We start from the raw sequence: 72,089 nt of genomic DNA, 5'->3' as shown, positions 1-72,089 counted from the left end.
TGAAGAGTTCTGCTTTGCAAGCTTTTGAGAATTTCTGACAGCCTTTTCTGAGCAAGCTTTAAAGCAAGTGAACTGGAGACCTCTTGTATAAGTAATTTCAGTCAGAACATAGGAAAGAATAATTAAGAGTTGCAATACAAGTTTTTCCATAGTAATTTGAATTAGCAAGGTTAAGAAGAGAAACAAAACTCACAGTCAGCTATTTCCCACTAGACTAAATCACAATAACTCACTCCTAGTAGTTGTGTAACTTACTCATGCAAGTTGTGTCTAGAAAAATCTGCTTTCTGTAATACAACTCTAGATTCAAGTGCTTGAGCCAACAGTGGGTGAGAATGTGGCCAAGGTATTTTCTAATCCCAAATCCAACATGATACATATTTTCATTTAGCACATGAAGCCAGTTGACATCATTTGCAAACGCATTTAAGTTTGCTCCATCTTATAATTAACACTAGATGATGAAGGATCAGCAAAAAAACCTTTTTCTATAAATGTTATGTCTTACTTCAAATTCAGATCCCACAATCCATGGTCTACTTACTGGCTTCTACAAACAAAACAGAGTAGTGAAAGCCTAGGCTAATAGCATTTCATATTTACTCAAATACCAAATTCTTACACTGCTTTCTAAAACACATCTACTGAACAGCCTAGGCCATTGCATGTCTAGGTACTGAACAGTCTTGATTTATCAGACAGATAGCAAATATTTTCAGACATTCACCAAGTCTGAGCCCAGAGCATATTATTATTCTTTTAGCTTATCCCAAAGGAGCCATATCTTCTCTACAAAAATATTTTTTGAGTAAACCACTAGCAAGACACAGCCAGCTAGGGACCCAACATGACCAGCTGGGCTTGATAATAGTATATTATTTGCTTGAAAATTTAACAAGGAGTCTCCAGGTCCACTGTGAAGATGTCTAATTGCATTTGCAGTCATGGTAACTAGTTGATCCTCAGTAAAAGTCCAGCTTGAAAAACTTGTAAGGCCTGTGCAATGATGATCCAAATTTAATTTCTGACTGCATCTTCATATGCATTGTTTCCATTGACAAGATCTTCTAAATATCTGCCTGTGGCCCTGCTCTGGGTTTGCAGCCATGAATCCCTGTGCAGCTCCCTCCACTCCTCTGCTCTCCCTGCTCCTTGCCTCACCTACTTTATGCTAAGATGGGAAAGGTCCATCATGGAACTACTCCCTTGTGAAATTCCTTAACCATTCTTCTGGGAAAAAACTCAAGCCTCAGTTTTCTCCCTTTCATCCTTCCTGGCCCTCTACCAAGCTCTGATCCTTCCTTTCTGCTCTCTGCTATTTTCTACTCCTTACTGCACTTCGGCTCTGTTCACACCCCCTCTCAACCTGCTGGATTTGAGCAGCTTCTTCCCAGCTGAGCATTACCTAAATATAGTGGGCTGGGGGGTAAATCCTAAATAAAAAAACCACAAGATAATCTCTGCTCTGTAGGCACTGTCAGTCTCATGTGCATTAGCAGGGAAAACAAATGCTTTCAAATAGGGAAAAAAAAATCCCAATGACATATCTATAAATGAATCAGTAAAACTGATATATCAAATGCATCAATGGCCTTTTTATAATTGTAGAGAGTAGCATGGAGGGCAGTTACCTTAAAAAAAAAAAATACAATTTTAAAAATCATGTGGCTTGTATATGGCTAGTTGGAATGAGAGCATCAATCTAAGATGAAAGTCACTACAGAACAACTTAAGCTTTTTAAGCTCCTCTTTCATGTATATTTGAGCTGGATACAAATAGGGACACCCATCTGAGAAAAATATTCTTCCAACACAGTGAGATTACTGCTGCCTGGAAATTTTTTGAATCCCATTTCACTTATAGCTCCTGACAATGTTAGTGACAGCCATGTCACAAAGCATTAGGTAAAATTGTGAGAATTAATTATGTGCTATTTGTTTAACTTCTCTTGTCATCCATCTCCTCTCCTTCTATTTGAAAATTCATTCGCTCACCTAAATAATTTTCCCCTCTCTTTCACTGTGTGTTACCCAGTCCCACATTTGCGTTAAGTTCTTATCTCCTTTTTTTCAGGAAAGGAACAAATTTGAAAAAATGGAAAACCCTTAAAGTGTTTATGCTCCATTAAAACTTAATTCCGCTTTTAATCCCAGACCAGACTGTTGATAGATTAATTCATATTAAATGGAACTTGAGTCTCTGTAGTCCCTTTTGCTCTAATGAGGCTAGAACAGAAAGAGGATGCTACTCATTGTGAGCAGGGATATTGCTTTCTGGTCCCACTATTTAATTCTACCTTATTATGGGTGTTCAAAACTGTACTTCATTCTCTAGCTCCCATTTCAACTTTCATTAACTACACAGTCACAGTTCACAGAACAGAATTGGAACAATTACTATGAGGGACGGAGTTATTTAGGAGGGGAGAAGCAGTTGAGAAATGCCATCTTCCCTGACTGCTAAAACATAAGCTCTTTGACTCAAACATTCCTTTTACCATGCCAGGCTATTTCCAAACCTCTCATACAGATTCAAGATTTACCTTAAGACAAGCTGTAATACTGCCATGCTTGGCAATATCTGTTCATGTGATTTGCTGTTGATATGATTCCTCAAAATAAGCCCCAAGCAGAACATCATTGAAATGTTGTCAATACACCAGGTGCTTATAATTTAAAAAAATGAAACAACAAAACATACAGGTTTGTACAAGCACACCTCAACTCTGCCAGTTCTGTTTCTATTTCTTAGTAGCATTTAATAACTTTATGCACCAAGTTATCTTTTTAAACATTTCCACTCTTTGTTTGAAGACATGAGATAACTGTGCATAAAATCTCATTTTCTAAATCCCTGAAATGCCAAATCCTTCCCCTTTGCACTTGAAGGGATCATGGAGAGGAGTCACCATGGAATGAATGTTTTCCCTGCTGTATCACAGCTGTGCCCAAAGCAAACCCACACTAGACAAGCTCACTTTCTGTGCTCGGCTCCTGAGGTGTTTGCTCTGGGGTCACTGCAGTTTCTGGAGCAGGCAGTGACACCACCAGCTGCCAGGGGCACCGCCATGCAAGCTCTTTCCTGGACCACAGTTTGCTCCCATCCACACATAAAAGAAATCATTCCCCTTGTTAACAGCATCACACTGACAATGCAGACAGCATCCTGCCCGCCAGCCAGGCAGCTGCTCCCTCTCCTGTGGAGCTGTGCATCAGCAGAGCCCGCCTGTCCCCGCTGCCCTCCACAGCTCACAGCTCACTGCACAGTGCTGCCTCAAAGATCCCTTGGCTTTCTGCACCCCTCAGGGCACGGTGGAGGACTCTGTGTTTGGGGTGGTATCTTCATCACCTCTACATTTTCACCTGCCCTCTGGTATGTGCCAGACCATATTTCCTTCTGCAGTAGGATTACCAAGAGGAGAATGCAACAGGGCAGACCAGGCTGTGTATTCTGAGAACAAAAGGGGTGTGGGATGACCAGACCTTGATTACCACACAGCTTTTCTTAGGCTTCTCCAGAAAAGTATGAGGTATTTCCAGCAGAACAGCTCAGTCTAGCAGAGGTCTGATTAGCCAGCAACCCTTGTTATTGAGTGAGCTTCTGCTAAGCCACCCCATAGCACCAAATTTACTGGGTAGGATCTGACTGTGTTATGCTGCCCACCAGATGTCTGTGAAAAACAGGCACTGCAGCTGCCCCAAGAGAGTAAACTCTGCTGACAGTGTGGGGCTTTTAAGGTTTCCCTGAAATATTTAGTGAAGAAAGTGTTCACCTGAACACAGAAACACAAAGTGCTGCTTTCCCTCTGGAGAGGAGGTCGCAAAAGCAAGGGGAAAAGTAATTGGAAATAAAAAGAAAACCAAAGATTAACTGTGATTTAGTCTGTGGAAAGGTACCTGTGTTTCAGCCCCATCACTCCTGCTCATACTGTACCTTGCAAGTTTACAGCTGTCCTGGTCAGTTGCAAGGAGAAGCAGCAGAGTACCTGGATGCAGAAAAGAGCCTGTGGGTCGAGGCAGTGATCCCTTGGAAGCAAACAGCTGGAACTAACAGGACAGCACATGAACAAGCCCAACTGAGTCCATAAACAGACTCAGGTGTGCCTGAAAGGCATTGAGATTCAGGCCCACAATCCTCACCACTGCAGCATTTAGATCACATAGGCTCATTGACTACTGTGGCAACATCCTCAAAATAGTTTGCTTTTCTAAGTAAAGAATGGTGATTGAGCCAGTAATTATTTACTAATAAAAATTAATATTTAAAATTAATTTTTAGTTATTATTTAACCCTTATGCCAACCTTCAAGAGAGAGGAAACGGTAGGGTATGTTCAGCAGCATGGTGATGTGCAGAGAGAAAGCCATCTGTACTGCCAAAGGCCATGGAGCAACCTGTAAATCCTGAGTTACAAGTAACAAACAAAGCATTGAAACATCTGAAGTGACTCAGAAACCCATTAAGAGTCTCACAATACTAGACAATAGAAGAAATGGATTGTCTTGTTTGTGTAATTTAGGTAATAATAATGTTTTTGAACAAAGTCTACAAAGTGATAAATGAAAAACATAAATCACAACTGACTGATCTTGTTTAGTAGCGCCAGGAAATTTCCCTCTTGGAGATGGAAGATGGGGGAAGCCTCTTTCTCTAAGAAAGATAAACTGGAAATCTTTATCATAGCATTTTGACCTATCTATCTGTTTTGAAAATGGCATTTTACAAGCTTTCTGTGAACACATTTGCATTTGAATTCATCTGTCTTCACAAAAGATCTCCTCCCCTCTAATTTCCCTAGGTAAAACTTCCCCTTTCTTCCACTCAACTTCTGCAGACACTTGCAGACAATGTTATATCAAGCAGCTTTAATTATCTGTCAGCAGCTATCAGCAGCAACCATCAGGACAAGGAAGACAAGGAATAGGAATATTTACCAAACAGTGCAGGGTAGGCAGCTGCTGGCCAGCTTGCAGCCAAAGCCCTACACTTTTCATCTCTCACCTGGCTGTTGGAAAAACACTTGGACAAGCACCTTGGTTCTTCCTTGTGTTTGCTGGCAGCACATCTGCACTCTGACCTATATAGCATTAACTTTCCTCAGCAAAACAGAGGTACTCAGTCATTTACATCCCTGGTAAAAGAGAGAAAGGAGGGAAAAAAAGGTAGTGTTCCTACTCTCAAAGGATCATGCTGTGAATTATATCAGGTACATTTCAACAGCTTGAACACTAATCCAAAAAGATGTACAGAGAAGTGAGGGGCTGCAACTGCATACAGCAAAGCTGGAGGGATTTCATTGTAATTTATATTTTGCTTTTGGTTACCTTCATTATTGAACCATCTATCTAAACACAAACCAAACCGACAATCCACACACAAATCCCCAGTGTGAAATTTAAAGGCAGGTGGTGTAAATAATGCAGAAGAATAACAGTGGAGCCTCTGGCCAGCACAGGAAAATTCATGTTACACGTCCTCAGACTCGACTCTCAACCCAATGTTCAGAATCCCATAGCAGTTTCTGCACTGAAATATTTGTGACACTTCACTGCCACCAAGAGCTTCAAAGGACATATTGTGCCATTTCCTTTTTGAAATAGACCTTTTTCCCAACTTCAGGGGGGAAGACACTGACAGACAGTGAAAACATAATGCTATTTTGGAGTCATTCTTTTTCTTTGCCACTTCAAATGTTCCCTCTCCCAGCCTGTTATAACATTGCATTACACAGGGAAGAAACTGTTCCACTTCTGGGGTTTCCTCTGCTTCTGTTTAATGCCAGTGACTCTTATTTTCAGTGTAGAGATTGTTCTGCTTAAAGCAGATTGGCACTTCCAGAAGGAGGCATCAAGAAAACTTTGCTTGTACAGGAGCAGAAATACTGTTAGCAGGAATCAATTGTAGCAATAGAAGTCAGAAGACAGGAAGGTTTGTACAGAAGTGTATCAAGATGTTTGGTAGCAAATCCAACCCAAAAATCAATAGGTATTTTATGAAAAGGATGCATACACCTTTACAACTTGCAGTGTAAAGAACTCTCATCCTAATTACACATCCAACACCTCTTGCAAGACTCCTGCCACCACAGCAGGCTGCAGCAGCAAAAGGGTGTGCTCTGACTCTCCTACCCATTGCTCAGGTGTGTCTTTTCTCCTCACTCACCCCATGAGATAAGGGCCCAGACACTGCCCCAGTGGTTCTGGTTCACCACTCTGCTGTCAGCATTACCTCCAATTTATCGCATAAATTCCTCAAAAGGCAAACATGTGACAAAGCACTACAGCACCCTAAGAACCAAACCCTTCACAGCTGCTGATCTCCAGTTTTACTTTCCAAAGAGCAGCTATCCTGTACTTTAAGGCAAAGACAAGAAAACCTTGGAGAAATCATAAGTTCTCAGATTTAAACCTATCTGGGTTCTTTTCAGCATGTAACAAAACCAAAACCACAACATGACCCTTTTGGTTCTTCCTAATCCTCTATTTGAATATGGGACCTTGCATATGTCAAATAGGTGTTTCATTGAAAAGCATCGTGCTCTTCACAATTTTTTCTATAATTGTAAGTAACACAGAAACAAAAAATTTTGCTGTCTGGAACACACCACTGTTTCATGAAAGGATTTCCACCATGATTTAGAAACCTCATGGTACAGAACACAATAAATCATTTAGCTGTATACCCTAATTATACATTTCCAGAATAAGTAGCAATCATTTAAATTACAATTTCCCCTTCTAGGACTTTTTTTTTTATTTGATTAATGCACTACAACTCTATCTGAGAATTTCTGCTGTCAACAGTTTGGAATCATTCAGATATTCATATATCACAAACACAACAAGAGGAAACACTTTGAACTGTTCCTTAATTAACCACACATCAAGTAATCATTAGTTGTGCAAGTGATAACAGCAATAAGTCACAAAGTACATGAAACAGCATCATCAGCTTTTTTATATGTTGGAACAATGCCTGAGGGCTTCTAATGGAAAGAAAGTCACCATTCCAGCAACTCACAAAGAACTTGGTCTTATCCTCAAGAGGCTTTAGGATTCAAATGCATGAGAACAGCAGAAGAAGCAGGTGAAAAAAAAAATAGGACATAAACAAAACAAAACAGGAAGAGTTCTGACACACAAGTATCAGATTTTTTTAAACTTTTATTCAAGGACTCACTTAGAAAAGGAGCATTTGAAGAAGAGATAAAACCTAACAAAAGGCATATGGGAAGTAACATAGAACATATGGGAAGTAACTAGGAGAAGAGGGGAGTCAGCCCAGGGCAAAAGAAGAGAGAAAGAAGCTCCTCTCAAAAAAGGCAACCAACTCCACAGAAGAGCCCCCTAACCACAAGTGTTATGAGCACACTGTTAGCAGCTACGGTACCTTTTCCTTTCAATCTCTGCTTCCCATTGATCACAGTGCAGCTTTTCCTTGGATTGCTTCAAAACTTTAAGAATCAAGTCAGTTAAGACAGAAACACTGACTACCCAGTCTCTCAACAGAAGCACATCCTGCTCCCTTGTAGCTGTGGGTGGTAGAGAGGTGAGTAATCCCACTGGAGCCTGTTGCCTGAAGTAGTCTGCACACCTGCCTGCCTTTCTTCACAGGTGGGTACAGAGCTATTGTGCTTATTAAGGAAAACATTCTGAATGATTCAGTATAGACTTCATATAGAAATGTTGCAACAATGAAATCAAGTAATTAAGCTATGCTTAATTAATATAAACTCATAGAGCACCTTTGTGTTCCTTATGTTTTTTTCCTTCTTTGCTTTCCTGGGTGATAAAGTGATGGAGTGTATCAGGGATTGCCAGATGGTGAAAAAGGGTGAACACGTATGTGCACTGAGAGATGGATTGCACAGTAAATGCAGTAATGTCTAGACTGTGATGCTGAAAACACTGTGGGGAAAACAAGAGCAAGCCTTGAGCTCTGAAGTGTGATTGTCTTACTTTCCAGACAGGAGCAAAAGCAATTTGCTGAGATTTGCTGTTCTAATAAAAAAGAGGTTGCACTTCAGATCTCTGGCTGCAGCATGCCCAGATGTTCAGCTTACAGGTAAGGAGCAGCTAAAATCTCTCAGGGTGGGTACCACAAGGTGTAAAGTAGCTTGAGGTCTTCAGGGTGCCTGAGTACCTGGGGGCTGCACTCCTGTGCTGTGCCTGCACCTGTGTTTAATTGGTACCCTGGGATACATCTGTGTTCTGCTTTAGGTGGTCTTTCCCAAAGCAGTGGGGAGAGTCTGTGATGGAAACAGGTTGGGCAGCACTGCACAGCACAGCACTGTGGCTGCAACTGGAAAAGCAACAGGGAAGGCATGTCAGGAAAAAATCAGAGTCAGAGCTGAGACAAAAAGCACATGAAGTGGCAGCAGTGGCAGCTCAGACAGGCCTGTGTGTTTTGTAGGTTGGTGCAATGTAATGTACATTATGTCAGAGGGAAATGAGGCTTCATGTGGCCATCACTCCGGCAAGAAAACTCTAATTGTCACATAAGCCACTCATATTTTATTCAGGCTGAAATTACAGCCTCAGAATGTGGTTACTTGCCTGTAATTGGGCTGTGTCTTCAGCTGCTTTAAATCTGCATGACTCCACAAATGCCAGAACAGTCGTGCTGATTTAAACCAGCTAAGTACCTGGCCCTGAACACTGACCAAAGAGGCATCCTGTGCCTGCTGGATTTATGGACATGCTGTATTAGCATGGATGAGCTCCTCCTTGCAAGTCACCCCTCTGTGTGCCCCTGGTGCTTTGAGCCTGGTCCCAGCTGGGCCATGCCTGTGCTGCAGAGTGTGCTGAGCCCAAGCCAGAGTGCCCTGCTTGCCCATGGGCCATGCAGGGAGGCAGGGATATTGCATCCTGATGCCCCAGTGGGATTCATCTGAGGCACATCCCAGGTCTTGGGGCTCCCTCTGGGATTCCCTCTGTGACCCTGTTCTCACCAGGCTGAGGAGCATCCCTGGGCAGCCCAATTGCACCAGTGCTACAGTGGGAGCCAAAGAGACCAGAGGGCAGCTGTGCAGCACCCCACTCTATGTGCATCTGGTCTGGCCATCAGTAAGCATAAGAAAACCATTAGATGTCACATAAAAAGCTGTGGTTTCCCTGGCTATTTTCATCTCAGGCCCCTCTGCATAAAACCCTCTTGGTGCTGTGTCCCCTACAATGCCTATTTACATTAAAAAGTGTGGCTTCTGCTCTAACTCAAAACCTGGGCTTTTTCTCTTGGCAGAAGGAGGTTGAAAAGTGCACATTGCTTTTGAAATCTGTCTCTGAACATTTCCTTTAGCTGCAACGACAGATCACATCTCGTAAACAGCTACATTTTTCAATATAAGTTTCATATTTGTTGGTTCTAATCTTATTATTTTTAGAAATGCCCTTTTCCTGGGATCCATAATCTTCACAAATTTCAATAGTTTCTTGCTGTGAAAAATGATTCACTCTGTGCTGACTGTATGGTAGTAGCTGCATATTTGTTCATTGTGGTGCCTTTTTATCCAGAAAACTAAGTCTGGAAATGATTCCTGGGTAACAGTTGCCCTGAAGAGCACTGCCAGTAGGCTAATCCAGTCTCCAAATGTCCAGAATCCTCCTGAAATTAACTGGAAGTGATTGCAGAAGTGTGAGTAAACATCATTAGCATATTCTGTCAAATATTTATTGCACCTATTTTCTCCCCATTGACAGATTATGCAACTGATGTTTCAAGGCAATTTCCACCCATGAAACATTATCTCTTTGAATTTAAAAAGTTAATTCTAGTGTTTGGATAGACCCACACAAGCTTAAATTGGCTGTCAAAATGAGAACTGAAAGCTTAAATGCTTTTGTGGGTGCCTATCAAATCTTCCTGGTCCCTGAAACCAAACCCTGACCAGGTTGCCTGTGGGACTGCAGCTATAGTCCTTCCAAGGCAGGGGGTAAGTGCAAAGGGAAAGAAGCCCTTGGGAAGGAAATTGACCCCAATTTTGGTGAGCTGAAAAAGCCTCATTCAAGTCAAGTTTACTGTGGGACCACAGCATTGGGCAGACAGTCAGAAATTCCTTTCAGATATTCTATAATATATTGTAATAGTCGTCTCCAAGGCAATAGCATGTAACCAGGGCTTTTTTTGCCTTTGAAGGTAGATTTTTGCCTTGGAGTGGAGAAAGAGGTATATTGTTTCACCATTGAGAAAGATCCAACCCATATATTTCAAAGGATGGAATTGTTTGTTACAAGAAATCACTGGGGCAATCCATATTAACATGTTAATTATGATTCAACAAGTTTTCCATGGCAGCCTAACATGAGTGTTAATTTCTCTGGGTAAGTTTTGTTACAAACCACTGCAGCATGGTAAACAGAAAGCAGATCATTGCTGGGAAGGTTTGCTTTGTCAGGTGTCACCCTAATTGGTGACAAACGCAGCCTTGTGGGAGGCGTTGGATGGGTTGGGTTGGGAGCAGGGAAGGTTTCTCCCTGTTGGATTGAGCTGGCTGCATGACCCCACAGCCATGCACACTGCAAAAAGGAGCATGGCAAGCTGGATGTGTTTCAATCAATAACTGGACTCATTAGTGGGGCATGGTGAGCCAGCCTCCTGTTTACCTGCAGCAGCGGAGAACTGAATTTGTGTCATTTCTGATTTCTGCCCTCCATATCACAGCTGCTCAGCTCAGACACTTTTTCCCCCAAAAGGCCTGCAATATAGAGGAAACCTAATCTATGACCAGCGAAGCTGGAGTTTTCCATTGAGAATTTTTTGGAAGAAAACACTGTGTTTGTGTGAAATTAGGGGTTTTTAAACAATTTGAACAGTATGCAAGAATCTGAATTTATGCAATTTGTAACACCATCACAATCTGAATCATTTAGACAATTAATAACCAATATCCCAAACATCCAGGTTCATAGTAAGTTGCGGGGAGTTGAGTGGGAAAAAAAAGGAATTCAAAATCAAAGAAGGAAGAATGCGGAAGAAACAATATGCAGTTCAGGAAGGAATGACAAGAAAGTGAAGAATATGCAGCGAACAAGTGAACAAGGAAGTAATTTGCCGAAAAGAATGGCAGAAGAAATTGGGCAGTATTGGGAAGGGAGGAAGGAAGTGGCAGGAAGGGAAGGAAGTGGCGGAAGGAAGGAGTGGCGGAAGGAAGGAAGTGGCGGAAGGAAGGAAGTGGCGGAAGGAAGGAAGGAATGGCAAGGAAGTGCGGAAGGAAGGAAGGGAAGGAAGGGGAGGAAGGAAGGAAGGAAGGAAGGAAGGAAGGAAGGAAGGAAGGAAGGAAGGAAGGGAAGGAAGGAAGGAAGGGAAGGAAGGAAGGAAGGAAGGAAGGAAGTGGAAGGAAGGAAGGAAGGGAAGGAAGGAAGGAAGGAAGGAAGTGCGGAAGGAAGGGAAGGAAGTGGCGGAAGGAAGGAAGTGGCGAAGGAAGAAGTGCGAAGGAAGAAGTTGGCGGAAGGAAGGAAGTGGCGGAAGGAAGGAAGGGGAAGAAGGAATGGAGAAGGGAATGAGGAAGGAATGCGCAATGGAAGGGGGGCTTGTTTCCTATCCAGCCTTTCAAAGTTTGCAGTGGCACTCAATGTTTGAACAAGATACAAACCTTGTTTTGGATGCATGTGATCTTCTTCCACACTTGTACAGGCTTTATCTCAGCATCAGAACATGTATCTTTTGTCCTGGTACACCAATGATGATGCACTGCTTCCATGCTATGCCCTCTTAGTCCTACTTCTGTCGTCTGGAGAGCCACAGATTCTCACCATGCCCAGGGATCCTTTCTACAAGGATTCTGCCCTGGCAGAAAGGTTGTTCTTTCACCAGTAGAAAGGGGACAGCCTTGTGTGAGCAGCCAGCTCAAGCAGGGAGGCTGGAGAATTAGCCATCAGAGTCAGTGGGTTTGCCAGCAGCTATTTAGATTAGATTAGAAAAGGTGTTAGGAGAGATTAGCTGGGGATGGATTTGGAGATAGTGATAGGGGCCAGTGGGGACATTAGAGGGCACCCAGGGACAAGACTTTCTGGACACTGGCATTCTCCAGTCTCAGGGGAAAGGTTGTGTCAGGCATTGCTCAGTGCCTTGGAGGGCAAGGTGATGGACACAGCCTCAAATGACCATGCCATGTAGCCTCTGGCTGAACATGCTGCTGCACTCCTGTCCCAAACTGTAAATTGTCCCGAGAAATCAGCTGGTCAGACACCTTCAGGATCCTGAGGAAATTCACAGCAGGTCTGTGAACACATGGCAATGTTCAGCACTTCCCTGGTGGACTTGTGCTCTCTTGGCTTGCCCATGAATTGAGATTTACAGAACAGGCAGCTTTCTGACAACGAGGTAATTTCCATCTGGACATCCAACAGATCATTACCTTCCACAGTGGCATTGTCTTCACCATGAACATCGCCTGACTTGTAATCCTCTCCCTTAGCCCCTATTCCATGCTGTTGGGGGTCTGCCCATGCTGCCATCCCATGGCTGCAATTCTGCCCCATCTCTAGCTTCATCAGGACATAACTATCTTTCCTTGCTCTGCTGCTCCTTCATCTCTCACCTGGACTTGTTGCAAATGACCTTGGAGGGGAGACACACCTGGCTTGTTTTTCTTGGTCCTTGTAGACAAATGGCTGTTGAAAAGAGTCCTCCACTTTTTTATACTTTCCTCAAGGTAATATTCACCTACTTCTTGGTCCTGGATCCTCTCTGCACACGTTCTCCTCCTGAGATCTTCACAACGCCCCCAATAATTTCAGTAACCAGATCCACCATAGCATGGGACAGGAGACTTGTGATTTTGCAGTTTTCCATGCTGGCATCTGTAGTAGTTCAGGACGCTTAATCCTTGCTCTGCATAATGCACTCACATCTCAAAATCCACCTTTCCTCTAGTAATGTGGAGGAGCATCAGCAAAGGAGGACAAGGTGGTCCTCAAATCGAGAGGCCAAGGTGAGCCAAGGTGGGAGAGGAATGCCAGGTGTATAAAAGGTACTCTGCAGGAGGAGAAACCCCCGTATCCTTAGGTTGCATGGTCTGCATAAAGATGCCTCACAACAGGCCTGCTTGGAAAATAAGGCTCAACAGACAGGGAAGTAAAATGCTTTCACAAATTCAGAAAATTGAAAATGTAGAGAGCAATTTTTAACAACCTTGGCTCTGCCCTGAACATACAATGAATACAAATTTCAAGTGGACAAAGGTGATAACAGGAAAAATGTAGGACACGGCATAAACTGCACTTGCTCTTTCAAAAAAAGCAGATGCTGCAGTGAGCATCCAAAGGACTGTGAGTCACTTCGTTCAAGCATCTTCCCAAAACAAGGGGGCACACAGAAGCAAACAGCTCTGAAGCATCACTAGCTCTTGGGGGAATGCAGCCCCACCACAGCAGCTTGGTATCTCCACTCCTGCACATCTGATTTTTGGACAAAAAATTGATTTCATAGAGCTAAGAAACAATAAATCAAAACCCATAACCAAATCAAGAGGGTGAAAAAGCCAAAGCCCAAATGAAACAAACATATAGCTATACAAAAGGAAAAACTTTTTTCTATGGGGCAGCTCGGCTGCTTGCACCTAAAGGCTGCTTAGACACTTACAAGGATAGGTTCAGAAGGGGGAAAAATTATTTGGGACAGTGAAGATTAAGTCTTCAAAGCAATGGAATAACAAAGCTTGAAAACACAGTAAATTTTGCACATTTTTATTGGACTGTTGTTTTAAAGCTAAAAATAATTCCTAGTTTCATTGGCAGCACAGGAGCTGCCGGGCTCGCTTTGTCTCCCTTCACGTTTTACCGCCGTTTCCCGGAGGTGCTGCCGGGCTGGGCCGGGGAGCGGCGCCGCCAACGCGGAGACACCGCGCCTGCAATGGCGGCAGCGCGCCGCCAGGTGGCGCCATCGCACCGCCGGCCGCCTCTGCCGCTCCGCGCACCGGGACGGCACCGACCCGGCACGGTCCTGATACCGACCGGACATGGTCCTGGTACCGACCCGGCACGGTCCTGGCACTGACCTAGCACCAACCTGGCATCGCTCCTGCACTTACCTGGCATGGTCCTGGCACCGACCCGGCATGGTCCTGGCACCGACCTGGCATGGTCCTGATACCGACCGGGCATGGTCCTGGCACCAACCCGGCACCAACCTGGCATCGCCCCGGCACCAACCTGGCACCAACTCGGCATCCCTGGCATGGTCCTGGCACCCCTGGCATCGTTCTGGCACCCCTGGCATGGTCCTGTCATCGCCCTGGCACCCCCAGCACTGACCTGGCTCCGCCAGCATGGTCCTGGCACCAACCTGGCATGGTTGTGGCACAGATCTGACATCACCCAGGCACCCCCAGCATTGCCTTGGCACCCCCGGCATGTCCTTGGCACCCCTGGCATCGCCCTGGCACCTCCGGCACCAACCTGGCATTGTCCTGGCACCCCCGGCATCGTCCTGGCACTGACCAGGTGTGGTCCTGGCACCACCTGGCTTCTCCCTGACATCGAGCTGTCATTACCCTCACACCACCCAGTATCGCCCTGGCATTGCTCTGACACTGTCCTGGCACCACTCAGGCACACCAGCATTGCCCTGGCATCGCCCTGGCATTGCCCAGCACCACTGCCGTGCCGAGCAGCACCTGGCAGCACTTGGCATCAGTTGGCATCACCCTGGCACCGACTCGTCAGCACCTGACACTGCAGGTCATTGCCCTGGCACTGACTGGGCAGCACCTGCCAAGTGCTTCTTGGCTGCCCTGTCACCCCTCTGGCATTGCCTTGCACCACTGCAGTGTTGCCCAGTGCTGCTCAGCATCAGCTGGTCCCAAGCCTGAGCTGGCCTGGCATCACTTGGCAGCAGCCCAGCACTGCCCCAGCTCTTCCTTGGCATCACCTTGGCATCATTCTGGCATTGCTCCAGCACTGACCAATAGATTCAGGGAGGCTCTTCAGGACCTGTTCATTTCCCTCCACATAATTAATACAAACACAATTTATTAAATGCATACATTGCTTTCCATTTTTAATCCAATGAATTATTCAGGATGAGTACTTTATTAGGCTGTTTGTCTTCTCTCCTTCCCCCTTGGGCTGGGTCTCTCATATTTATCACTGGAGGGATGCAGCACAATCGTTTCTGCAGAGAAATACTTGTCTGGGGACTGGTTCTAAGTTTATGCTGTGTGGGCAGGTTTTCAAATAAAGTTAAATTTTTCTTCTTCCAGAAATAGAGGTGCAGTACAAAAGTTTTGTGTTGGAAAGTTGCAACCCAGTTCATCACTCAGTGTTTTTAGAGCGACTCATTGGTATGTGGTGCTTCCTGTGACTTTTATCTTAGTTCATCCACATAAATCATGGAATCATTGGGACTAGAAAAGACCTTTCAGGTCATCAATTCCAGCTGCTCAGCCAGCTCTGCCTGCCCACCACTAAATCACATTCCCCAATGCCACACCTACAAGTCCTTTAAATCCCTCCAGGGATGGTGACTGTACTCCTGCCTTGGGCAGCCTGTTCCAGTGCTCAACAGGCCTTTCCATGAGGAATTTTTTCCTAATATCCAATCTAAACATCCCTTCAGGCCATTTCCTCTCATCCCAGCACTTGCTACCTGAGAGAAGAGACTGACGCATGCCCTGCTCACTACACCCTCCTTTCAGGTTATAGAGAGTGAAAAGGTCCTGCCTGAGCCTCCTTTTTTGTCAGCTCCCTCAGCTGCACTGGTAACACTTGTGCTCCAGACCCTCCAGGACCTCCACTGCCCTTTTCTGGACACAAACAACAATCTGTGAATTGTCCCGTCTCGGCTGTTCTAATGGCCTGGAAAGGCTCTGGATGGCCTTGGGCAGCCCGCGCTCCAAAGGACGAAAGGAGTCTTCAGGTTTTTCAGTTCTTCAGAGTTGTTTATTAATTCTTATCTATAATATTTTCTCCCGGCCTGACAGAGGTCCGCACAGCAAGCCAGCCATGAGCACACTGACTGCCCTCGGGGCGGTCGCTTATCTTTATACCAAAAACTACGTGTAAGATATTTACCTTTTCTCCCCAGTACCTTCCACCCTTATTGACAAGTGCACATTCAGTAAGAACCAATCTCAAAGTGCCACCATCACCATCGAAGATGGACGACAAGAAGAAGAAGAAGAAGGACAGGACACGCCCTAATTCCTCCATCTTGTCCCCTAGAACCCCCCTGTACCGAGATTCCAAAACCTGTGTTTCACACTATAATTAATCTATCCCTTCACCACTTATCCCCATATGATCCTCCCATCCTCATACAGGTGTTACGTCTTGTGCAGGATCAAAGTCTAGCCACCAAACACTTCTGTCAATGTTCCAGGACTTCCGAGCCCCCCAAGGGTTGTCTCGGTGACTCTGCACATCAGGAATGATGTGCTGAGTTCCCACAGTGAATAACAATGACGTGTGCAAAATAACTACTCTCTCCCTGAGCAAGTTGGTCTGGCTTTTCTAGTGCAGACTCCAAAGTGGCTGTAAAAAATCTGTTTCTGAATTAGGGAAAAATCCACCAGATCAAGAAACAGTTTGATGGGATATTTCTGTCAGCATGCTGGGTGACAGCAAACATGGGCAGACCCAGCTGCACAGAGCTCAGTGGGCTTCTCTGTGAATTTCATCTGACCTTCCCACACTTTGAGACACATTTCAAGAGAAAATAAAACAAAAAACAAAACAAAACAAAACAAAGGACCAAAGTAAAACAAAACAAAAACCCAAAAAGTAAAATCAGGAATTAAAATATATACAAGTGTTGCTATATCTTGAGAGATTGTCTGTCAGTTTGTTTTCTGTGTAAGTTCAGCATGTTTTATCAACAGCTTTATGAAACATGATTGCTGAAGAGAAAGATTTCTGAAATGTTTCGCAGGGTCACGGTGGAAATAATTTTTCAGGAGAGGATTGTGAGGATTCCCATGCCAGAGCAGCCATGGAAGGAGCATCATCCTGCAACCTCTTGTTCATACAAACACTAGATGATTTCCAGAGGAGCCATTCCCACTAAACTATTCCTAGCTGTCTGTCCCCTTTCCATTGCTCTTCTGGGAGTTTTGCTGCTTCTGGGAGGTGTTGCTCATTCTCTGTGCCTGCTAAAGTTCATGGGACCTGAGTCATTCAGTGCTGCCTTTCCCAGACTGAGTCCAAAAACGCTACAGTTAAGCAAGTCTTGGAGAGTTTTTCCCCAGAAGTGGTGTTGAAAACACCAGTTCTTTCAAGAGCTCTCAAACAGCCACAGCCAACACCCTTCTAAACTAAGCTTCCCAAAAATGCCCACAGAGAGCAGCTGAGGTGTCTGACACCTCAGTGAGGAAGGGCAAAACAAAACAAACATATCCAAACACCAAAATTGAGTTTCAGAGGAAAGGGAGCTGGCCCAGCTTTGTGCTTATGAAGCATTAAATAACCAGTGCCAGCCTTGTATTTACAAATACCTCTCCTTAAGGAAAGTTAAATGTGCTCTCTAGCATCTTCAAAGAGATCAGCAAAGATTTATTCTTTCTTTTAAACACATAGTAGACTGGTCTTGGTATGTATGTAATCAGTAACCCATAAAACCTTAATGGGAATTTTTATCCCAGATACTCATCTCTGTCCTTGATGATTTAGTAGTAAAACTACAATCAAGCTTGGGACACATGGGATTATGAAAAAAGATTTAAAACATTTTTTAAAATGCCTAATAACACAGACTCTTAAAACATTGTGAAAAAGGAATGTTGGAATCCTTTGAAGTGACTTTCAATTAAGCTTTTAAATGAATTAGGATGTTATTTCTGTCTAACAGCTAGACCATAAATTTACTTTCTAATTAAATACCGTGTGAAAACTTCATGTCACACGTCACTGCTTGCAAATTTATTCGCTGTTGGATTTGACTGAAGTTACTTAGGGAGAGGCTTTTTTCTCCTTTTCAGGGGCACAGCAACTTCCCTCTGGGAAAACAAAGGAAACCTTCCATTGTGCTGTTCTATGGGAAAATAGCAGTTTCATTACTATAATAACCCAACTCACAGACTTCTTTTGCAGCTCTGGTCAAGATTTCCCTCCAATTTCTCTGCCGTAATCTCCCAAAGCCTATTTCTGTTCTCTGGAGGAAGCCACCTGTGCCTGGAGCCACATTATTCTTCAAAGGGTTAATGAAATTAATTTTTACTGGACCAGTTTCAGTCATATCATACTTTAAGAAAAATATGAGCAGCCTTCACTGTTTTGTCACAGTCAAAACTGTGACAAAAGGTAAGAAGCAGATGAGGCCAAGTCCTATTGGCAGCATTATGGGGCAATGTATTTTTAATAATTACACAGTATTACAGGTATAACTATTTCTCTGAACATTATGTCTGATAGCTCTTTTGTCTCTGTCCTTTCTTACCCTTTATTTCTCCATCTCTCTAAGCATCTCCTCATTTTCTTCACCTAATTAAAATTAAAATACCGTATTTCAGGCTGTAAAAATAACCCTGGCCTTTTCCTTTTTTTCTCTTTGCTCTGACTCCATGACATCAGTTCAAAGCAAAATGTTATTGGACACTCAAATATCTTGTTTCCCTAGGTAACCCTTAAGTATTCCCAGCATTTAGTGATGACCAGTGACATATATAAGGTTTTAGGTCACTGTGACAAAAAGAACATAAATTCCTTCCTTTCCTTCATAATTTGGAGACAGTGGTCACCAGAGAATCACCTGAGGCTGGTTTTTGAGCTGTTTACTTAAAGAAATGTGTCTGTCTATGAGCCAGTCTGCTGTGGTTCTTTCCCCTGGGGCATAATTTTCAAGCCTTGTGACTGTGTGGCCAACAACATGAGTGCAGTGTGGGCAGGAGCATGGCACAGGGCAAGGGACGTGGCACAGCACAATCCCTGCCGCTGCATGTTTTAGCTCCCTATTCAGAAGTAAATCACCACCTTAAGATGGCATTGCAGAATTGCTTGACCTGCCTCACCAGCCTGCAGCAGCCTTCTCCAGAGGTAACTTGGTGATGCATTGCTAAGAAGCTCATGGAAGCATTGGTGGCACACATGACTTCCCCTGGGCTGAGCAGTGCACTGTGAACTCTAGTCTGAGTTTCTGGCTGAGGCACTCCTGCTGTCACAAGCCTGCAGGGTCTGGGACACCAAAGATCCAGCCACAGGTTTGTGCTGCTGAGCATTACACTGTCCACTTGATCTGCCTGGACCATTCAGAGGGGCTTGGCATAACATTTCACACTTTTTAACCTAAATTTTCCCTTGAGTCTGTGGTTTAGGATTCCCCACATTAACCATATATAAAGAGTTTCAACAATCACTGTCCTTCATTGTTGAAACCAATTGTGCTCGTGTTGTTTGACCAAAAAGCAAGAGAGTATAGACAGTTGTTAATATTTAACTGTGCCCTAATCTTTTTATTCATGAAGAATACTTACCCATGTTCCATTTGCTTGAAACAATCAGGAATTAGAAAGTGTCCTGTACTTTTTTTTCTGAACAACTGAGTTGGAAACAGAAGTGCTCTCAATCCCTCCCATGCAATATAGCCAAATGCTGGAAGTGTGTAGCAGACACTGCTATGAATAATCAAGCATCCAGAAACAGACCTTTGGTTTAGAGATGCTGTAGGCAAATATAACCTCAAAAAAAACCTCAAATGGAGCCTGACCATGTTTAGACTGCAATGTAGAGCTTCCCAAAAAGTCTACATAAGTGTTGTGCCTGATGCAATTACTGCAGTCTAAATCCTTCCACTCTTACTAATAGGTATTTTTCCCACCTCACAGGCTTCATTATTTTCCTCATCTTCCTTTTTTTAAATTTAATTTTTATATGAGCATAAGACAAAATTTCAAAACTGTTGACTGATTCTGTGTTTGATTTGCCATCTCTCCAAGGTCCTGATTTTCTAGTATGTGAGGCCAAAATTTTGTGAGTTCAGACCACATTAAAATGTCAGAAGTCAGACAAAATACAGGCTCTCAAAATGCAAATGGCAAATGGAATCACTAGCAGACTCATAAGTGACATGAACAAATTTTATTACCAGAAAACATCATTACCAGGTTCCATTAAAAGAAATGTTCAAATTAAGGCTTCTCCAAATACATGTCTAAAAGGCTTTCAGAGCAACAGAAATGGGAAGGTGAAGTTTGCTGTCTGCTTTCATTTAGGTTTAACAAAGGTCTAGCAAACAGAGAAATTAGGCTCTCACAAAGTCTGTGAAAACAGCTAGCTGCACAGCCTTCTGGGGGAGTCTGTAGTGGGACCTCCTAAATTACTAGACACTGGAGAATCCACTTAGAAGACAGATTTGTCCAGATGCCATTATTAAGAAAAATACCTTTTGTTGTTGTTTTCTGTTTGGTTTGTTTTGCTTGCTTGTTTTTGGTTTTTAATATGTCAGCCATAAGACCCCAACCCCAAAGCCTGTTGTATTTAGCATTATGCCTTCAGAACAAGTTTTACTTTCTGGCTTTACAATAGTTCATTGCTTCAGAATTTTTCCCCTAGGTAACCTCTGCCAAGTCCTTTTCCTGGCCAGCATTTTAGAGGATCTTATTTTACCTTTCAGGATGATGCAGTGGCTTTGTTGCCACCCTGTGAAAATCATAGAAATGCAGGTTCCAGCTGTACAAAATCCACCACATAAATGAAATGACTGCTCAACTGTCTCCCTTGCCATTTCTGAAAGGACTTAATTCCTACTAGAAATAGTGCAAGTGCATGAATCTGCTTATTGACTACACTCCTGCTCACTTTTTCTTGAGGCCAAGTCTTACCTGCCATGATATGCTTGGGTACACAATTGTCACTAACCACAGGGCAGTCTCCTCCATCTTTATCATGGAAAGCCCTCTCCTCTCTTCCCACAGTCTTCAACAAATCCATCTTCTAGTGTTTTCAAGAGAAAGAAGAGAAACCGCTCTTTCCCTCCTACTCTGTGTGCATCATAGATCAGAATTAGAAAAAGGGTTATTCAAAAGAGTTAGCCCAATGGTGCCAAAATAATTGAAATAATTTAATTTTGTGTTTGGAAAGAATCTTAATCCAGAAGATTTATGCTCTTTTATCTACAGAAGATATTAAAAAATACTCAGAATTGTGCTAAATATCCAAAATTAAAACGATGATTTGAAGTATCCTGTGGTATTTCAATATGCAGTGGCAAGAAGGGGAAAAGGCGTGTTGATGTGGAAAATTCCTAATTAACATTTAAGTAAGTATCCTCTGTCTACCTGTGTGTCTATCCTTGGCTCACTGTGAAAGACTTTAATATCCTCATGTATTCCCTGCACTATAAATCCTCAGTTGTGCATCAGCGAGTGTCATGTATGATCAACAGTTTCTTATTATAAATTGTGATGGGTACTGTTGAGCTACTTACCAATAGGATACTTGCCTCTGACTTGGAATGAATATTAATAAAGCTGTTAGTCCTCTGTCAATAAAGCAAGTACCTTCTCAGTCTCAGTAACTGAGCACAGTAATTGCCATCACTATCCTTAAATGTTAAATTCATTATTTCACCTTCAGAGCAGCCAACCCAAAAAGTAATTCAACATAGTTCTTAAACATCAAAATTATTTTATTTTATTTTATTTTGAAGGAACTTGCAAGCAGCTTCTCTGTTTGTCAGGCAATGAAAAGAAATACCAAACACCATGGAAAATCTGTGTTTTCCTCATTGGCTTTCCATGCTAGCATGGCTCCAACTCATTTCTGATCTGCGAAAACAGTAGATGACAAACAAAAGTGAAGGATATTCCTGCAGGGCTGAGGGGTACCCACCACATAATTCAATTGATGTTGGTTTATTTAAATTTTTTTTCCCTGTGTAAAGTAAAGCAACGCATGGCTGGTGATCAGGATTGCTACCTGTAGCCAGGTTCCATTAAAAAGCCTATTACTACCCCTCCCAGCTTTGCAGCCCATCCTAAATTTTCTAGAAGAGACAATTGCACGTTCCAGAGGTGCAGCCAAGGGGACACAGAACACTCTGGGGCTGTTGGAGCAGACTGACAAAGATGGGAGAGAGATGGGAGAGGCTGAACTGCTGCTGTCAAAGAGGCACGAGACAACTCGTAGCACTCCTGTCTCTTCTCAGTTGGATATTCCACAGGAATCAGAGACAATTGGGTTAGAGCCTGGGAAAGTGGTGGAAGTGCTCTGGAACGAAAAAAAAAACAGCCTTAGAAATGATGGTAGGAAAAGTACTCAAAGAATCACAGGTAATCTTCCTGTTCTTTCTAGACAGTCAAATTTTGAATCTAATATTCACATAAACTGATCTAAAATGTTTTGTTTACAAGACCCCAGACTATGCTGTAAAAACACAGAGTAAGCAGAAAAAACCCAAATTTCCCATGCTCATAGATCAGGGAAAGCCATTTATAACAAAGGTTAATTTAGGGATCTAATTAATGACCAATTGATGTGTGTGTTGAGCTCAGAGAAGCTATACACTTTTCAAAACCTCAGCTATTGCCTCGTTGGTTGGTGAGAAGCTCAGCATGAGCCAGCAATGCACCTTCACAGCCCAGGAACACAACCATATCCTGAGCTCCATCAAAAGAAATGTTGCCAGCAGGTCAAGGGAGGTGATTCTGCCCCTCTACTCCACTCTTGTGAGAGCCCACCTGGAGTTTTTCATCCAGCTTTGGTATCCCCAGCACAGGAAATATGTGGAACTGTTGGATTCAGTCCAGAGGAGGGCCATAAAGGTGATCAAAAGGTTGGAGCATCTCTCCTGTGAGGACAGACTGAGAGAATTAGGATTATTCATCTTGGAGAAAAGATGGATCTAGAAGTCCTTGGAAGGCCTTAGAACATCTTCCAGTGTCCAAAAGGGTCTACAAAACAGCTGATGAGGAACTTTTGATAAGAGCATGTAGTGATAAAACAAGGGCAAATGTCTTTAAACTGAAATAGACTGGATCTGGATTAGATATTTGGAAAAAATTCTTCACTGCGAGGTTGGTGAGGCACAGGAACAGGTTGCTCAGAGAAGCTGTGAATGCCCCATCCCAGAAAGTGTTTGAGTGTGGGCTGGATGGGGCTTTGAGCAACCTGGTCCAGTGGAAAGTTCCCCTGCCCATGGTAGGAGGCTTGTACTAGGTTGCTTTTAAAGGCCCTTTCCAACCCAAACCATTCTCTAATCCTATGATACAGCAGTAAAAATAATTTAGATTTTGAGAGAATATTTTATTTTTAATATTTGGCCTGAAAAATGCTGAAGAGAGGGCCTCTGAGAACGGCCCATTATCTTCCAGTGACGACTAAATTGTCAGATCAAAAAAGGGCTTCGGGTAGAAGTAGTGTTCTTGGATCCATATTTGCAGGTCTCTTTTCATCCCAGGAAATGGTTCAGAAAATGCCAAGGCTGTGAAGACACCCAAGGCTGAAGAGCAGGAACTCTGTTGGAGCTGCATCAGCCAAGTGGGCCAGCCAAACAAGACACTGCTCCAAGGGATTGTCCTTCCTTCACCCCCATGTGCAGCAGCCTTTCACCATTCTTATGGCTGGTACACTAATTGTGCCATTTTGAACAGCTCTAAAATAAACCAGACTGTAGTCACATTAAAAAAAAAATATATAATATGGCTGTGTCTGAAGCCTAATTACAATCTAATTTCTCTAAAGGTTGCCTGATAACTATATCACAAGAAACAGTTCTGCAGCAACAAGGATTGATTCCACTTCCTCTCTTTTCTCAGGGAATAACCTTAGAAAAACTTTCAAATTGATGGTAATTCACAAAGGCCAGACAAAATAAATCTTTAATAAAAAGGTTTGCCCCAAAAAGGAAGAGGCTGTTTAACAAGCTTAGACCTCCAAATGGTCAGCCTGTGTGCTCTCTGTAATTTAATATTGGGGTCTTGGCTAACTTCATTAAAAGGATGACAGTGAAATTGAGATAAATCGTCCTTTGGTGAGGGGGGGACCAATGCAGAGAAAATTACAACCAGCAGGACAAATAGGTTATATTATCACACAGGTAACTTAATTTCATTTTAGTGTTAGAATTAATTTCATTAACACAAAATATGTATTTTACATTGCAGCCAATGTCATTATGAAATGAAGCACATTGTATGATTCACACAAATGCATCCACAAGATGCTGGACCGCTTTTTGGTTTAGTTCTTGACTATTTTCCCACTCATTGAATAGGAACTTTCAAATTTTTTGTAGTAACTTAAGAGTTGAAAACACCATTATTTTGATTTTTACATCTTTACTAACTGATATGTCAAAAATATCTTTACTAATGCTGTCACTCAGTCTCAGAGTTGTTACTTCTACAATTAGCTTCTGCTAAGTTTAAAAAAAACCACTGTGAAAATATGCCTGTTCTTTAATATCTCTTAATACTCATGCTAGGGAAATACTTTTGAATACTTCCCACATGGCTCAGGTCTTGGTGGCCAGAAAAAACCCAATATTAAGAGGTTTAACCCATTTCATAGAGCTTTAGTTCTGTCTTGTAACTGCTGTCTGTCTGAGGTTTTTTCCCCCTGCAGGGAATATCAGTGATTCCTCTTAAGACTTTTCATCCAGAAAGCTGAGTCACTTTTTTTATTAAATGCATTCAGCACAAACTGCGCATTTTAATAACATTTTTTCTATGTTTTGTTTAAAATTGCACTGAATAACATTCAATTCTTTCTACCTAAAATAATTTTAAATTAAATAATTTAAAATTTTATTTCAGGCTTTGTAATAGCAGCTTCTCAACACTAGCACTCCATTTCACTTCATCTGTTTGTGTCCATTTTTTCCAAAGGCAGAGTGCTTGATGCTGAGGGAAAGGCTGCCCTGGCTCTGCCATTCTTTTATCTCACTTTTGGGCTGTTGTTGGTGCACATCTACAGGACTGTCTCCATTCCATGGTTTGGAGGTGACCTGGGAGGGATAGCTGTGTGTTGTCTTTGGATGAGCCCAGCCCTTCTGCTCTCATCTTCTCCCCTTTGCGCTTCCCATGGGTTACTTGTCCCCTCTGGATGGGAGTTTCATTGGAAGTACAACTTTTGACTATGGATAAACACTGATCATCACAAGACAGTGTCCCATGAGTAATTTCCCAGTGCATCATGCAATGCTGTGTTTCACATGGCAGCTGCCTGACACCCTGCACTTTTGGACTACAAACTCAGCTTCAGAAAATGAAGTTTAGTCAGTCCAACTAAGGAGGACACACACCAAAAAGAGTTCTACTCCTTGTTCAGTGCTACTTATGGACTCTGTCATATTGAATTTACTAATTTCCTGAAAAAAAGTTTATATTTCAGCATAAAATACTGTAATGTAAGACTAAATGAAACCCAAGAGCCTTGTCTGGACTAGGAAATATCTTTTTAATAGTTTTATCCCATTTGCATTGAGTTAGAATACATTTCCTTTAGTAAAGGGCACAGGAAAATATTATTTTTATAATTGATTGATTTAAAAGGGTTCTGCTCTACATCACCGAAGCGGAATAATACAGACCTGTTGTGGCAGACAACCTGATTTTGAAATAAGAGAGCTAAACATTGACAACTGCAGTAACTGACCTGTCACATCATCTACATGAAAAAGGCTTGAACAGTCAGTTATAATCAAAATTTCAGAGTGGAGAATCACTGTCTATGTCTGACTGATCCCTTGCAGATGAGTGCTAATGTTAAAACTGGAGCAGTTGCAGGGGATACAATGTCAAGGTTAGGTTGGATGTGACATATACACATGTGATTATGGTCTAAGAAGAAAAGTTTTTATTCTGTGTGTTCTCTAGCTTATATACAAAGTGTGATCTTAAGTCATTAACTACATTACAATAACTTATTATATTCATTGATGCAGAGCAATTAGCGTCAATATAATTGGCAAAAGTTTTACAGAAATTTAACAAGGCACATATACACATCTACTAATGCACGTAGTTTACTTTACAAAGACTTTCATGTGTCTTTTCTAATCTGTTTCCATGCTGATGGCCTTGTCTTCTTCTTTGCTATGGATACACTCGAAAATCATCAGTTGTTATTTCCTCTGTTAGCTCAGCTTTGCTTGCAGGCCAGCGGTCAAACGCCTCCATACTACACAAACTCTTATCTGCCATCACCATCCCTGATAGGTCTCCTGGCTCTCTCTCATGCCATGTCCCTGGGCCACGAGCTGGGCTCTGCTTTGCTCGGGCAGGGACAGGGGATGGCTGGTCCTCCCCTGGCTCATGCATGGGGGGAGACTCTGCGGAGAGACAGTTGCCCAGGATGACATCTGTGTCCAGATGGCTTTTTAATATCTCCTGGGATGGTGACTTCACAATCTCTCTGGGCAACCTGTGCCAGTGCCTGGTTACCTTCACAGTGAAATGCACACAACAAAATTAAATAATCACAGAATAAAAAAAAAAAAAAGAAAAAGAAAAAGAAAAAGAAAAAGAAAAAGAAAAAGAAAAAGAAAAAGAAAAAGAAAAAGAAAAAGAAAAAGAAAAAGAAAAAGAAAAAGAAAAAGAAAAAGAAAAAGAAAAAGAAAAAGAAAAAAAAAACTAAAAGTCCAAAAGGCTGCTGGGAAGGTTTCTATTCTGAGGATGGGAGCAGAGTCTGTGGAGCTCCGCCACAAGAACTCCCTAAAATCTCCATGCAGCACTACCAGTCATGCAAAAATGCATGAGACATCTCAGGGGGGCTCTGTGATATAGCCTGGCATGACACAGCAGATGCAGTGCTGCCTGCGTGGCTGAGGAAGCTGCAGGGCTCCGAGATGGGAGCCCTGGGAAATGCTCACAAGGAAAAGGTAGTGCTTTTGAGGTTAAAACAATGTTTAAAAGGAAAACTAAATTGAAAACTAGATTGAAAACCTCTGCCAGAAAGCTCTCTGAGATACTGACCTTTTTTGGACTGCTTCACTGCAAACATGGATGAAATAGCCCTTTTTTTCTAGCATCCACAATAAACAGAGCTATGTAGGCTGTTAAAAAACCCGATTTCTTATTTTGCTGGCATCTCTTAGTAGAAAGGAATTCAAGACTTCTTTAGCAAAAATATATTTTCCTCTGATGCCACAATTCACAGAAATATAAAATATTCCTAAGAGTTGTTGAAATATTTATAAGAGTTGGGAATATTTACAAATTTAAGGAATGACTACAGTAATTTAACTATGGCAAATCCAGCATCAGTGACTAATAAGAAAAGAATTTTCATGGGAAAATATGGTGTCATCATTTGAATTTTCAACCATTTTCCAACTGTTTCAGACCACAAGTGGTTTTGGGTAAGTGTTCAGAAATCCTGAGGCATATCTTCACTGAGTGGTTACTTTTGCATTTGCAGCTAAAGGATCTTAACAGTTTTTTGTGTTCCTGATATTTCTGTCTGTGAATCAGGTAAAAAATGTATAGCTGCAATTTTATTTTAGACATTAAAAGGATTGAGAGTAGTCTTCAGTGAATAAATAAATAATACTACAATTTCTTTTACAATATGAGAAGTTACTCTGGACATTAAGACCAATCAGAGCCTGCATTTGCTGCAACTCATAATGTAATGCATTCTTTGAAGAGTGAGCTTCAACAAAGACTAAATAACAAGTTCTTTGGTTGTAGATACATCTTTTGGCTAAAACTCATAATTGCAATGGAGAAGAAAAAGAAAGTGTAATTTGTTTGTGTATCTTAGTATGAAAGAAAGAATTTGATTACAACTACTGTTTCTGAGTTGTGTGTGTGTCTCACAAAGTTTTATGCATTATTGAAACCTGATAAAAGCAGGTAATACCATATTTATACGAAGAATAGTGTATTCAGTGAATTATTTCCCATATTTTAGTAACTAATTGTTCTCTCCTTTTTAATATGTGCATTTACTCTCCTTTTGTCTCCCTTAAAATGTGTGAATTTTGATTTAAAATGTGTGAATTTTGATTTTTTCTTTCCTTTGTTAAAGTGAGAGAATATTTGCTATTTGTAAACATTTGCTTAGATAACAAATATTTCTGTCTCACTATCAAATAAAGGGTGCTCCTGTAATTTATGTAAAGAATTCAAAGCCTTCAAGAAAACCCCCCAGTCTCCAAAAGTCCAGGTCTACTGAGATGTCTCACAATGAAGTAAAACCTGTTACAAACAAGCCCTAGAGTAATCAAGTTATATGTAAGTGTGTAGCTCAGGCAGGCTCAGGAGAGCTGCTTTTTACTTAATCCATCCCTCAAAGTCAAGCCTTCCCCACTATTTTTCCCTGGATGCTCCATCTTTGAGCAGGAAGGGGTGTCACATCCTGAGACCCTTCTGTCAGATTTTGTTGCATGGGCCAACAGATACAAAAGATTTCAGGAGACACAAGTCCTGACAGCTAATGCGAGCGTGTAAACCTCACTTTCTCAGGAAGTCAGGCAAAGAAAACTTCACCACTGACCCCAGATGATCACACAGAGGGGTAACTTGGGTTCAGCTGAGCTCATTGTGCATTGTTGCATAAGGTTTGTTGCCAAGATATGGACTGCAATTTGTACATTGTGAAAGCAGCAGTTGCAGCTTTGAAGCCAGTGTTGGAAGTGTAATTGGGTAAAATCCAGACTTCTTTCAAGATAGTGAGAATCCTGCCAGGATTTTTAAGAGCTTGAGTTCATTAACTGTAACTGGGTTCAGAAATAAATGCAAACATGAATAATATTTTCTCAGCTCCTAGGAGAAATATTCTATAGCTCATTCAAATTATTGATTTATTTACATGACTCTTCTAAGGTAATTTTAGAAACAGGTAGACTGCAGACTTCAAAATGGGAATGAGCAAGAGCCAGCGCCCCTCCAGGTGCTGTTCTTATAGGAACATCATGTACCTTTAATGCAATTAAAACATACGCACGTACAATTTCTAAACCCCAGCTGGAGCCTTTGGCTTTTCTTCTTGATTTGCCCTGAGTGATGCATAATGGCTAACTTGGCAGGCTGCCTTTTCTGCACAGAGACAGGTAGAGCTAGCATGTGAAAAGAGATGACTTACAAAATCCCTTACCCCATTTGCTAGAGGAAAAAATTCTCCCTATCATTGATTTATCTCTAGGAGGTTCAGCTGAGAATATATATTAAACCAAGAAGCTGCTCATATGAGATTTTAGGACTGCTACGGCTGATAGAGAGTGAGATCTTAAGGAGTTCATTTATAGTACCAGGAAAGCTGCCTGTCAAAACTAGAGCTTACTGAATATTTATCAGCTACTTCTGCTCTGACATGTTCCAGAAAACACCCTTAGAAATCTTTGTGTTTTGAAGTTACTAATGGCTTCTGAATCTATCCACGTACCAACTGTGAACACAAAAGGGCAGCTGCTCTCTCACCCCTTGATTTCTTTCAGCTCCATCCAGAACAAGTTTTCTTTGTTTCCAGATAAGTTAATGGTTTCCCCTTAATATCAAAAGACTTCTTTAAAAAGACAAAGACTGGCACCAACCTGTCTCTGTCTCCCACAAACACAAGCAGACTAGTCAGAAAACCACCAACAACGAGGAGCAGTGTGCAAGACTTTTGGGATGGAGTTGACTATGAAAACAATTCTGACAGACTGACCCATATGTTTAGTTGTGGTTTTCATGTCACATCACAGGCTTTCTGCTTTCATGCATTAACCCTAACCCCAAAAAAATTAATGGGGGTGTGATTTGAGCTATCACAGAGCGTTTAGAGCAAAATTACTGCATTTGGGATTTGGGGCTTTTTTCCCATGCATAATGCATACATAAAATAGGCAAGAAAGACTGAGTAGTGAGGATCTGCTCTGGTCTGGGCCAGTTTATATTGGTAAGTAATTTATTTTCACAAGAGAAGCTGCTGTTTCATTTACCCTAAAACATACCATGATTTATGTTATAAAGGAATAAAAATTTGTAGGGTGCATCTGTAGGAAAATGGTTTCCTGAGAGCACCCCTGTAGATCTAGTGTCCCCTGAGTTTGGACTGATGTTTTCAAAAGTCTTCCATGCCCATTTATGGCCTTTTCTCCTATTCCTTTCAGTGTTGGTGGTCTGGTGGTGTCTTTTGATATTTTGATAAGGAAAATAATGTAACAGGAGGCCAGGGCCCCTAATCCTGTTGCTTCATTGCTGCATGCCAGGAAGACTGGGCAGGAAATAGAGTTTTTAGCTCTGCTTTTGTGCAGCTAAGCCAAAACCATGGCTTCATCACATCTCTTTATAACCCTGTTGTTCTCCATGTGACTCTGGTGTTGGAGTCTCAGTCCAAGATAGAGGCAAAATGACAACAGGAGAGACACAGTCACAAAAAGCGACAGTCACAAAACAAAGAGGAGTTGTCTGTCTCCTGTAGGTGTCTGCAAATGTACACTGAAGCCTTAGGCTGATGTGTTGTTCCTCTAGAGAGGCATACTGAGAGAAAAATGGGTTTCTTTCGGCCTTGTGCAGAGCATTTGGTGTCTCCCTGCGTGATGACACATTTGTTGTCACCACCAACATGAAAATTCCTATGTGAAAGTATTTTTTGCCTCTGTAGATATGGGTGCTTGAGTGAAATGAGGTGATCACAAAATAATAAGGAACGTGGCAATTACCAGCAGAACTCATTTGTTATCTGTTGTCGAGCCGCGGCAGTGGAGGAAACATTCATCTGGGCACCCTAATGAAATGTGACAGACGTTCAGAGAGCGAGGGCTGATATTTCCTGACAGCCTCACCATCTGCACTCTGAAAGCTGTAGGATCCAGACATCATAATCTGTTATGGGCTGTTTATTATTGTACCTGCACGTCACAGGGCACGCAGATCCTGGGCTTACATGTCGTCAGCTTTGTATTCAGTCCCCTTACCTCAGCTAGGATCTTAATCCACAGACTCTCACCCTGCTCCCTAGCTGGATGTTTAGCTTTCCAAATAATCATGTCAGTAGCCCCAGATGCAGATATTTGTAAAGGATGGGGAAAAAAAGGGAAAGAAAGGAAAAGTCTTCTAGTCTCCCAGCAAGCAAAATAGATGTTAACCTAATTCTTACCTGGGCAGATGGGGTTGTATAATCTGATTTCCAGGAGTAAGGAACTTTTTCAAGGAAACAATGTTTTAGTATATACGATATGACATCAGTTTTCACAGCTTCAAAATTCTAATGTGGCAGTGATTTTATGATCCAACTTTTCCAAACAACACAGGCATGGGAAAATTGTTAAAGAACAAAAGATGCAAAAACCCCAGAATTTTGCCTAAATTGAGGAAAAATATGTTTCCTCAAATATACTGGAACACAGAGATGAAAACAGAGACTACAAGACTAATACATTCCTTTTTTTTTTTTTTCATGCATCTTTTTCTGCTAAAAAAGATCAAAAAATGACCTTGAGAGACAAAAGTACAGCCAATTAAAGAAAAAATAAACAGAGAAAAAAGCAAAATAACCAAACAGTGGGGGTTAACTTTACCCTGCATACATTACATTATTTCCTTACATTATAAGGAAGAGGGGGAAAGTCTGAAAGCACAAGTCAAGTTAGCAAAGCAGTGGTCAAGATACCACTTTGGCCTTGAAGAAAATAATTTCTTTTGAGGTAACTTACCCTGAAGAGTGGCCTTGAATTTCCAACTTGTTGGTTAGTGTACTTTGTTTGCTTTCCTGCCTGGTAGTGAGATAGCGAACATGGGGCACTCAAGGTCTCAATTTTTTCTCTTTTAAATGAAACAAAACTGCACAAAAGACCAACACAGTCCCTCCCAGAAGGAGTGTCCTGTTTTGCTTCTCTGTGTCATGGAGGAGTACTCCTATTCTGATCATGTGAAAGCCCAACACTTCTGCAAAGTGTTATTCCTCAGAGCCTGGCTTGAGACTTTGCTTCGTTGTACACTCAGCTCCTCTGAGCACAGTGATGAGCAAGCTGTCACCCGACACAGGCACTGATCTTTGCACTCACCTTTAGCAACTAGAAGGAGGAGTTTGCGTTCCTCCTGTGTCAGGACCCAGGACATCCCTCTGGCTGCCCTGAGCAGCCAAGATCCCTGCCAGGGGGCTCAGAGACCCTGGCACAGAGCCCAAGATGCCTGTGGTTTTGATTATGACCCATGGAAAAAGTTACCAACCTTAGATGAAGATCTGCAGGCCACAACAAATTAAGTAGAATTATAGCGAATTTATCACAAGGTGAAAAAGTAGATTTTGGCATTTTTAGAATGGGGATTTAGGGGGGCAAGATGGAGGGATCTGGGCATGTCCAGCCTTTCTTCTTCTTCTTCTTGGCCTTCATCTTCTGTTGTGATATTGGCACTTTTAGATTGTTTTAGAGTAGAAGCTCACTATCTAACATAGGTGATAGGTATTGGAAAGTAATTGTAAACATTGTATACATAGTTTCTAGTATAAAGACATAACACCGCCCCAGGGCAGACAGAGTGCCTGGACTGTCTTGCTGAATGGACCTCAGCTGGACAGGAGAAAGAATTTTATAGATAAGATACAATAAACAACCTTGAGACCACAAAATGAAGAGCTCTGACTCCTTCTTCAAGTGCCGGCTGGGAAAAGTGACTTTTGAACTCTTCTCGGGGTCACTCTGAGAAGCTCAAGTTCCCAACACTCCTGAACAGAAACAGCTCTTCGCTTGGTTCCATCCCAGTGTCTCAAGTGCTGAGAAAAAATGGAGAATTCAAGTCTTGTGTTCCTTCAGCTAGTTACCAAAAGGATGTATGACCTGGGGCTGCTTTCACAGATTCACAGAATCCTTTTTTTGGAAAAGACCTGTGAGATTATTGTGTTCAACCTTTGGCTAATGACCTTGTAACTAGTCCATGTTAATTGGACTGTTAATGTTTATGTTTCTTGACCCTGAAAAGGTATAAAATTGAGAATGATGTGGGGACACACTTGGTTCTTGCACCACTGGTATCTCAGATACCCCTGTTCTGTGGGTCTCCTGATTTGACTGATTTCCGGAAGTAAATACATAAAAATAAAGAAACGTGAGGTGAAAAAAGAGCCACAAAAGCAGTTCAGCACTGAGAGGGTCATTGGCATGTGCAGTTCTGACACTCTCTGCAGGTCTCAGTGATTGAAACAGAGGAGGGCAATGAAACAGAGGAGGGCAATGAGATTCCCTGTTCCTGCCTATAGATTTAGCAAGTGTAATACTCAGTAAAACAAAGTAGTTGCATAAAAGTATCTATGATTCTGGGAAATATGATGGGAAGAATTACAAGATCTGAAAAGTTTTACATTAAGTTCTACTTTGTGAAGTATATAAACTTTTTCAGCTGGTGGAGTACCAAGAGAACTATTAGATCCTCAGCAATGTAGATATTAGACCTAAAAGTCTGCTCTTGTAGATATAGGGGATAAAAAACCAAATCATGTATGTTATTGCTGAAGTCAGCTGGGTCTAATAAATTGTGACAAGTCAGGACAAACTCTCTCCCTGAAGCAGTTTTTCCTTGGAAGGAAATAATGAAGATCACTTGGCTAAACTTTATGGGTAAAACATCAACCAGTGATAGCAAGGAAGGATTGGCTAACAGAGTTGTGCTCTTTGGAAATAAACACATACAGGAAGATGTGGGAAAGAGCCAATATCCCTCCAATGAGGCAAAGAAGATTTATAATAATCACTCTCCCATTCCTGGAAGCAGATGGCTTCTACAGTTAGTCTTGTAACTGAGGATTTTTAGAATGAGCTGCTTCATGGGAAAGAAATGAGGGGGAACAGCATTTGTAGGAGTTATGTTTGCTAGCCAAATACAAGGCAAGGGCATCTACTGTAGCAACTGAAGAGAGGAGCTAAACCTTCTGGGATTCATGTGCACACATAAGAGCAGTTAATTCACTCCATAGGGCAGGAGCAAATGGGTCACCTTGCCAAAAGACACAATTCAAAATCTTCCACAGACACAAGGAGGTATCATTTAATTCTTCAGAACAATACAATAGTACTTATTTTCCACCTCATATTACAAAGCAAGCAATTACAGCCTTCACTAGCTGGTGTTTCTAAATGGGGTTCAACTCTCAAAGTGCACAGGAATATTTTCCTTAAAGCTATCAGGAGTGTCTTACTCTAACATTTTAGAATCAGCCTAGAATAACTCAATTCAGTTTCCAGTTTATGTAAGAGTTAATTTTCTCTCTTTCTGTGCAAGTTCTACATTGAGCTACTGTCACAGTGCATGTGAATGATTCATGATGACTTGCCCCATGTGGTCTTCTGCTAGAGGCAACTGGAGGAGAAAAAAGCAAGCCCCAAAAATGCCAACACAACTACAACTCCCACACAAACTCCCTTCTCTTTAGAACATCATTTGTTGTTACTCATCTTTAGTGAAAGAAAAGACAAAAACCACACCAAAATGGAACATGTAGCACCACAGGGCTTCTAATGAAAGCCAAACTATAAATGTGAACTATTGTTGTTTTTGTGTTAGAACTAGCAAGCTCATATAACAAAATCCAAGTAGCAAGTCACTGGAGAAAAAGTGATGAGAAAAGAAAAGCTGCTTATGTTAATTAAACAAAGAAAATCTGCCTGGCAGACAAGAACAGCTTAGAAGCAAATGAATTTAAAATATGTATCTATTTCTTGGTGTTCCCTGAGCACACAGATAATATATGTGCTCACCCATTCAGTCTTAGGGATTAAAGAAATCATTGGGCATGTTGACTAAATCCAGGGAAGATGATCTTTAAAAACAAAAGTTCATACATGTCCACCTGGTGTTGTGAATGAAGTTCTGGAAGCAAAGAACAGAGATCTTACTTGTACTTGTTTTGAAGAGCAGGATACATCATAAATTTGAAACCTATTACCCAAAATAGGGAAAAAGATTCTGCCAGACCACACCATGAGGCACCAAAACCTAATGAAGAGAAAACCCATTCATCAGGCTCCATCAGTACTGCTGCTCACTCCTTACTGAGGCAGTGAAGAAGACATTTACTAATAGTTCAGGTTCTCCTCCCAGCTCCCACAAACTCTTTTGGCAACTTGATCCCTGTATTGTAAGAACCCCATTGTGAAAAATACTTTATGTCAAGAGTCAGGTTTTTATTAATTTAATTTCTTCTCAGACCTGAGTGGGTAACCAAAGGAATGAGTGAATCATATATTCTTTCAAGAATTCATTTTACTTCCTTTTATATTTTCTACTAATTGAAATTAAACTTTTTTTTTTAGCAAAGCCTTCAGTAATGATACATTAACTGTGTATTTGACATAGGCACACATTTAAAGAACAACTGCAGCATATTTCATGGTAATCATATTAAGAATAGTTACAAAGCAATTTTACATACTTACCATTGTAAATATACTATAATCTGAGACACTTAAAAAATATCACCAGAAAAAAATAAAATCATACATGACTTGAGTAGAGTCAGTAAGACTTCCAGGTGATTGTTTGCTATTGAATAAACATCCAAGAATCTCCAACTCATAATATTATCACAGAATGCTTTTTTATTTTTCTGAAATGATAAAATTAATATGGCTGTTTCCAAGTCACAGTTGTTGGTTTTATTTATTTTAGAGCAGAGATTTCCAGTGTGACCACACAGGACCAAAAACTTGATGTACAGTGGCATTTAGTAATCTGTTACAACATCCTGCTGTGGCCATGTGAATCTCCATTTAGGCATTGCTGCTTTATTAACCTTACAAAGAAGAGTGCATCATGATAATAAAATTGTTATAATCAACCTGAATGACAGCATAGCAAGCATAGTGCAGGATAGCCACACACATGTGATTCCTCTCTTCTTCTGGAGTTGTGATAAATATAATTTCACATATTTGTACAACATTTTGCTTACCACCGTAAGTGCTAATAAGTGGTAAGTTTGTTTTAATTACTTATATTTACCTTTTTGATTGCCTTGTATTTCTAAGATATGTATTTTTTTTGGTGCTGAATAAGGCATAAATTACTACACACCTCATGAGCACACAGTAAGTACTTCATGAGATTGTCTAATAAGCATATAAGAAGCCAAGGCTCCCAGTCATTTTTTATTTTCCAAGATATTAGACTTCTGATGGCATTGGTGTTCTGACAATGATGGACATGACTATTAAACAGTTGAGTAATAAATAGTGTGCCTAATAAGATGAGGGCAGTTGCAAAGAGAGAGTAAAGTGATATTGTAGAAGTGCACAGTGGGAGGACGAGTGGAATAGGCTAATATGAAGCAGTGGCAAAAGCCCAGATTCACTGGTTTTTTAAATTCTTCTCTTGCCAAAAGGATTAATTTTAAAAATGGCATAAAAAGAAACAGTTCCTGTTTCTGCTCATCAGCCTCAGAACTGAACCTTCATTCATGATCAGTTTTCTTAGGCTCTCAGAGAGAAAAATGCAAAGAGTGCTTAGAAAAGAAGTGCCTCCCAAACAAAGGTGAACTGGTGAAAAATCTAATGGTTAAAAAATAACTATTACAAAAACACATACGTGCCTCAAGACCCAACTACTTTCACCTTTCAAAGTTTGCTCGACTAAAAACTCACCCAGTGTCTACAGAAGTGAACCACCTGTGTACTTGGAATCCAGGTCAGTTTTCATTACTAGATTATTTGGAACACTTTCAATCATGTTGAATTCCTGTTTGCATTTTTAAGTGAAAGAAGATTGAGCTAAATCACTATCTTGTATGAGTCAGTGCTGTTAAATTAAAAAATTTAAAAAATAAAAAGAAACCAAGCAGATTACAAAGACTTAATATTACAGTATGTGGTTATTCATGACTAAGCCTCTGTCCAACAGAAGGAATCCCAAAATCGTTTAACAGAAGCAACAGGACACAGTAATAGCCAATTATTTAACCCACAGTCTCTGAGTATCATCTAGCTGAGTAGAAAAGCCATTAAGAAAGTTTTGCAGGGCATCTTCCTCTTTGTATTTCCAGCTGTATTACTACAGGAATACAGGAATTCATTTGAAGCAGAGCTACAAGCCATTTCTAGATTTAAATATACAGTTATTCATTTCACATGTATAATAGTGCAATCATCATTCCATAAAGGGAGCAATAAAAGTGAAGGGTACATTTATTTAATTTGTATTTTCAGAAACATCATGGATTTCTTCAGCTATATAGAGCAGTTGAAAGGATAAGCCCTGTATCACCAGCTTCACACAGTGCTATTTAAGTTGAATATGTAACAACTGCAAATATCTAAAGTCACTTTACACCCAGCAGGTGAGAAATACCTACCATGACAGAATTCAGATACTGTATATTTTCATCCTTAAAGATATTAATATATTCAACCTCCCTTTATTTAAGACACTTCAGTCTTCACTGTCTGTAAATCAAGACCCAGAAGAATTGCAAAACTGGAGCAAATTCTGGCCAACTTTTCTTCACATCAGTTCCTTTTCTTTCAATATCAAGAAAATTAAAAGGAATAGTTGAGGCACAAGTGATTTTTATGCAGAAGTATAGAAGTATTTAAATAAATAGACTAAAACTTCAGTATTTAACTTCTTTTAAAAAAAGACATAGATCATAGCTATATGATCATAGTCATAGATCACAGTCACTGCAGTCTTACTGGATTGCTTTTTTTCCCCCAAGATGAAAAAATACACTGGTTCACAGAACTTACCAAATCCACTTTTTACTGCCATCTCACACAGTTCATATCTAATCAGAGCAAAGTACAAACTCGTGCTTCAAGGGAGCCTGAAATCATTCTGCTACACCTCACAATAAACGATTTCCTCAGCCAAGAGAGCTTCAGTGAGCCCAGAAACGCAGGGAAGGGTCCGTCCAGCTGAACTGACGTAAATGGTGCTCGCAGAACTTAGCATGAAAGTGCACTGGCAACAAGCTTTTGAGAATAAGCTCATATCATAAGAGCTTGTGCTTGAAACTACTTTTACAGCTATGGTTATATTGTTTCTGTTAAGAGGCACTGCATAAATATGGAGTCATTCATCTAATGCACTTAGTATTTCTCAGATGAGGACTATTGCAGTTTTACCCTATGTCTAGGTGTGATAATACTTTGGTTTGCTTTACAGCAGTGGCATTGCACTAGCAATACAGCTGATACTAAAGAGAAGGCTGAAAACACTTGCAGACTGGAGTTGAAAAACCCCAATCTCCTCCTTTACTTCTTTTCATGCTTCTTGGTTAGTTTTCCTCTTTCTAGTTGGAGGCTTGTACCGGTGTTTGTTCGCTTCTCCTTTTGCTGGCTCTCCTGGGAAACTTGTTGCACTGCTCGGAGGATGGCAGTCTGCACAATCTGCTTGCTGGCAATCTGCAGCTTAACTTCATCTTGCTCCAGCCCTGGCTTCTCACCTGCCAGAGCCAAACAAAAAGAAAATGAGCTAAGAATTTGGGGTTAGTCCATGAAAACGTGAATGACAGAAAAAGAGGAGGGGGGAAGCAAAATCACAGAGTGACTGAGGACAGTTTATTACATAGGAAACCTGCCAATACTGAAGAAGATAAATTAGGGAGGAAAGTGCCTGTGCGTGCTCAGCACCACAGAACTGAATGAAGGGGGAGGTTTTGAGTCATACAGCTCAATTACCCACTCCCCAGCACTGGGGACAGCTGTGACTTCACAGCTGAAACAAGAACAGATGTGTTGTGCAGTAAGACAGGAAAGGTTTTCTCATCCAGCTGTGAATCACATCCATTTTGACTTGAGCTGTGCTTCTCAATAGGGAATTGGACTTTATTTTGCAAGTCTGACATGTACTCCCTTACCACCACACTAAAAAAAAAACACTGTTTCATTAACATTTCTTTTTTTTTTTTACTTCAGATTGAAAGCCTTCATCCATCAAATCCCAACTGACTTCAAGGTACAAGATTTTGTTTAGTGTTGTTTATTAACCCTTAGAAAGATTTTCAAAAATATCTGCAAAACATTAAGAAATACTCAGATTCCTGTAAGTAAAACAGAGAACATTTTCTATGACAACCTGTCAAATACATATTTTCATGTAAAACTTCCTTGTTTGGCTAAAGTTTTAAAATCTGGAGAAAAATTATGTAGTATGACTACTGACATCTGGTAATGAGGAAGAGTAGTTTATGTTAAGAGGTTTGTCTTTAAAAGTATTTTGACTCCTAGCATAAGTGGCAATTTGGACAATATAGAATAGTCTGTAATGGTCACAGATGATACTGATTTGAAAAAATAATTCTTACGTGCACTTATTGGCATATAGGAAATCTGTTTCTAATTGAAATGCTTAGACTAGGTGCTACTGACACCACTAGATTTGATTTTAAAGTTTTTAAAGACACTCAGTTCTTTCTTAGTTGACTGTTATGCTCATGTATTTCATTACATAGGATTAGTAGTTTACTGTCTGTTTTAATTACATATATTAAGAATTGTGTCCTGAGAGAAATCAAACAGAGTGAATTAAAGATCAGGTGCTTCTATGAGAGGTGCATATCTGAAATTGTGATGAATTCCCAATGTTCAGAGTTTTTTCAAGGAAACTTAACATAGAAAGAAAAGAAGAATCACTTGTTTCCTTAGGGAATATATTACATGCTTGAGGGAAGAGACAAAGGGTCCTGCACTTGGATCAAAGTAATGCCTGATATCAATGCAGACTGGGTGGTGAATGTATTACCAGCAGATTTGTGGAGAAGTACTTGGGGATACTGGTAGAGAAAAACCTGGAACTAAGATGGCTTGTAGTCCAGAAATGTATGCTGGTCTTTACAAAAAGGACATGGCCAGGAGCAAAGGGAGGTGATTCTACCCCTGTGCTCAGCCCCTATCAGACTCTGGTGTGCTGTGTCCAGGTCTGGGGTACTCATCACTTCACTGTAAAGACAAGTAAGAGGTTAAAACATAGGAAAATTGTTTTAAACTGGAAAAACTGACTGAAAAAATCACTTGAATTCTTGGAACAGTCAGATTCCCTGATTCAGTTTTTTCCACTTCTCAGCACTTGAAACAGTGTGGTTTTGGATGGAATTAAATGTTACTTAACAGATCAAGTATAATAATTCTTCACTACTCAAATATGAACTCACATTTTATCACTCATCTAATTAGTCTTCTTGCCTGGCTGAAAAAGATCAGTCAACACATCTGATGTTCAGAAGATAATGTATTAACAAAAGCAGGGATAAACATAAAATTCTAAATAAAAATGAATATGTTGGAATAGACAAAGAAGATATATGAAATATAAAAATTTTGCCGAAGCCACAAACCTCCAGAATATATAATTGAAAACATACTGCCATTAAGCACATCGCTGTTGAAAATTACTCAGTTTGCTCTCCTTAGGGATGCTTTGTTATTTATTTGGTCCTTGCCAATTGATCTACAAAATCTGATGTTTAAATATTTTTACTTTAGAAAGGTCATCCATAGCAACAGTCAGTTGAACAAAAAGAGATTTCAAGTGCATTTCTCTCTGGGCTTTTCAGCTGTTTATTCAGGAGCAAAACCTGTCTGAAAGCACCACACAGATAAGTGAGATGTAGAGTATGTCTGCTCAGCTCTAAGCCATTAGATGATTCTTTTATTTGCTGAGATAACCAAGAACAGAGAACCCAAAACCTCTGGACTACCTCTGCCCAGCCTCTGAGGGTTTACGTATGCACAGAAAGGAAATGAAGCAGCTTGAATAAACTTAATTAATATTTGTGTAAAATGGTTAGGATGATAGCAACCCAGATAACAAAAGAAAATTGGCTTCAGAGACAGAAAGAATCAAAGCTGTTGGCCCGGGGTGATGTGAACAATGACACCATTGGCAGCTTGTGTGGACCATCTAAATTAGAAACCAAGTGAAAATGATAGTTATTTTGGAGGGTGACCATATAAATTAGAAACCAAGTGAAAATGATAGTTATTTTGGAGGGTGATATCTGGCACTGTGTTTGACCCAGGTCTGAGCCTGTGTTGGGACCATTATTTGTAGGAGCTGGACTGCCAGAGATTTCAAGCAGTCAAAAACAAACATCCAGCTCCCCGGGTATATTGTATCTATTACAGCTGGTCCAACAGGACGTGATCCTGGGCAAGTGGTTCTAGATGACCCTGCTTGAGTAGGAGCTGGACAAGATGACCTTTAGAGGTCCCTTCCAACCACAAACCTACTCCATTCCTGTGATTTTGGCTGGCTAGGCTGCAATAAATCACAACTTTTCCACTTCCTGAATGAGTAAACAGCAATCTCCGAAAAAGCATCCCCACTACCTCCTCTTCTTCCAATTATTCATTTCAAGGAAAGCAGTTGGATAGTTGTTTCCTGAGAAGCTCACTTATTTATTGATACACTGGACCTACTCTGATTAAGAAGAAAGGAAAGCAGAGATGACTCATACAAGAATCCCAAAGGGGCTGAGCTGGAACATATTTATGTCCACCTTGCTGAAATACAGACTGCTGTGGACATCCAGGCAGAAATTCAAGTGCCTATAGAATTAATTAGGCACTTCAAGAACGGCACATTTTCAGTCTAGTAAAAAAAGGACATAGCTCCTGCTGGCTAGGTGTTTCATGTTTAGCTAATCAAAATGAGACTTACTAAGATGATAAAATATAATTCTTTTTTATCTACCATTTTTTTAAGATTTGAAGTATAACTGTTAAGTTAAAATTCCATGACAAATATGTCATTGAAGTAATTTCTGGGAAAAGCTTGAACATCAGAAACACATGATGCCTATTAGTTTGCCTTCTCTAAAGACTATATTTTCCTCTTGAAGTTAGAAAATCTTTATTTGTTCTCTATCTTTGGATGCTCACCCTTCATACCCAGCACCCCAATTCTGTAAATAGAGGAGTGAAATATCTGGGTTGAGGGATGTTAAATACAAACCAGCAAACTTATCATCAACACATGATGAAGCCTCTTTAGCATGTTTTTATTACCTTGTGCTACTCTCCATAAATTTAATGCCAACTAACTCAACAGATGAAAAGTAACTTTTAAACACTGGTCTGGTTCTGCAATCCAAAATACAGTTTGAGAGATCCAAAAACCATCAAAATCTTGGACTGGCTGCAGGAGTCAGTTACATATTCCATTTCTACCTAAAATTAGTGGTGTATATCAGTGCCTTGAAATTGGCTTGCTTGAGGATGCTCCCCATGAAGGGAAATATGACAGAAGTTTGGAAAAAGAATAAAAATACTTGAAGTAAATTCCAAGTACTCATTTCAATTAATAGAACTAATATGAGTTTAAGTCTAAGGACTCCTTGTGTGCAAGATTTACATCCTCTGAGACATTTCTACACTATGTAATATTCTAGAAAGTTATACATGGAAAAAAAAAACACTAAAGAAAAAAGCTTTTAGAGATCAAATGTTTAGGAAATTTACTCTAGTTGCACATCAGCCTTCTCTCATTTATACTCTCCACTTTCTTCAAAGTATCCTGAGTCACTTCCTTTCCAGCCTGCAATCAAAGTAGTCTCCTGCACTTTCTGTTGATATCCCCTGGGGCTATTTCCTTTCAGCTAGCTAGAAGTTAAATTTATTACACCTTTATAAAAAACTCCTAATAAGTAACACTCAATAATGGCTAATATGTTTGAATCAACAGCTAAGCTCCTTGCTGTACATTTTCCTAGAATTAATTGGAATACTATCATGAAGGTAAACTATGACAGGCATGATCTTGCAAAGATGCAAGTCTATCCCAGATCCACTAATGCTGTCAATAAGCAGTGAGGAGCTAAAGACCTTTACACTCACCTTTCCTCAAAGCTCGTAAGGTTTATTGTTCCTGTATGTTGTATAAACCATTTTGAATTTTAACTGTATCTAAAAATAAGAATAAAAATCACATTTCCCTAAATAAACTTCTGATCAATTTAAAACTCAGAATTATGCATAATGCATTCCCCTGTTAGCTAAAATTTAAATTTATGCAACAATTCTGAAGCTGAAAGAGCCAAGAAATAAATATATTTTTCTTCAAATTTACATAAGATTATACAGGTAGAGTCTTTAACTAAAAAATTTACCATTAGTTTTAGTAATATATTGCTTTGGATTGTAATAATTAATGATTACTCTTTCCTGCAACACTGCAACATTAGAATTAGTTTTTAAATAAAATTATTGTTATTATTATTATTATTAATTCAGGAAAAATACTGATCTCTGGAAAATCTCTCAATTCTATTGAAAATTATTACTCTAATTTTTTAACCCAGTTGACCATACTAATGAAAATTATAAATGGAATGAAAGTATTAATAGACAAGACCATGACGATTCGACTTCATCAGAAGGTCCAGTGTGGATGCATGGGAGCTGTGCATACAGCAAAAAGCTACATGTTGTTATGTAAATGGTGTTTATAAACTACAGATATTGAAAAACCTTGCAGAATCTGGCAGGTTTGTAATGACATAATGTATGTGTGAATGTTGTAATAATTAACATTAACATTCTTTGCATCAATATTGATATTCTTCTACAAGAAACCAAGCTCTGTTCTTTAACTTCCCTTTGCCATTAGGCAGTAACATATCTCTCCATCTTGTTGGCCACAACATAGGAGTTCCAGGTGAGCCTCCGCTGGCAAATACTTTGTAACCTGTGAATTGGAGTGGTTAAGATTTCTCCTTCTTTGATTTGCTTTAGAGGTTGGCGCTGGGATTTCAGCACAAGAAACCTAATTTGAAGAAGAGATTCACAATCAGGAAAAGTTGATGAGTCATTTTAATTACATTCAGAGTGAATGAACGTGGCAATCAGCCAGGGTTGAAGATTTTCCAACACATGTGCACAAACCAACTTTGCACATGAGAGTCATTAAAATATTTTGCAGAATTAGAAACCCAATTTGTCTCAATGTCAGTAATGGTACAAGCTCAGAGACCTCATTAAAAGGTCCTACAATGAAGTTACAAATTTAATATTTAAAATAAAAAAAAATTAGTAATAAATGTATTCTTAACTGCACTAGAGTTAATTCTGTCCAGTACCATTTCTCATGCTCTAAAATAGAGCCCAGTGAGGTCCTGACTAATAGCTGTCAAGCAGCAGGAGACAATACTCATTTACCCTGATTCCTTGAGGAAGAGAGGACACTGAACATAACAGAAATGCCAGAAGTACTTTAATGTAGGATCCTGTGTTTTTCCAATTTCCTGACATGCTGTGTGCAGGGGATTTCTAGTGAAAGTCAATGTTGCAAAGTTAAGGTTCAGTTCAGGTTTATTTTCTGCCCTAGCCTCATACCCAGTTCTTGCTGTTCAACCAGCATGGAAGAGGGACTGTATCATGAAAGGGGCCAGCACAGACTACTTTGCTCTTCAAAAAAACTTTTAAGAATGAAGCTGGAATAACTCTGCTCTGAATACAATTAGAGGAGGAATATAAAGGCAAAAGAGAATAACAGAAATGCAGATAAGCTGTCTCAAAAGACATACTAATATCTACACAGCAAGACTTCATTGTACCTTTTTATTCAGACATTAGCTATATCTCAACTCAGGTTTTGTAATTTTTTTCCAGAGAGTTTTTACTCTTTCTGAAGAGATAAGAATATCTGGAATTCTCTTTGGGTTTTTCGCTATATATAAAGCTATCTTTTTAAAGTCTCCAGCAAGTTATTTAATACAATTTGAAATATGCCAGTGAAAATGAATTTTTTAGATTAAGAGATTGCTGAGACCTCTCTATTCTTAAGCATTTTTTCAATGTTTTAGTAAGATTTCTTGCCATAGTTCAATAATATTAACTAAAACCAGATTATACACTTCAGTCTATATATTTTCTAGGTATTTTCACATATAGGAATAACTTGACTCCTTAAGGACTGCGTCTTTCAGCTTTGAAGTCTGAATGTAGTTAAAAATATTAATCACTGACAATTCTGTCACACCCAAACACATAAATGTGATACTCAGATTTTGGTCCCAAAAGGAGTATTTCTGGATTCAACAGAGTCTTAGGCTGCAGTTCAGTGTATTAAAAAGAAGATATTCCCTGAAGAGCATCTGGGACCAGCTGCTTCAAAGTTAATGAAAAATTTATATTCTCTTAATCTGCACAATTTTCCTACTTCTTTTAGAGAACACATTTCAAATACTAAAATAAGAAACCTCTCTACACCAAAAGCTATAATTCTTCCAGGGTGGGAGAGGTCCAGTGGCAGAGATACAGGTGATCATTATCGTAAAATCATAGATTGGTTTGCGTTGGAAGGCAGCTTAAAGAACATCCAAACCCCCTGCCATGAGGCATCCAGAACCTCTCTGGGCAACCTGTTTCTGTACCTCACCATTCTCACAGTGAAGAATTTCTTCCTGATATCTAATCTAAACCTTTCCTCTTTTAGTTTAAAACCACTCCCCCTTGTTTTATCACTATCTGCCCATATAAAAACTCAATCTCCCTGTTTTTATAAGCCCTTTTTATGCACTGGAAGTCTCCCTGAAGGTCTCCCCAGTGTCTTCCCTTCTCCAGGCTGAACAACCCCAACTCCCTCTAACTGACTTCATTGGAGAAGTGCTCCAGGCCTCTGTTCATCTTTTTTTTTCCTCTTCTCTGAACCCACACTAACAGGTCCATGCCCTTCTTGTGTTGAGGGTGCCAGAGCTGGATGCAGCACCACAGGTGGGATCTCACCAGAGTGGAGGGGGGGAGCCACCTCCCTTGACCTGCTGGGCACACTACTTTTGATGTAACCCAGGATATGGTTGGGTTTCAGGGCTATAAGTGCACATTGCTAGCTCATATCCAGTTTTTCATTCACCAGTAGCCCCAAGACCTTCTCATCATGGTTGATTTCAATGAGTTCTTCCAGTCTGTGCTTATCTCTGGAATTGCTTCAACCCATGTGCAGTACTTTGCACTTGGACTTTTGAACTCTATGAGGTCCTCAAGTTTGTCCAGGTCCCTCTGGACAGCATCCCATTCTTCTGCTGGGCCAACTGCAGAGCTCAGCTTTGTGTCATCTGCAAACTTGCAGAGGGTGCTCTCAATCCCACTGCCTGTGTCACTGATGAAGGTATCAAAGAGCACCAGTTTCAAGATGGGGCCCTGAATGACACCACTCATCATCTGACCACCTCTGCCTTCTATTTTCTACAGTTCAGATGCTCAAAGATTCCTATCTTAAAAAAAAAAAAAACATTAAGCACAGAATTCTAGATAACTTTAATGTAGGTCTTCTTAATCTGTATCAAAAAGCTCATTTTGATCCGCATTGAAACACAGCTTTTGTGTTAGAAGACTTCAGTATCCACCACTGTAAAGCATAAGCAAATGGCAAGTTTTCAATGGAAGCTTATTTTGTTAGCTGTTGTGTTTGGATTTCTATAACTTTCCATGGGTTTTGATCTCAAAGAACTAACTATGTAGAGGTTAATTAAAATTTGCAATATCTGAACCTGCTTTTCTTTTTAAGTGTAGAAAATAGGGAAAAGGTTACATAACCTATAAAAAGCCAGCAAACCTTCTGCTTTAGCCAGTGAAAACGCCCTGCTACATTTGAGATATATTTCAATCTATACCAGTATATTCAGAGTCAAAAATTGTCTGACCAAATGTCAGGTGAAACAGAGCCCTTCTCTAGCTCTAAAATAAATCCCAAACCCCATAATAAAAACCCCCAGGAAAAGAAACATCCCCCACAAAAAGCCCTAAATTTGCACACGCACAGCAGTACAGAAAAATTTCCCTGTTTATTTTAGAATGGGAGTGGAGTATGAAAACTGTAAATACAGCTATTAGCAACCAAGCCTGAGATTTTATATACTCATGTACATATATATAGATGTAGAATTTTGTATATGTAGAATCTCAGAATATGCTGAGTTGGAGGGGACCCATCAGGATTATTGGGTCCAACTCCTGCTCTGTTTGGGACAATCCCCAGGAGTCACACCATGTGCCTGAGAGTGTTGTCCAAATAGTTTTGAACTCTGTCATGCTTGGTGCCACGACCAGTTCCCTGGGGAGGCTATTCTAGTGCCATGACCACCCCCTGGGGGAAGAACCATTTTCTAATATCCAACCTAAATCTCCCTTGACACAGCTTCAGGCCATTCCCTTGGGCACATACACATGCACAAAGTCATGATAGAAAGTAAATCACAGATTATATAAAAGACACCTAGAAAGAGCAAAACCCTTTTTTTGAATTTTTAATTTCATAGTTGTAATCTTGACAGAATCTCTCTACAACAGGATGCCATCCCATGTTGTTTTCCACTCTTGGAACTGATTCTCTGTCTTCCCAGAGAAATATTTTATGCTATATTAAGAAAACTTACTTCAAGCAAAATGCAATGTCAATCTGCCAGTATTTAACAGAAGTATTAATGGATATGCAACCTTTCTGTACTGATAAATCATGAGTGGATTCACTGCCCAAAGACAGAAAATTCAGGGTTATTCTATCAATATACATACTACAAAGTGAAGCAACTATAAGCACAAGTAATCCACAGGAGGTTATGTCTGCCTTATCACTAGTGAAATGCCTGAGTAGAACATGGCTCAATTTACTTCTTCAGGCAAAAACATTTCCAACTCTCTTGAAGGAAGACAGCGTCTTCTGGAAACACAACCACAGGATTTGCAAGGGCAGACAACAGCAACACAGAGCTCACCTCCTCTGACTTCCGTTGCAAGGCACTCTAAAGGAACCTGAAGCATTTTAGGGCTACTCAGGTCAGCTTTTCATTTCTGATAACATCAGTAAAGACTATGTTCCAATTGACATTCACTAGATTTCTGTAGAATCTTTCAATTTATTGTGTAAAACACATGATGCACATGGGCAACTAATAGCCAAAAAACTTCACAAAGGCTATAATGAATTTGAATGCATTGCTTGCAAATAATTTTTGCTTAACCTAGTGTTTGTAACATAATACAATGTATTATGTCCTTAAAATCTTTAATAGACGAGGTTGGAAGTATAGAAAAAATCTACCATTCACTGTATTTTACAGTAAGGGCACTTATTTCCATTAGCACAATAAAACTTATAAGATTGGAACGGTATTATTTATGTCTATAACAAGTAAAAGAGAACAATCCACCTTCAAGAACAATGACTTGGAGGGACAAACTCTAGAGGTCAGTGTAACACATTCATTTTCTACATTCACGATTTGACTTTCCTGCTCAATAAACAGTTCAGTAAGGATGTTAATAAGGACTATGTCACTTATTACCACTATCCCCCAACTATGAACAGTTCCTTCAATATAGGCCATACACAGTCACTGTGATAACAGAATTCTTCTCACACCTAACCTGAATAGAATTTAATCCAGTGTCAGCAAAGTGAAATATGCCAGCCTCACTTATTCAAGACTTCAGTTCTGTTAAAAATTATTTGAAACAATAAATTCTGTGCCATTTTTAAACACAATGTTGAATTGTACTTTAAAGAAACATTGTACCTGGGACTGCTGATTGTTTTCTTAACTTTCTAAATTAATCATACTTCTGAATATCTATGAACTAAATTTCTTTCACCTCACTAATGAGGTCTGCTGGTGGAGTTTCACAGCAGGGGAAAGATGAATGTGTCACTGGGAAAAGGTCAGCACAAGAAACATTTTTCTTCAGCAAAAGAGAATAAGGAATTTCCTCCTATATGATTTTTTCCTACCAGGTGGCAAACACTTTGAACTACTGTTGAGAGCTGTAAATGCATTCAGACACTTCTGGGCAGCAACTGGCCTCCATACTCACTACCAGCCATAACAAATACTGGACAAAACCTCCATTATTTCAGACTGCATGAGGCTGACAAATAGTTTTGGTTTTCATTTTCAAATTATGTCCTACACATGGACTTTATCAACCTTAAGCTATCAAATAAGAATCCTATATGTATACAGATTTACATTTTTTATTAGGGATTTTTGGGGGGGAACTGTAGAACTCAGAGAATTAGCAGAATGTAGCCCATCAGTTAATAAGGACAAGGACTGTATCCTGTCTTGTTCTCATGGATGAAAGGCATTGCATAACTGAGTGCCAGAGTACCACAGTCAGCACAAACACTGGAGATATCCCACAACAGGGTACCTTCAAAGAAGTAAAGTTATTGATAGCAATTTTTGCATTCATGAACAGGCCCTTCCATACTGTCTTGATCTGCATATTGTGGTCAGGAATCTGCAATAGTACCTGTAACATTGTAATCAAAAAAAAAAAAAAAAAAAAAAAAAAGAAAAATTAAGTCAAGAAATTTCACATCTTCACATTCTTCAACACAACAGGTTGTTGTTATCCCAGTTTTTCCACTGGAGAAGATCAGGAGTATTCAGACCAGTAAGAACATCTGTTTCAGTTTGCAGCTGCTATTTCTTCAATTGCAGTGTAATGAGATTCCTAAAATGTTTGGTACAGGATGCATTTCTGATCTTCAGTGTCATTATACAAGTCTGCTGTGTTGCTCCCAGCTTAAAAATGTCAAGAACAGCTGCGCTGATGAAAAGCTCGTTGAAAACCTACTGGTGTTGCTGTTGCACGAAAAAGGCGCTGAGCTGTGAACATTCTGACTTCTCAAATGTCTATCTTTAAACTTTGTTTTCACACTTTTTTTAACACAAAAATATTGATACAAAAATTAATTCTATATCCTCCTCCTCCTTCTAGAACTATAGGGTGTTGAATAAAGCATCTGAGTTTCTAGTTACAGAGAAACTGTCAGGTAAAAAGAATTCTTCAAATTACACTGACAAATAACAAGATTCACCTGAAAGATGAAATCACACGATTCAAAGCAGATACAAGCTTAAGAAAGGAAGTGTTTGACCTGAAACAACCTGTCAATGTAAATATTCCAGTGTTTCTTGAGGTATTCAGTTCAAAATTGATTCCTTTCTAAAATAAACTATGCCAACAAACAAACAAACAAAAAAACCCAAAACCCAAAAAATCACAGCTTTGTACTGGATTAAACTATTATGGCCTGCAGTGATGAGACTCTATTATTTGGTTATTTAATTTATGGCTTTACAGAGTAAGAGTCAGACATAAGTGTTCGAGTGATTTGTGCAAAATAGCATCAGAAACATATTCTTGAAGCATGAAAAACACCTTTGTATTGTGTTTGTTTAGACCAATCATAAGAAAATAGTATTTTTTTAATCTTTGCATTAGGAAAACATTTTGGAAATTAAAAGAAGCAAGGAATATGCCCAAGATAATTTTTGGAAAAGTAAAAGTCTGCTAAAAAGTAGTTTGATTGGCAACATTTAAAGTTACTGTTAAATCTGGTAAATGCTGATATTGGAAGTGATTATATTCTTGTAAACTAATGATCTGCTATCAGCAGAAACCTTGCTGCATAATCTAATTTTTACTAATGTGTTAGAACAAATAAATGGTTTAATGACTCTTCATTTCCTACCTCACAATGGCATATATTAAATCTGTGGAATTATCTATAGTTAGCAATATTTTATAGGCTAATCTGGCTAATTCTGTAATACACCATTCCTTGAAGAAAATTTAAGAAAAACTTTGCAAGAAGATCTGAAATTTCAAAATTATGACTTCTCTCTGCTTTTTTGGTCTAATCTTAGAAATTTCATGGTTCTCTACTGCAGTTTTATGCGTACCTCCATCCTTACATGCAATTTAAAATGAAATATTGTTATCTACATCTCAAACTGCCCAAAGTATTTCAGTTCAGGAAAATTAAAGAAGCTAAACCTTGCAATGTGTAGCTTGTGTGAATTTCATGTGTCATCCCCCATTCTAAGGGCAGCACAACATGTGTGAATTATCCAGGGAAATGAATGCCAGACATCTCACAGAGCTTGGACTGCATTTCCTATACATCAGCACATCATTAATCAATCAGCAGAAGACAATGCAATGAAGCCCCAGTCAAATTAAACCAAGTAATGAAAAAATGCACTCTTAGTTCCTTTTCTGGAACAGTCTGAATATTAATTTTCACTGGGAAGGAAGAATATGAATAAATGTAGAAAATTAAGAATACCTTTTTGCATACCTACAAATAGCAATACACTGTCTAAAATGAACGAGGACATCCAATTTAGGCATGGAATACTGGCCATTTTATTATATTTTTATCTATCTATCTATCTATCTATCTATCTATCTATCTCAGTAATAGCCAGGCTTCTTTCGATGTTGCTTCTTTTTGTCCTGTTTTGTTGTGTTATTTTTCAACACAGGAAATAATAAGTTTTAGGGAGTTGAAGATTAACAGGAAAGTATGTATTCAGTAAATAGTCAGTCAGCTTTGCCTTTTAAAAAGTTATTTAAACTTGATAAGCTGATTCTACTTAACAGTTTATAAATATAGTCCATTAATTCAGTGTTCTGAAATAATATATCCAAGACCTTAAGAAAAAGACCATCATCCTTTTCATCTGCAAAATCTTATCTTTGTTATCAGGTAAATGACTTCCATAATTTTTGTTCCTGGAAAAAAATTTTCTCTTAATTGTTGTGTTGTTTGCTTTTTTCTATCCCATCCTGGAGGTTTATATTTCTGACCCTAACCATTTACAGTTAGATAATTCTTTTACTTCCTCTCCCTTCACACCCCAACAAATAAATGGAACAGAAAATGAGGTCATTCATCACAGTGAGATAAAATCAGAAAGTTGACTGAAGAAAGGAAAGTCAGTTTCTTAGTAGACTTATAGTATTTTTACATCATATGGCCTTAAGTACTATGAAGAAGCTAAAGATGCATAAACCTCTTAATTTTTTTTTTTATTTTTAATTTCTGGTGAAGAGATAATGCCAGGGCAGAGCTGATTTGCAGGGAAGAAAAGCAATAAAAAATTGGAATCTACTCAGGCTTGCTCTGTCTGAACACAATAGATTGTTTTATCATCTCTTTTACTAATTCTCATTTAGTTGCCCTAAGTATTTTATGGCAACATTTGCAAGGAGACCATGGGCTTTTCTTTGAGTAAAGGAAAACTGAAGGATGACCATATAAAACAGTTTTAGACAGAGGATTTTTTTTTTTTTCTGTCTATGGATTAGAGTGGTGAAAAGAACAATTCATGCAGTTATTAATGAGCTTTGGGGTTTGTTCTTCTTCAGTCTTCGGAGAAAAAACGTGCATGTTTTCATTATTTTAGCGGTAATCTCTTCCTGAAGTATTCCAGTCCCACAGAGAATTTAAAAAACTTGTACAGTTAATGGTGACAGTGTGACAGACAAAAGGAGTTCAGGAAAAAGCCACTAATGCTGAAGATGAATTACAAAAAGCAGTGGATTGTTCTATTAAGACAAATAACTTGACCCCAATTTCGGAGCATGATGTAAACACGAATATATGAAATTAGAGAGCAACCAGGCAATTAAATAGGCAAAATTAATGAGATGGTTAAAAAAAGATACTATTTTTTAAAAAAATTAAACTGAATTGGGTAGCAAAGTCAGACCCAAGATTTTTTTTTAATACAAAAGTGTAAAACTTTTGGATTCTTACCCTTTCAGAGATTGGATATACAACTTTATGAATGATAAAACTGCTGTTAGCTTTGCAAAACAAAGGTATTAATAGTTATTCATTGTCAAGTTGCAGTGTTTGCTTTCCCTTTTCTATTGACCCACTATTTTACTGAAAGTTATACATTTTTAATGAAGTTATTTTCAAGTCATGTCCCTACAGAAGATATTACTCATGACTTACACTTACACCCTGGAGCTACTGGAGGGCCTCTCACCCCTCTCATCCTTTTCCGAACAACCAACTGCCTATTTCCAAGCAGAATGTACCAAATCCAATAAAAAATTGCTGTAGTTTTGCTTCTTTTATGGGTTAACACAAAAGTATACTATGCACTAGAGATTCTGCACTCTTATACAGTGAACTATCACATTAGACACGAACTGCTGAAATCTTCAATTTAGCTCCAGTAAAAACTGGACTAAACAAACTTTCTGTTCTCTTTCATTCAAATACTTATTTTGTTTTGAGGAGGAAGAAAGAGGAAATGAAATTTATAAATTATCTCCATGAGTTTCAGGGATGGTCGTATTAGCAGCCACTGTTGTGGGTGCAGAGGGGGATTCACTCTCCAGTCACTGAAAGGCCACAACTCCCTTCGTGACCCTTTAGTGCAGTCTGACAAGCACAGCACCCTGCACACTTCTATAGGAGGCTCCTGTCCCTGATGAGAACCACAGGGGTGACCCTTATAACCTTTGGATCCACAGCTAAGAAATTCTAAGCTAAACATCCTCGTTTGAACCTACCTGCCTCTGCCTGCTGGCAGCTCTGCCTCACCCATTACCCACTCCCCGCAGCACCTCTCCAGCACGGCCGGGGCCTTCCTGCGAGGCTACCCGGCTGGGATCGGGATGCAGCTGCCCTTACCTGGAGCGAAAACCATGATGCCGCCCGGGCAGCACGGCTTAGCACCTCAGACAGCTCCGGCCCCGCTGGGATCAGCACCTCAGACAGCTCCGGCCCCGCTGGGATCAGCACCTCAGACAGCTCCCGGCCCCGCTGGGATCAAGGCCCGGACGTCGCCCGCCCCTGTTGGGATCAGCACCACGGCCAGCGCCCGGTCCTCCTGGATCAGCACCTCGGCCAGCGCCCGTCCCGCCGGGCTCAGCACCACGGACAGCGCCCGGCCCCGCACGGCGGCGGAGGCGGCCGCGGTCCCTCCCTCCACAATGCGGCGGGGCGGGGAGGGGGCCGGGGCGCCCGCACGGACACACACACACACACACACACACACACACGCACACACACACGCACACGCACTCTCCCTCTCTCTCTTCCAGGGAATCATCACTGCCATAACTCCTTACCCTGCAGTAGCAGCAGGGGTAAGGGCAAAAAGGAGAAAGGCAACAGCGATCTGCCCGGCAGGGAGACTGGCTAATTGCTCCTAATTACCCCTCTCGACAACAGTCCCGCTGTCTGACATTTTGGGGTGCGCTGCTTTCAATGCAAGCTGACAGCACTGGTAATAGGCTTCAGCAACACCACACTTTGTCACAGGATTTTTGCTTCCAAAAGCTCAGATGCTGAGGAATTTATACTCTGATTTCACAGGCCCGTTAACCCAGCTGTACCCAACAGCAGCACTTTAAGAGGCAACATGAATATTTCGGCATATAAAAGACGATATCAAGGCCAAACAGTAAAGAAAATAATGAATAGCAATAAAATAAAGACTATGAGGGTCAACAGCAGAAGACTACTTTCCTACCAACTTTTATGTTTCAGGTTTAATTTACTTTTGTTTGTACAACCCATAGTCAGGATTCTTTTGGGCCATGAACTTCTACAGTAGAAGTGAGAAACACGCAACCTGATGGGAAAAGCTTTACAAAAACTAACTCTGCTCTTTAAACCTAACTTGCAAGAGGGATTTTGAAAAACATTATCAGGGTAAATTACAGAAAGTACATTAAAAAAAACCCTGTACAGATTTGCATGTATATGTTTGCAACATGCAATATATTTTCCAATCATATTTTCATAACTTAAGATACTCTTACAAGCTTATTTCATTCTTTTCATAGTCAAGCATTTCATGGACACAGAATTCTCCAATTAAACTGAAATATTTGAAGTCTCAAAATAAGACCTTATTCTTAAAATACAGAAAAGACTGACCTCCTTAAATAATATTGCTTGTATGCTTCAGCTAGAACTCAAGAGTGGCATCACTGTCAAAGTTAAACTAATTATTTGGTGATGGTTTTTGGTTTTTTTTTTTTTTTTTTTTGAGGGAAGGTTGTTAGTTTGTTGGTGGTTTTTTGTTTTTGTTTTTGTTTTGTTTTTCTTTTTCTTTTTTTTTAAAGTGTGTCACATCATTTCTCCTTGGGAATTCGTTCCAGAGGATTTATCTTCACTTACCATTTCTAGTATCCAGTTTCTGGATATTTCTATTATTCCCCTTAGCAATTTCAGCTTCTTTATTACTATTTGTTTCCCTCTTCTGTCTTATATTTCAGGGATCAGTTTCACTTCTCTCAGATGGCAACTGAATGAACATAAACATACCCCTAGTTGCTCAGGAATGGTGTTCCCTTTAAAAATGTGACACCAAAAATCTCTATTCTAACAGTTTCTCACCTATCATTATTCCCATTCACCTTAAGTATGGGAACCAATTACCTAAGAACTCAATTAGAAGAATTTCTAGTAAAAGTATCCCACACAAAATACAGAAATGAATGCAAGTCCTCAATATTCATCATTCTTAGGAGAAAGGTGAAGGATACCCCATAATCTTTAGAAAACCATGACTGATCCATAATCTGAAAAGATTGTAAGAAAACTTATACTGGTATATTTATGATATATCTGTTACATAGCCCTTAATGCTTGATGCAGAGTTATCTATCATTTAAAAAAGGTATTAAAGCACTTCTCAAAAAAATTCCTATCGGACATATTTCTATTACATACATTCTCAAATTATATGGATGTTTCTAAGGGATTGTTTTGAGATGGTGGAGCAGCATGCTAACAGATTTTTAAAACAATAAATACAATTAGGTGATATCAAAATCTGTAAGTAACCTGCAAAATTCTAGGTGGGTAACAGAACTTACATCATTTTGGTGAAAGAATTCAGTTCATTACCTGGATGATGCCAATGAACATCTTTCTTTAACTGCTATCTGTATTTAATCTGATAAATAACTCAAACCAGTCACATTTTATTCTAAGGTTTTCCATTTTCTTGCTTAAATTACAAGCTAACAGCAAGTAATGTTTTCTGTTAGAGGAAAAAATGCTATCAAAAAGCTTTTTGAACTTATTTTTGTTATAACGTTAATTTCTGGACTTTGGATTGGGTCACAAGTTCAAATGCACCCAAAAAATCACTGAAATAACTGCACAGGACAGAGGTCTATAGTGAACTGTCACCTCAGAAAGAGTGTGCAGTTAATGCAGTACAAATCCTGAAACTAAGAGTGCACTAATAATTTTTTTTTCATTCAACTTCAGGTAAGTGGAAAACAACACTAGTTATGCCCACTTATACAAAAAAAATCCCTTGAGAATTAAGCACATTGGTAAAAAGGAGAGTATATAATTAAACACAATACATTCAAAGAAGTTCCATCAACATGTATGAAACAGGAAGCACAAAAACACTTGCAGAAACATCTGCATAAATTTTTATCAGTAATCACAGAGTCCTCGCCATGTATATAATTTAAATTATTAATCTTTAAGTGAGGAATTACTGATTCCCATGTAACACCTGTGGACATAAAACTTCTTTTTTAATGTATCTTGAAATACTTTTTTAAGGATGTCTTGGCTTACTTATAAAGTACTTCATTAAAAACTTTAACACTTTTTTAACAGATAGCTAATATATCTAGACAGTTACAAAAATCATGTTGACTGATGTCACATTAAATCACCCATGCTATACATAGTTCTGTGGATTTAGACCCAAAGCAAGCCCTTTATACTAATGTAGCTGAGAACAATTATTTGGTTACACAGGTTCAGAAGCTTAGTAAATCTCTATTCAGGAAGGAGCACTTTCCACCTAGTGACGTGCAAGGTTTCCATGTTCTGTTAACAAAAACGTAGAGCTAATATTTTACAGGTAGTATTTTAAACCCTTTTCTAAAAGAATCATGCAGAATGAATCACCTAAACATAAATGAACACATTCTATAATAAAATTAATACAAAGGGATAAGATTTCATATGTCTTACATCAAATACATTCAAAAGTATATTTTGTAAAATTTTTTTTACCCAACTTTGAGAACTAATTATCTCTCAGCCTTTTTCTTTATTTCTTCCCACACTTGTACATTAATAATCAAATCTAAATTTTTGGGAGGGAAAAGTAGGAAACTGCTTGAATTATTTGATGTCTTTTGCTATATTGTCTAAGATCATAATGGTCTTCAAAAAGCAATTACAGTCACTGTAATCTTACAGTTAAGCTTAACATAAAAATCTTTACTAGCCAAGATGCAAGATATTACATCTGAAACTGCAAGGAAGCTGTCTAGAGGAAATTGTGACCGGTTGTCATCAAGAAATATCTAAACATTAGATGACTATTTGAAATGTCAAATTGCAATCTGTACAGCAGGGACCACAATAGTCAGGATCCTAGATTTAGAAATCTAACATTTAGTACCTCTCTGATCAATGTACCTCTAACAGACAGAAGTAGAGAATAAAAAGGGAAGGTAGAAAAGAAAAAATAAAAATAGACACAAGTGCCATTCTCCTGAAAAAATAATGAAATGAAAAGTCAGTTACCTTTCCATGAGTGCTTCAGAAGAATAGCAGAGCACAGCAGCCAAAGTGGTGACAACATGTAGGCCAGAAGCAAGAACACGCAACATTTCCCAAAACAGTAAAAAGTGAATACCACTAAAGATAAGTGTGGCCAATAGTATTTTAATCCATTGGTCAATTCATTTTTCTTAATTAATCTGATAAACTACATAATAGTCCAGGGCTGTGATTTACAACTATGAAAATATTTTAGACAGAGTCTAGGAGAAATAGCTGTACAGTTTTGTGGTGGTTTTTTTGGTTTGTTTGGGTTCTTTAAAGTATCACAAAGATGCATCCATCCCAGGACTTCTCACAGCCTGTAAAGATATCCCAAAACACCCACATCCATCTAGGTAATATTTCTAGCTGATTATATTGCCACCCTCACAACATCTGAATGCCTTGCACCCATTAATGATTATCTTCAAACAGTCCCATAAAGAGTAAATTGTTATCTTTCTGTTATAGAGAGGAGTAAAAATTAGAGAAGCTGAACCCAAAGCAACAAAAATCAACAACATAAAAAAAAAAATCCCCCCAATCAACAAAAACAATGACCTAGATAAACCTCAGGAGGTTTAAATAAAAGATTCAATGACTCACCTAAAATATTACTACATACACAACTGTGCAGTGAAGCCAAAGTAATCGCTGTTCCCACCTGCCACATCTTTGCTGGTTGTCAGTCCCTTCACCAAGACAGATGAATGAGTCACAGCCCAAAATTTAGAGTCTTTCCATCATGCAAGAATTCTTATATACATCAAGGAATTCAGTTCAGTCAAGTCCTTGGCTAATGACCTTGGATCTAGCAGAGACATTGTGAAACCATAGGCAAAGGTTTAAAAGGACCTCACACACAACAACTCTTGTGTGACTTGTCTCCATGGACAAGGCCATACCATTCTGCACTATATGGAAAATGCAGAGGTTGAGCTGGAAGTCTCCTTCAAGTGAAATTCTCATCTTCAAACCTTTTCTGTTCCTATCAGCAAAACATTCACTACATTAAAAATGAATGGTTTTGTATGTGTCTTTCTTTTTTCTATGGAAACTGTTTTAAGACTCTGATCATGCCACAGCTTACTGGTGTGTGTAACTTGACACACAAGTCATAAAATTAGGCCTTTTTCTCAAGTTTTCAAGGAACTTAAATGGAGAGAAGCATTTATGACCCATGGCAGACCAGTGAGCCAATGAGCTAAGGAGAAGAAAAGTCAGCTTTAGAATAAATGAAGATTTCCAGACTTAAAAAAAAATACTATTAGAATTCTCAATCAATCAATTATATATTTTGATAAAAGTAAACCTAAATATTAAAACACATGCTTAATTTAATGCTCAAAGAAAAGAAAAAATGTCAGTAAAATGTAAATACCAAAGCCATAATTTGAATGGGCTACTAAATAGCTTAGAGTGTTCAAGAACTGAGAATAGGGAAATTATACTGCATCACAGCAATATAAAATACAAATGGTAAATACAAAATGCAGCTTCCTAACTGGTCATATAAAGGCAAAAGGATGGAGATTTTATCATGTTTGGCTAAAAATTAAAGAATGTGAAAAAATAAGAGAAATATGTGAATTTTAATTAAGTTGGAAAACATCGACTTTGATACAAAAGAAAGGATAAAACCAGTAGAGTTTTAAAACTTTAAATTATGACAGCAAGATTCTGGGAGCATAATCTATGTCCATCTGGAAAGCATCTATAACAGGACAATCCTACACTGGTAGAATTTATCACATCCATCAAATCAGAGTTCCTGTCTGACTCAATTTAATATGTCCTTGAAATAATGGAAGATCTGCAAGAAAGTCACACAACTGGATAGAAGTTAATTATTGAAGTGGAAAATGAAACCTACACTTCAGTTTGAAAACATTGACTAAGACTCTTAAAATGGGTAATTGTTCACTTCAATTAAAACATTTGTGTCTAACAAACGTCTGATTATGATGGCAGCAATGACATTTTAAAGTAAGCATTTCTCATGTATTTCAAGGTTGGTTTTTTTGTGCAGACTGAATTGCAAAGCAATTCAGCATAAGCAAATCTGTCAGTCTCTTTAAAACTGTAAGTTTTAATTGTTACTATATAGATTTGTAGATAAGTAACCAAGTAGATAGTAGATAGTAGATTTGTAGATAGTAACCAAGCCCAGTTATGTTCAGACCTTTAACTCCTCTGAAATACAAAAGGGTAGAGCTGCTCCTTCCTACTTTTCAAATGGACTGTTGAATTATTTTTCCTTATTTGATCTCAGATTAAAAACATTCAGAAATACAAAGAGAATACACATATGCAAATGTTTTGAAAAATCAACTCTTTCCAATACAAGCAGTCAAAGAGACCTTACTGCTTTTCAGGAGTATAAGATTTCCTGTACAGTCCTGTAAAGTTAAAGACTGAAACTTCACACTAGCATTACAAAGTATATGTCTCCAAATCCTGGTATAAGTTCTATTCTATATTTTAAGAGGAAGCATATAGGGACAATGCTTATTATAAAAGTTACTGGAGAATGTGGATGAATCAGTAAAACATCAAAACCAGTAATAGCTATAATAAGGCACCTTGTAAAAAGGAAATATTTAAATGCTATTACTTCAAATGGGAAAAAAATTCTTGTTAAATTAGCATAGTGAACCATGAGAAAAATCAGCAAACAGAACTCATTTCCAGGGAAGAACTTTACACAGAAAGAAGGCCACTCTTAACAAAGAATGCCTCCTAGAGCCTCAGCTACACAGTTGAAGAATTACATTTAAAACTCATTATTGTCAAGTACCAAGTGGAAATGTAAGAAAACCTATGATTTTTATATCCAGGCCTTTAAACTGTTTCATATTTATAGGTAGAAATAAGCCAAAATCACTCAAACTTTAGGTTTTCCACAGAACCCTAAACTGAAAAAAGCAGAAAATTAAATTATGATAAAAGCAGTCTAGCTGACATTACCTAGTGAAATACAGAATCTATTCCTATACTTTGGATATATATTATCTGCATTAACTAAAAAAGGGGATTATTTTCTTTTCCCAGCATGGTATCTAAACCAGATCTACAATAGATGTAAGTTACTATGAAGTGAATATTGTCTACTTCTAATACTTGAAAAGATTAAATTATGTTGAAAATGCTTTTTTCTTCATACTTTTGGGATTCTAGTTTTGTCCTTCAGTGAACTAAATACCTTTGTCTTTTATTAAGAACCCTTTCTCCTTAAGTTGAGCAATTTGCCACCATTCAAGACTGTGCAGAACTGTTGAATAAGAGGCAAACAGGAGTAGATTAATTTAAACAACAAAGGAGAAAAATAGCCCCCACAACTTCAATCTCTAAATTCCATCCTCCTGAAAAAGCAGAAGTGACACACACAGATCACCCTCTTCAAAATCCCACAAGTCTACCAGCAATGGATGCTGCAAGGAAATGGTGCCTGATGCCTTCTGTTGCCTGGCAGCTCCTCACAAACACCGTGCAACATGTGCTGTGCTTCACCACTTTGTATTTAATGTGGTGCCAAAATTGGGCAAGCCCTGCTCCATTCCTTCTAATTCCAGCAATGTGCTCCTGCCACTTACTTTGGATCAGACCTAATGAATTGGTTCAATTTAAAACTAACTCACATAAGCACTGAATTGCTTTCTTATGTAAAATCACTCCACTGACTTACTCTAAAGCCACAAAAGCTGCTAAATCTGAGACAAACAAGAAGGAAACATGCAAAAGGTAACAGAAAGAAAGAAAAAGAGAAAACGAGATTACCCCATTTAGCAACAGTTTGCAGTTCACTATGACAGTCAAAATACAAAGCTGCTGTCTCAGGAGGCAGCTCCACAATAGCTTAAGCTGCTCCAAACTGAAGCTGTTTTTCCACTGACCCTGGTGGAAGCTCCACCAGTGGAGCTAGTGGAGCTCCACTGTACTCCATTCTCCTGTCTGAGCAATTTGAAATGCCACAACAGGGTTTTGTTCTGTAAGCACTGCTTGCAGTACCCTCTGCTCTGGAGAAAAAAAGGATTTCTATTAGTGAAGAATGAAAGCTTGGATGCAGGGAAGCTTGGTCTTTAGAATATTTTAAAAGACAAAAATACTGTATGTTGCTTGCATATACAGATTACTTAAATGTACACACAGACCACTGGGAGGAGGTCAGTAAACTGCAAGTGGCAGCACTGCAGGGTTTGAGTGGTTTTGGTTATTATTTTTAACAGAATGGGTTTGCATCAGAAAACCCATTTTTTCTAAACATAAAAACTTTCATCCTTTGGTGAAAAAACAGAAAAACTCCTCTCATGTTTTAATGATTTCATGAAGATGATCTATATTGAATGCATCATATCTATGAATTTATTTTACTTCTGAATGAAAATACAACTTTAGCTCTATTGCCTAATGTGTAGCATGTAGTACTGTCCTTTATACTTCTTTAAAGTGGCTATTATCAAAAACAAAATACATTTGGAATTTTGATTCAGTAAGAATTCTCATTTCTTGTTAGTACCACTCGTTTTACAAACTCAGGCTCTCAAACTATAAACTTTTAAAAAAATCATAGAAAGAGTCTGAGATACAGTATCCAGAAGTTCTGCTTTGGTCATGGTTTTTGATACCCCTATACCGAACAGATCAGATGTAGTACATCTTTATTCACACAGTCCACACGTTTTTCAGGTTTACCTATAAAAAGTAGATGCTTAGCTACTAAATAGTAAAAATACCAGTAAATTAAAAAATATCTACTAACCAGATTCAAAAATATTATTTATATTTTAAAGAGTTACATTGCTGTTCATATTGGAACCACTGAAGTTCACCAATTTTCAGAGTTCTATAAATATCTAAATGATCAAGGCATGCAAATAAAAATAATATAGAAGGACAGTGGAGAGAAAAACACTGGAAAATATATCAGTACTGTATAAATCACTATTTTTAGCTATTCAGTTATTTCAGATTTCTTGCATTACATTTAAAAATACTTCCTGAGAATAGGTGTCTCAATTCTTATGACACATATTTAACAAATCTATTCATGGAAATCTTCCATCTGTTCTGAAATGAATAAGAATGTTACTATAATTGTTTTAGATCTATATGAAGACAAATGACAGACCAACTGCTGTAATGGAATTTTTAATGAAATGTTCACATTTCTGGCTGACTGGGCACACTACTGTGATCTAAGGACTAACAGAAAAAGATGAAAATTCCTTAGATCTGTCCTCACTGTTCGGGCAGAATTATCCTGTCCTGTACCTATCTGTAAATGCTTACATTCAGAAAAGTCATCTGTTGCACACAGTAGATGATGTAGTCTCTTTCATAAATGCTTTATCTTCTCTATAACACCATGGTTGTATGTATTAATAGAATACTTAACAAAAGATAATCTGCCACTAGAAGTATACTCTAACTTTAGAGTAGACTTTCTGACATAATCTGGTATATTATTCTGTATTTCACACAATTCTATTCATTTAAAGTATCCCTATTTAATGGAATCATGAAAGAAATCTCTATATTAGAAAACTGAAGCCTGATCTTCAAAAGAACTCCAGTTTGGCTACCTAAATTGCAAGATTTTGAGGAGTATTTAGCATTCTGTAGCTTACTGGAACAAATAGCTGACCTCAAACTTTTGCTACTGAAGTGAGCATGAGGAATTTCTTTTCACAAAACAAGCTTTAAAATTCTAATCACCAGGTCTAAACCTTTCTGAAAGATTAAAGCAGGAAAAAAACCCCACAAGTACTCACTCAACTGTGATTTGCCTAATTTTCCAATATTTTTAAAAATATTGATAAGAGTAGTATGTAAAAGAAGGGCTGAGGAGTGGAGACTTCTAGATTCCAAACTGAGTTGTGCCAAATAATCAGCAGCATACCCATGGCTAATATGATTAGGATGAGAAATTAGGCAGATATTGCAGTTCAAAATGTGTTCATTTTGTTCCTTTTTCCCTTAAAAAAAATCCAAACAAAAAACCTTCTAAGGAATGTTAGTCTAGTCTAGCCCCAATAGAACCAACAGCAAAATTTCTATTAATTGAACAGAATCTCATCCACTGTCTCAAACAGTAAAAGTTGCTGCCCTTGTATAAGCAAAAATAAAAATGTGCCCATTCCTCAATGAACACAGCTTATACCTCACAGCTCATTGCGCTGGAAAACCTCATTGGCTTGGAGCTGATGCACACCTGCTTTTGTGCATTTTGTCCTCCTGGTGCCCAGGAAAGAGATGGGAGCAGTAGCATTGTAAGATGCAGACAAATTTACCTGAACTTCACAGACACATCCCCACAATATATAGGCTCACATTCCTTCAGAATATACAGATTAGTTTAGAACACTCTAACAACAATATAAATACAGCTAAGGATATCTCCATCCCTCCACACCTGTAACTTTTACAGCTATAAGCTGTAACAAAAGCAGAATCTACTCTGATGTAACACACAATGCTCTCACACTTTCCACTGTGAGTCTTCTCATGCAAGCCTGCTTTTCTATAACAAGCTCAAATTTGCAGCCTGACCACTTGTGCTCAAAAGACAGCAGCAGTTTTCTTTAACTATAATACTTGAGTTCGGTCTTTCCACTCCAGTGTCTGCTGTCCCAGTGACCTCCATTTTTATTTCTTACTTTCCAAAAAAAAATCCCAATGAGGATCTTCTTGAGAGGTTATGGAGTTTATCCCTCAGCTTCAAAGCCAAGCTAACCATATTTAAACCACTCCTAATAGATGTTTCTCTAACCCATTAGTGAATGTTACCACTAGTGGAGATTGCAGTACCTCCCCAGGCATTCTCTTTTAGTGACTCATATTTAAATTTTTTTTTTCCAAATGTAATTGTTTACTGCTGTAATTTATGCTCATGGTTTCTTGCATTCTTCATAGCAGACTTTGAGAAAATTTACTTTCTTCACATTTTACACTTTTGAACTCTTAACATAACAGATCTGTTTTGTACAGTCCTTTTAACCCCGACTTACCTAGGAAGAAGTGCACACAATTTCAGATAAGAAAACATAGCAAGACGAATATATTTAGAAAAAAAAAGTAGATCCTATTTTGGACCTACTATCTTTATATCTATGATCATATACAGTAAAACATTTTAACAATGGTCATTTATCATGTTCCTCAAGAGAACCAATAAAATGCAATGAATACACATCCTCTGATGTTGCACAGGTACAAAATGTATAGTTTGTTTACAAACTAATATTACTGAATGTAAAATGAAGCAACATTTTAAAAAAATATATTGGTAAAGGTCCAAAGTTTACATTTTCTAAAATATTAAGGTCATGTTTTATTTACAGACCAGCGTTTGAACAATTACTGGCATTTAAAGATAACTGCTTAACCTGATGAATACATGAATAAAACAAAGCTGTAAAAAAAAAAACCTAGACCAAATAAAAACCCCTCAGTAACTGAAGTTCCATATAACAGTTCCAAAAACACTATTTTAAATTTCTATTTAGAAAAGCAAGATGTGATCTACCACACAGTAACTTATCAGAAACTGGTCTAACACTTTGATATGCTATAGTTATGGCAAGTGACCAATGTTACCAACCATGTGCCCGAGTGTGTTTTTTGCCCATTCCAACTTCAAATGAAGTTTTCACAACAGCTGTAGTATTTACAAATTTAAAATAAAGGGTCGATATACCTTTGGATTGCATTGCTGCTGTTACTGTGTCTTCTCTTGATGACCACAAGTAGCAGACTGCAATCCAAAGACCACTTATTTTCTTGACTCTGTGAGTTAACTATTGTTATCAGCATGTACCCCAGCTGGTTTTAAAAAAAATAGACTAAGCAACTGACTAATAGTGAACACTCACCCAGGATCAATTCTGACAGAACTCACTCACTGAAGTCCCCCTCTTGATGAGGGGTAGTGTGCCAAAAGGTGGAAGCTTTTAAACTCGAACAGGACTTATGAGCTGTATGATCAGCTGCGACACAAACCCCAATTGAGCCTGCGGGCAGGTATGTGACACCCTTGGCTGCAGCTTCAGGAGCCTGGCAGTGACACCTGGTCACCTGCTCCTGCAGACACTCCTCTGCCTTCACTGTGCTAGGTTAGGTGACCTCAAGTTGCATAATAAAAAAAACATCTCAGGCTGTATTAGCTTTTACTGATTTTTACTGGGTTTGAGTAAGGAGCATGTCTCCTCCATGCTCCACCCTTTTTCCTTTGTGGCCCAGTCCCACCTCTGGGGCCCTGTATAAAAGTGAACATAAAAACAAATGAGGCAGACATTTTTGCCCACAGAAGGGACTGGTGAATGCCATGACACTTCTGCTTTGCCAGCCAGAATCCCTGTGAATAATGCAGTTTTTTCAAGAATGCAAGTAATTCATTAAAACTTGCCACCTTTATAAAAATAGGAGGATATCTGAGGGAATGGAATAAGAAGCAATTTCATTGTGATTACCATCCTCCTTTACACTCTGTTGTACCATCCTACATTAGGTGAAAAAAGGCAGAATTAAAAAGCTTAGGGATTCAGTGTATGCTTCTCATAAAAATTGTAGGTACAACACCTAAGAGTTATGAAAACCAAATAATTTCTTTCCATGTTTGTGATTTTTGAGATCTCAGCATTTTCAAGCATAAGTCACTGATTCTCACTGATTGCAATGTTTACATCGTATTCAGTATTCCATACTGGATAAAGGAAAGTATCGGCCAGTGATGATCCCTGCTACAGAGAACTTGATCACATTCTCAAATTAAAGCAGTTATTAGTGCATTATACTGCTAGTGACAACAAAACTGTTTCACATTCTGAGAACACCCATCTCTGAAATGTTTTAACATACCTAACCAAGCGATGCTATGTATTCCTATGTAACATTCAAATCCTCTAAAAATATGCTTTCTTGAAAAGATTCTCAGTCTAAATGTATATCAACAACAGATTTTGCTCCATTTAATTTCTTATATTATTTCTGATAAAGTTCCTACTTTAGTTTTTAACTACAGGCTATAGTTTCTAATTGTTGCTCTGCTTCAGCAGCCATGGCTGCTGCCTGCAACTGTTCTGTTTCACTCTGGATGGAATTGGCTGCTGTAACTTGCTTTCTTTCACTGTGCATATTGTTCTCGTGCCTTTTTAGGTCAGATGCCTTAGCAAATGCTTTAGTGCAGGAACTGCAGACAAAAGGTTTCTCTCCTCGGTGCCTTCTTTCGTGGTCTTTGAGGTGGGACTTGTGTTTGAAAGCTTTATCACACATATGGCATGCAAATGGCCTCTCATTACTGTGAACTCTTTCATGCTTTTTTAGATCTGGTGCACGAATAAAAGACTTCCCACACACTTCACAACTGTAAGGCTTGTAACCCGTGTGTATTTTCAAGTGTTCTTTCAAATGAGCCTGCGTGGTGAAGCCCTTCGTACACATTTCACAAACAAATGGTCTGTCTGCAGTGTGTAGTTTTTCATGTTTTCTCAAACGCGCTTCATCGGAAAAGGTCTTGCCACAAGCCTGACATACAATGTGTTCCCTGTGACCGTAAAGCAAGTACTCAAACTTCATATCCCCGGCTGCTGTGGTCCATCCTGGTGTCTGTTCATCTTTCACTTCACTTATGCCATCATTAAATGTGAGTGTCTGAGGGGTCTGAGATCCTAAGTCTTTAGATTCCGTTGTTTCCATAGGTTCTACTTCTTGGCCATAGCAGTTGACTTTTCTAACTTCTTCACTTCCCAATTCTTTCAGAATTGCCTCTTGCACTCTCAGAGTAGTGGTTGGTGATTTACCATCTTCCTGACTTGGGGGAGTGCCTTCTACTGTCACATCTGATGGACTGTCATCATGATCTCCAATCTCTTCCACCTCATCATCTTGGGTATCATTGGGTTCCCCAATAGAACGGTTCATTTTTAGACAGTACTTGCTCTTGGACTGTGTGTTTTCTTCAGGACTAGATACATCACGTTTTTGAGAGCAGAGTTTATCAAGAAACCGAATACCAAGGATCTGGCCTGAAGACATCATCAAGTTTACATCCTCTTTTTTAACAGAAATCTTTGCAGTATACATGTAATTGAGAACTTCCTCAAAAATATCAGAACGAAGAAAATCTATTTCTATTACTGATGAACTATCAACTTCAAGTTTTTTGAAAAGCTTTTTGAAGTAGGTACTGCAGGCAGCAAGCACGCACCTATGGGCTCTGAACTTAACATCTTCAACCACAATAGCGATGTCACAAAACTCTCCTTCCAAACGTTGTTCATTCAATGTTTTCAGGAACACAGTTTTGTGATCGTCGTCATTATATTTAATGGTTTCAGACATACTGATGAAAAACTCCTGTAAATTAACAGGAAATTTTTGTAACTTTTATAAAGCAGTCTAAGTCACAAAACCCCAAGAGATTAAGTAATTTCCAGCATTTAAAAAAACCCAACTTTTTTTTGCATAAAATGATCACAAAAAGCCTGTTAGACTGCAAAAGTATTACTCTGTAACTGATTTTAAAATTGTGAATGTATAAAGGTCTTTCTTATGTTACACAATTTACAACTGTTCAAATCTTCATTACAAAATTGAAAACTTACTCTTTAAAACTCCAATTCTCATTAAATGTATTATGCAACTCATAAGCCATTATTACAGCTAAAGGAAATGTTAACACTAAAAATGTGTAGGAAATACTCTAAATAAGTCAGCACGATAAACTAAATTTGAAATATCAAATATAAGCCTTACCATGAACAACGCGGGAAGTTTTCTAAGCAAATGATTATGAAATTAATCTCAGGATGGGCCACCTTCAGCCTGAAAGATGAGAAGATAATAACATTTCAATACGTGATAATATTGATTCCAAAAATTATTTTGAGTGTTAAAAGACAGCATTTTCAATTATTTAAAATTAGATAAAATACATTGTTGAAATACCCAGTTATTTTCTCAATGACACTACAGACAACTGTAGAGGAGAACTCCATGTGTTTATTTTCTTATGCCTACTGCACTTCCCTGGTTCCATTTTCCTGCTACTTAACTTTGCACTAAATCTAAAGGTCTGGAAAACCTCGCTGGGAATCACCACAGTTAAGGCAGTAACCAACCCATCAAGAAGCTGATCAGTCTTCTGCTGAACCAGAGAGCTGAGCCAGCCTAGCAGAGGGTCTGGCAAGCAGACCAAACATCCCAAAGGACAGCAAACCAGGGACAGGGATGGATGCACATCCAGGACCAGGAAAAGGGACAAGTGTACCAGATTTCCAAACTATGGAGATACCAGAAGACAAAAGGATAATGCAAGACACATAATTTCAAATTATTTAATCCCAACTGACATCTACTTGCGCCGAAGTAGGAAACGCAGTGGAGAGAATTTAATACTTTGGAACAAATCCAGTGCCACCTGGCACAGATCTCCTGGGAATTTCTTCCCTAAATTCTAATTTATCTGTAACCATATATGAAGCAGAAGCAGATGACAGGTATGATGACAGGTTTGCAACTCTTGGTGCTGCGTGTTTCACACGATATGAGAACACCTGGCTCTGCAGGTCTGGCACCTCCGCTAAAGTGTCCCCGGCTACACAGAAAAATTAAAATTAAAAAAAGGGGAAAAAGGACAGACAAAATTCTTTTCTCAGTCCCAAATAATCAAATTTTAAGATAGCTAGATAGTAAGTCCGTAAATATTTGAAATATACAAAAAGGAATGAAACCAGAAAGCGATATTGTATATATATTTATGGGCCGTCTGGTTCTGCTGGCCCAGGAAAATGTATCGGTCCAGCACTGAAGATGGTAGGGCAAACAACTATTTAAATGGGATCTTTTTCGAGTTCTTTGCAAGATGGGAAAAGCATTCTTCTTAAGCAAGCATCAAAATGTCACTGGCAATAATCTAGCAGCAATTGCACCGTCCTGTTAAACAGTATGCGGTTTTGCTGCAATTCTGTCGACATTGAGAATGAATTATAGAAGAAATTGGCTGAAAACAGGGCTGCGGAGTATACAGGGGTGTGCAACTGGCAGAGAACAAAGTTAGTCCTTTGCGAATGGAGCGGGTCAGGCACTCGCCCAGAGCGTTTCTAGCTCTGGTTACTTATTCCACTGGGCAATTCAGATTTATTCCTCCACACGCTTTTCACACGGCCGCTACCTCCGCAAGGGCCGCACGGAGGTGTTTGCGGGGCTGCGGCTGCTCGGGACGCGCTCGGTGCCTCCCCGCGCCGGCTGTCGCGGCCGCCGTGCCCGTGACCGCGGAGGCGCACGCCCGCTCCACGCACCCGCGGGCGCGGCGCAGGCGGGTTCCCGGCGGGGACCGGCCCGGCCCCTGCCGCGCCGCCCGCGCTCCCGGCCCGGCGTCGGGGGCGCCCGCGAGCGCCAGGCGGCGGCTCTCCGGAGCGAGCCCGGCGCTCCCGCCGCGCCGCCTCACGGGGCTGCGCGGGGACGGCGCCCCGCTCCCTCCTTCCTTCCGTCTGTCCGTCCGTCCGTGCCTCCCTCCCTCTCTCCCTCCCCCGCTCCAACGGTTCTCGCGCGGCTCCCGCCGCCTGGACGCGGCCGCGCGCCCCCTTTGTTGCGGCGGCCACCGCCGCCGCGCGGGACCCGCGCGCCCCAGCGTGCGCATCCGCCACTGGACGCGTCCTCTTCCTTCTCCTCCCCCTCCCGCTGGCCCTCCCCTCGCCCGCGGGAGGCAGGCGCGCGGCGGCGCCGGGGCTGCTGGCGGCGGGCGCGCCCGCGGCAGCGCCATCTCACCCAGCGCGCGCTGCCGGGGCTGTAACGGCGGCGGCGAGCGGGGGAGGGACGGCAGGGGGAGGGGGGGGGGAGGAGGAGGAGGAGGAGGAGGGAGGGGGCGTGCGAGGGAGAGCGCGCGCGCGCGCAGCGCAACGGCGGCCGGGCCGCGGCGCGGGAGGCGCGGGGGAGGAGGGGGGAGAGGGCTCGCGCTTACCTGCCGCCCGCCCGCGCGCGCGGAGCCGCGCTTCCCGGGGGGCGCGGGGGGGCCGCCGCTGCCACTGCCGCCGCGCGGGAGGGGGACGGGGACAGGGACGGGAAGGAGGGAGGGAGGGAATGGGGGGGGAATTTGGGGAGGGGGTCTTGGGGGGGGGGGCCCTGCGCGCGTCTCTCCGGCCGTCACTGCCGCCTCCTGCACGAGCACTCCAGTGCGCGCGCGCGCGCGCTCGGGGAGGGGGGGCGCGGGGGGTGCGTGCATGCGCGGTGCGAGAGGAGGGCGCGCCTGTGCCCGGGGAGCGCGGAGGAGGAGGAGGAGGAGGCTGGGGCGGCGGGGAGGGGGGAGCAGCGGGGCCTGCGGCGCGCCAGTTCCCATCGCCCTCCCCCCGCTCCGGGGGACGCGCGGCTCGGGCCGCGGGGGCGCGCGGGCCGCGGCCGTTCCCGCCGCGCCTGCGCCCGCCGCGTGTGCGAGCCCGGGGCGCGGGCACGGCCTCCACCCGCCAGGCGGCGCACGGCGGCGAGCGCGGCGCGGGCTCGGCCCCGAGCCGGGCGCGGCGGGACCCGCGCGGCCGTTGGGCGGCGCTCGGGGGCGCGCCCGCGCGTGTCCGCGGAGGGGCGGCGGCCGCGCTCGGTGCGGGAGCGATGCTGCCCCTGGTGTGTCCCTTGGCCGCCACCGAGAGCGGAACGGCTCTGCCCACCCACACCCGCCCGCGCTCCCTGGTGCCAGTACTCGGGGGGTTGGATTTTAAAAGGCATAATACGATCGCTAGGAAGGAATAAAGGCTTTTGTTGCACTGCTTATCTCCCACCTCCGGTTTTCTTTCCAAAAAGCATCTCATGAGATACTGCTCTGATTGCACAGCTTTCACTGGAATCAGTTGTACATGAATAAAACTTTACAGTGCTGCTGCTAGTGTGAAATGCAGCATGTCTGCTTGGGAAAAAAATCGGTAAGAACTTGTGTTGGAAAGTACAGCAAATTAAAGTCACTGGAATAGTGGAGTCATCTCCTGGGAGCAACAAATTGACCTTTTTCATTGGGTTGATAACTCCTTTGCCTTCCTGGGCTATTTTCTGAGAGGTTTTCTGTGTAATGCACTGACATATGTACTGGGTTTTGGTCCAGCTGGATCGCTTTGTTTTGCTGGGTTTTTTAAATGATTTTTTCCCACACCCTATTAAATATAATGAAATTAAGTCCCTATTTTGCCTGGTTTGTTTTTGTAGTAACATTGGTAATTTACATCAAAGGCAGAATTAACCATCTTAAATAAGACAAGGAGTAATGGGTTCAAACAGAGGAGATATTTGGGTTGAATATAGGGAAGACATTCTTCCTTGTGAGGGTGGTGAGGCATTGGAACAGGTTGCCCAGAGAAGCTGTGGATGCCCCATTCCTTGAAGTGTTCAAGGCCAGGTTGAATGTGGCTCTGAGCAACCTGGTCCAGTGGAAAGTGTCCCTGCCCATGGCAAGGGGGTTGGAGCTGGATGATCTTTAAGTTCCCTTCCAACCCAAACCATTTGATGATTGCATGAAGGCTTTGAAGTATTTCTGAATCCTGTAAAAGACCACTCCACTTTGGAAAGAGCTTTCCTTTTACAATTTCACAATGTGCTATCTCTTTCTTTGACAGTGTCCCGAACACTCCTGCAATAGCCTCATTGCTCCTGAGAAACACATAGCTGCTGGTTTACCTCACTGACCAGCAAATGACTTCATTTCATTGGCCCTTTCTTCCTGCTCTGTCTGTGGCTGACAGTGTGGATATGCCTAGCTTTTAGGACCAGGTTCTGCTCTGAGTAATCAGAATTAAACTTGTCATGGAAAAAAGGTTACAAAAGTTACAGCTATCCATTTTTTCTCTCTGCTTTTCTGTATCTGAGGCTGCTGCTGAATGTGTGTTTCTGTGTGCTTCAAATTGTATCATTAGTAGCTCCCACTGAGATACTAAAATAGGGGAAGCATATGTTCAATATCCAGATTCAGTAACTATGGATTGTG

General features: G+C 40.1%; 2 protein-coding genes and 1 long non-coding RNA gene across 4 annotated transcripts in view; all 3 read right to left on the bottom strand.

The window, feature by feature from the left end:
- LOC135443268 (uncharacterized) overlaps nt 1–7,585 on the bottom strand; it is an 8,960-nt gene extending 1,375 nt beyond the window's left edge. The window contains exons 1-4 of the long non-coding RNA XR_010438930.1: nt 7,390–7,585; nt 5,002–5,131; nt 4,304–4,403; nt 3,935–3,986 (exon numbers count right to left, since the gene is read on the bottom strand). This is a non-coding gene — a long non-coding RNA (uncharacterized LOC135443268). The remainder of the gene's footprint in view (nt 1–3,934; nt 3,987–4,303; nt 4,404–5,001; nt 5,132–7,389) is intronic.
- Nucleotides 7,586–35,041: 27,456 nt separating this feature from the next.
- On the bottom strand, nt 35,042–53,510 carry AKAIN1 (A-kinase anchor inhibitor 1). Its single transcript, XM_064705912.1, has 3 exons — nt 53,336–53,510; nt 53,225–53,302; nt 35,042–38,228 (listed from the first exon to the last, which is right to left on the bottom strand). The coding sequence occupies exons 2-3, from the start codon at nt 53,238–53,240 to the stop codon at nt 38,038–38,040; spliced, it is 207 nt and encodes a 68-aa protein (XP_064561982.1). The 5' UTR covers nt 53,241–53,302; nt 53,336–53,510; the 3' UTR covers nt 35,042–38,037.
- A 10,702-nt stretch (nt 53,511–64,212) lies between these two features.
- Nucleotides 64,213–70,207, bottom strand: ZBTB14 (zinc finger and BTB domain containing 14). 2 transcript variants are annotated; one of them, XM_064705910.1, is made up of 3 exons: nt 70,089–70,207; nt 67,883–67,951; nt 64,213–67,483 (listed from the first exon to the last, which is right to left on the bottom strand). In XM_064705910.1, exons 2-3 carry the CDS (start codon nt 67,883–67,885, stop codon nt 66,140–66,142), a joined length of 1,347 nt encoding a protein of 448 aa, XP_064561980.1. In that variant the 5' UTR covers nt 67,886–67,951; nt 70,089–70,207; the 3' UTR covers nt 64,213–66,139. The 2 variants fall into 2 exon arrangements, with proteins under 2 accessions (XP_064561980.1, XP_064561981.1); XM_064705911.1 differs by lacking the exon at nt 70,089–70,207 and adding an exon at nt 68,248–68,282.
- Nucleotides 70,208–72,089: the final 1,882 nt, after the last annotated feature.

The sequence above is a fragment of the Zonotrichia leucophrys genome, chromosome 2, assembly GCF_028769735.1.
Source record: "Zonotrichia leucophrys gambelii isolate GWCS_2022_RI chromosome 2, RI_Zleu_2.0, whole genome shotgun sequence".
Classification (NCBI taxonomy): Eukaryota; Metazoa; Chordata; class Aves; order Passeriformes; family Passerellidae; genus Zonotrichia; species Zonotrichia leucophrys.
The sequence above is the reverse complement of the archived record's forward strand: the minus strand, read 5'-3'. Positions and strand labels throughout refer to the sequence as shown.